At 35.1% G+C, this 70942-nt stretch overlaps 1 protein-coding gene across 1 annotated transcript; it reads left to right on the top strand.

Moving 5' to 3' along the window:
* Window positions 1–26072: 26072 nt before the first annotated feature.
* On the top strand, window positions 26073–61981 carry Fie (Fire exit). The gene is made up of 6 exons (XM_069835246.1): window positions 26073–26127; window positions 39198–39302; window positions 49010–49217; window positions 51620–51705; window positions 56975–57116; window positions 59277–61981. The coding sequence occupies exons 2-6, from the start codon at window positions 39225–39227 to the stop codon at window positions 59426–59428; spliced, it is 666 nt and encodes a 221-aa protein (XP_069691347.1). The 5' UTR covers window positions 26073–26127; window positions 39198–39224; the 3' UTR covers window positions 59429–61981.
* Window positions 61982–70942: the final 8961 nt, after the last annotated feature.

Below are 70942 nucleotides of genomic sequence, written 5' to 3'. Positions count from 1 at the left end.
ACAGAATTGTCAGTTCTCAGTTCACAGCTCGTTTGTCTTGGCTAGTTCTTCTACCTCAGTCACTCGCGTTCACAGAATCTCGAACCCCAGACCTTCAGAGACGATCCGCTGAACTTCGAACTCAGGTCCCCCAACTGCGGTCCACTGCACTCGAACTCCGGGCTTCACGACTCACAGTTACGGACACAACTCAAGTCGCGCTCTGGTCTCGAAGCTGGCTTCACTGCTACACAAGACTAACTCGCTTACTGTCCAAATCTGCCTGTAACAACACTGGCTTACTTACTGACTGACTGAATGAATGTCTCAAGTTCACTCGCGTCTTGTATTTATAACTAAACCATATTTGCGAGAAAGTTCGCGATCTAAGAGATTTCCACTTCGACGGACTTCTGGACGATTCGGGAGTGTCCGTCCCCCCCTTCACTCCGCACGTAGCGTTTTGCTTCCTTCCACTCTCGGAAAGCACCAGATGCGCGCGCAACCTCCCCTCGCCGCGTCGCCGTAGAACACCGCCCCTCTACCCTCTCAGTATCCAGACGCTCTCCTCTCCGCCACACCTAAGCGACCAACGGACAAGCGTTCGAATCCCGGTGTAGCTGTCACAATATTAATATTCTGTTTCATATTGTTGTTCTAATGCAATTTGGATCCAAACAAATTTAAATAGATTTAAATAGAGTTCTTTATCTTTTACGCCTACATGTACATTGTTGTTCTAAATATAGATTGCTATCAAATTGTGGTCTGTTGCATAAAATAAAACTTTTTTTTTGAACCCAAGTATGAATTTTACAAAAGCATTCTGTCCTTTTTAATGTGGTTGCGTTTATCGAGTTCTGGTTTAACTAATGAGGAGGCGAATATCGAGTTTTGCAAAAGATCGCAGTTTTCAATCCTTATAACAACAGCGTTTGTCGACTTTTGGTAAAAACTGATTTTACAGGAATACGCGTAACATAAATGTTGACATAAAACCACCAAAAACTCAATTTTGAAAATTTTGGCGTTTAGCGACTTTTGAAAAAACGCTCCTCAATTGCCTCATACAAGGTTGACTCTAGTAGTAACTCATACAATACCATAATTATAACCAAAGACGTTATATAGTGTCATATGCGGAGACAAAGAGGAAGGCAGAAAATAGGAAAGACTGGAGAATGCTGGGTTTGCAGTGAAAGATCTGCCCATGGGCAGAACACTATGAATGAATGAATTAATTAACGAATTAATTAATGTGCATTGAAATAATATAGACAGCTAATGGTTTGGGGTTTCGCAAATAATTTCAAAGATTACGACGAGCTGATATTGTGTACGATAGCATTTATTGCAAGAGAGTCAAGGACAACACTGTGTAAGAAAGAGATAGCAATACGCCAAGCACTGGCGTCACGCCTTTCAACCACTGAGTAGTGTCTCCAGTTTAGTATAGAGCTCACTGGACTAGCTGCTCTGGTTCAAAGGCCAGCGGCTCCACACGTTTGCCTTACAACAAATACCGTTGCGTCTCGCCCCGTACGCAAGTCAGGAAGCTGACTCGGCGAGGTTCAGAGGAAAAATTGAACCTCGGAAGCTTACAAGCATGTAGGTATTCGATCTGTGCGGTTCATAGGTTTTCATACGACAAAAATACATCAAGCCGCAGGTAAACTTATTAAAGATGATCAAGAAACAAAGAATGATAGTGTAAATTATAAATAAACTTATTTAAAGAATTAAATTGTTCTTTCCTTCTTTTTCCTGAACCATTGAACGCATAGGACGCATCCCCACTGTCATTAACCTAATAGTTCGTAGGTAGATAGTGAAGGGATCCTCCCACTCCAAATAACATACCTCTGACGACCCATTGATTAAGAGGTAGGCCCTAGTTTATAAAAAAAAAATAGGAAAGGTAGGCGGCAAGGTTCATATACTTCGTTTCACCTCTGATTTAGGTTCTGGCTGACATGTATATACATATCTATACATCTATTATACCAGTACTACATCTCACTTGGCGATATGTGTCAGAGGAAGAACAATAATTGTTTGTATGCCTCTGAAGTCTGACTAGTGATATGTAGCTAATCGGCGATGTATGCAATGGAGGGGGAAAGGAACTGGCCACCCTACTTCATTATCTCCTGGCCTAGTTGCCTCATAAGTGATGCCTTGTTAATATCACTTCTGAGGTTCAGACCTGTCTTCGGACAGTCGACTTAAGCCTTGGTTTTTCTGAACCGAAGCATGCGAGATCAGGAGATAGCGAGTGGTTTCTATAGCTGTGAACTGTGCAGACCTCGTACCTCGCAACTATAGAAACTACTCGCTATCTCTCGTGTAGTCCGGATTTGTGCCTCTCGCATCTCGCATGCGTCGGTCTAGAAAAACCAAGGCTTAAACAACAACAAACAAGGTTCGTTTCTGCAGCGAGTTTCTGATGGTTTTGAAACTATTTTAAAGTAGAAAACTGTTCCAATCTCAACTATTGTGCATACTCAGCGATGATCGGTTTGAAACTAATTTCAAGCCATCCCTGCAACCCTGCAAGAACACTCGTTACGTACTGTAATAGTTATTTACGCAACTCCTTAAGAAAGCGAGTCTTTATACGGTAGAGTAAGATGTTTACGGACGATTCGTCAGGCGAGTCCGGAATATCGTGACGAGTACCGTTAAAAGGCTTTCTTAAAGAGTTACGTACAATATTTTGTTTCATATTACATAAAAATATTTAATATTTGTTAATTATTGTATGTTGGAGATGTACCAAATGTAGGCAGATATCACCTCGCTATCACCAGTTCACCGACGCCTACATTTTTATGATACGCATATTACGAAGAAATTGCATAAAAATGTCCTGTTACTGTATATTTCTGCGGAAATATCTTGGCGTTCAACAAATATTTGATTCAACAACCCGGAATTTAGTGAAAAGATTGAGAGAAACCGGCTTATTTTTAAATAAAAATAAGATGCATAAATCGCGTTCTAATTGAAGAAAAACTCGATGATATAGGCTAAAGATAGACTAGACGGCAGTTCGGAAGGCGGTCGGCTGCTATATGCGCCGTAGCATTTCTGGCATGTGACGTCACAAACTTGTACAGCAGAACCAATCGGAATCAGTCTGTAACAAGTACTTCCCAAGTTCGTTTGTTCACGTGTGAGTGTTTCAATACATTGAATAAGTAAAACTAATATTTACTGTGTGTGTGTAAGATAAATAAATGGAAGAAGAGACTGTAAAAAAAGTATTGCACAGGCAGGTGCGGAAAATATTATTTAAGGTGTATGATTATTTTAAAAACGTTGACGAGCACAACGCTGTCGGCCATCTTGATGCTGGCTGCAACGTTGCCAAAGAGCAAGAAACGACTGCAGAGGCATGTGTTGTGGGATTGAGAGCCCAAAGAATATTGTTAGTGAAGGAAAGAGGGTTTGTTTGGTGTCATGCTTACGGCTAAGGCTATGGTCATTATTGTCTTTTGATAATTTAAATTCTCTCCTGCGCTATTTGCTTCGCACGTGCGCGTGAAGTACCAGGGCACCCGCCCTGGAAGTACGATGTGGCAATGTTGTACGCTGCCTTGCTCTCCCTATCTGTCTCTCTCGACGCAAACGCTAGCAGACTACCGCCTTCCGAATTGCCGTCGACTCTAGAACAATCTCCCACGAAAGTTAACTCAACAGGCAAATGTATGCAAAACAATAGCTTATTAATGAGACGAAATTGTTAAAATTAGGGCTTATAAGACAACAGTCGTTCATAAATTGAATTAAACGGGTCATGTGCCTAGGGTTCAATTCTATTAATAGAGATCGAAATCCAGCGTATTCTAGAAATATATTCAAAAGATCTGAAGTGTGTATTAGAAAGGATGTTCGATAGTTCCAATACGTATTACAAGAAAAGCCAATAAATTACATTTTGTACAATGTAGGCCTAATGTAAAAGTCGGGAGATTTTCTTGCCGAAAGCTGACGCGCTGATCACTGCTAATACTGGGACTGTTACAGTATGTGCCAGGGTGCGAATTAATTGGGGGATGTGGGTGATTTCCCCTCCTGTTGGAAAATTATCCCCCTCTCGTAAATTCATATTAATATTCCAGCCAGGGATAACTTCTATCCCCCCTCACAAAATATAATTGTTTTAATACATTGTAGTTTATAAAGTATAAAGTAAGCAAAGAAAATAATATTGATGTATTATCATCACCGGCAAGCTGACAACAATCAATAATTTAGGAGTTACACATCTTATCTTCTCATGGATATAATTATTATTATGGTCAAGATGCAAGACAAGCAACTCAGTGCGACCACGCGTTGAGCCGTATCAAATGAGAATAATAATAATAATAATAATAATAATAATAATAATAATAATAATAATAATAATACTAATAATAATAATAATTTTATGTATGGTATCTAGGATTCTATCCCCCCTCATCAGAAAACTTAACTCGCACCCTGGTATGTGCCCACGTCATTTTTTGAATGACACTACTTATAGGCCTACTAAGCGAAATGTGTTTTCAGGCGTACACTCTTTAGTATGCTTAACATATCGCTATTGAATAAGTAAAGAGGCTCTTGCGGAAAATACGTTTGTATATAGCCTACTTCAACAATCGTGAATTTTGCTGCACTCAACATTACAATGGATGGATGCATCGTTGAATAAATGACGCTAGCAATGCGTTTAGTTTCATTCCCTTTAGGTGCAGGTCGCTTGCAGAGGATCGATGTTCATACCTGCGCAGTGCATGCTGGGAAGCAAAAAGAATAACGCCAACCGAAGTTGGGATTTCATGGAATGCCGCACCCATATAACCATTTACAGATCTGTGGGGGCGAGAGTTGATGAATATTTCAAAGTAGCATAAAAGTAAGATTATTTACGTCATATAAATGAAAATAAATTAAATCTGAAGACAGTCTTCTGAGCAATACTCTCAAAACGTTATAATTTATGTTTTAGATACTGTACCGGTATTTAGCCCAACTGTTATAAATAAAGATCTAATATATACGCATCCAAAGCAAGTTACGGAAGTTTTTACAAAAATTTACCAAAATATGCAATTAGAAATAAACAATATAACATATATGGGGGAAAGGAACTGTCCGCCCTACCCCATTATCTCCTGGCCTAGTTGCCTCATAAGTGGTACCATGTTGGTATCACTTACAAGGTTCAAACTTGTCTTCGGAAAGTTGGCACAAAAAAAAAAATAACAGACATCATGTCAATTAATTTATCTGATTATTTTCCTTTGCAATATGTAAATAAAGTTAGCTTGAGTCTTTCCTCCGTAAAATTGCTTCATCTGTCGCTTAAAATAATTTTTTTCCTCCATGTCACACTACCTTAACTATATTCACATATTACAGAAGCGGAAGAGAGTAAGGTTGCTAAATTGATTCAAGTATTAAACAACTACCCTGCATTCTCGCACTCCTTCCAGTCTACTTTTTTTTTTTTTTTCTTTTTCGGCTCATTTTCGGTGGATCATTTGTACGCTTTCTTTCACGTCACGCTCTCGTTCGTTTAGTCCCTAATTTCGATGTAGGCCTATTTTCTAGCAAAAAGTTTATCATCAGTAATTTTACGGACTAATTTCGACTATAGACTAATGGCACCGTTACGCAGAAAATACACTATCCGCCAGCAGCCTCACTGCAACTGATTTATGCTTTAATTTGTGTAAATTGTTGTAAAACTACAAACTTTGCCGGTATATACGCGATAACATAATAATGTCCACAATCTCATAGTAACAACACACACAAAAAAAACTCTTAAAACATTTCCCATGCTCCATTTCAAATGCTTCTAGTCGTTTCTCTTCATTTCGTCTAGGTAATGTCCATGTTTCTGCACTATACAATTCCGCACTCCACACAAAGCACTCGATTAGTATTCCCTAGTTCTTTTTTCCAGAGGTCCGCAGAAGATGTTCTTTTTTATGTCTTACATTTATTACTGAAATTTTCAAGCTCTGCAAAAACTCTCTTAATTGATTTATGTTGTTAATGCTGAGTCCTTGGCAATAAAGTCATTAACTCTTTTGGCCTTCAATGTTTGTCACATCTTTTGAGGAAATAGCTGGACACAGTGAAGCTCAAAAATATATCGGCCAATTAATTCAATAATGCAGTACTAGTAATTTAAATGCTGTAAGAGAACTCTTTCAATTTGATAATATATATGGAAAACAGGGTGCTTAAATCAAAGATGTAATACATATTAAAGACAGATTTAAGCACTATACTGTAATTTCACAAATATTGTAATGCAAATTTTGAATATTCACGTTGGGACATTTCATTTGCAATATAATAAGTTATTATTGTTGCAGAGTATTTATTTAAAATAAAAATGTGTATTTATTACTATTTCATGTTCTTCTAAGCTCTATCCATTAGGTAGACTTGCATAATTAATATTCACAGGTCACTAGAAAAACTCTGTAACATGATCATCTCTATATTAAGTTGACTAGGTTTAACCGGAATGAAAGGTAGTTAACTTACACAGTTCAACTGTATCTACTTAAGCCATATAACTTATAAATGGATTCAAATGTCTTAATTTTGGGATTATACAGAGTGTAAGGGGTATAAGTGCCGTCCTTTTCACAGTCGTCGGGAACGGTCTACACGATAAAAAAAAATGTCGATACAACATAGGGTCAAAACTTGATAGTTTTCCCCGAAAAAAAATTTTCTTCTTTTATTTTATTCGCATTATACTGCTTATATCGTAGTAAAATTACGAAAACAATTACTGTACATCTGCAGGTATATCTAGCAAAGAGTTAACATTAGTTAAAATACATGCTGTATTTGTGTGTTCTATTACGTTTTCGTGAAATTAAATAAAATTGCATGCTTAAATTTGTTAATATTCTGGCGTTAGAGACGTGGCAACGTGTTCAGCAGGCAGTACTCTGCACAGACGTACGTACATGTCAGCTGAGTTCAAACTTCCTGTCCATAGCTCTACTGCCGAGCGTATGACAGTTCGGTACCAGGTATTCGATAAACAACTTACAATGCTATTCACAGTTTAGGAACATCATATGTTATTAATTTATTGAGAAAGTCGTCAGGCAAGAAGAAGTACCATCACTGTTTTCTGCAATGAAGGTTACCTAATCGGCGAACTTTTGTAGCGGTTTCTCAACGATTATTAGAAACTAAGAGTCTCTTACCTCGTTTCGAAAATCACACAAACAGAAATTTCTTTAAAAATGGTACTGCTTTATGGAAGCGGGAAAGATTAATGTTGCATTTAAAAAAAAAGTTTGTGTGATTTTGTGCAGTATTCCATTATTATTTATTTTTTAGATGTATAATAAAAATGGACCAATATTGTTAAATGAAATGGAAATTTACATAAAGTTCTATTAATGAGATTGAAAGTTTGTATTTGCTGCTCGTTTTATGTAAACAACGGTCCGCCCCTGCATTAGAACAGAGCATCTGTTTTATATCGGTATATCTGTATCTGCTTGAGCTGTACTGTGTACCTGTAAACTCCCTCCTCCCCATCCAGCAACGTTGTCAAACGCCTAATATTGTAAACTTTAATAATCAGTTAAATATTGCAATTAGAAAAAAATTGCGAGGACTTTTTTTCTTCCTTATGACATGAAGAATCATCAGTTAAAATAATGGCACTTATATCCCTTACACCCTGTATAGAATACCTTTTGTATGCAGTGCCGGATTTAGATCTAGGCAACTTAGTCAGTTGCCTAGGGCGGCAATTTCCAGGGGAGCGGCATTTTTTCTCTTTCTCTGTCTTCTTTTCTTATTTCTTATTTTTTTTTTTCCCTTTTTCATTTTAGAGTGAAATTTGTTTTTAAAATACTTGTTGGTACATCTTTTCTGAAGTTTCTTCTTGAACACTTCATGGAAGTCGCGATCGCTGCGAGAGTAAAAGAAAAGTTTGCAACTGCATAATTATATTGTAATACTGGTATCACATTATTGCACCACAGTCTAGTATACAGTCTCGAAGCTCAATACATAGTAAATATGCATCCATAGATAGTTTCTAACCACTACGATCGCTACTATCGCCTCATTACAGACAATGCGAAATAGTACCTGCACAGTCTATTGTTTCTAGCACTCTCACAATTCAAGCTTCGTGACTGTATATATTAGACTGTGATTATACTATGAAACTGCTTATATAAACAACTAGCTGAAAGCACCCAGCGTTGCCCAGGTTTTCCTTTCTGCTTCTATTTTTAATTAAACTGGTTATTAAATTTTCGGAAATCTCGGAAATCTAACTATACAACAACCAAAACAAATTGTCTTTACTAAGCTTTCCTCGCCCATAAAGATGATTCTTTACTTAATGTCACTTACATGAATTAATGAAGTCCTTAGCCAAATGCCTGCCAGGGGTAACTCAATTTAAAACAGTTGTAAATCAGGCACCGAAAAGAAAACATTTCATCATGTGTCTGATGTTAAACTGCTGTTTGAAATTTATATATTTATTTGTTTTTATTTATTTATTTATTCTGGTGTAGTTAAGGCCATTAGGCCTTCTCTTCCACATCTCCAGAAATACAAATAAAGTAATAGAAAAATCAAACTATAAACAAAGTAATACCCAACGAAAATATAATTCCTTCTCCTCTTTCTGATCAGTTTCAGCATCGAATCAATATATACATATATAATTTAATTTATATTGGAAGATTGTTTACCTCTTGACCGCTGTACACCCACTTATATCATACCCAGTTTTTTTAATATAACTCGAAATTATATCTCATAAATTCAGAACATATTATATTAATTCTAATTTTATACACAGAATACATATACAATATAAACTCGCAATAAGTCGTTTTTAACATAAAGACTAATATTCTGAGAAACGTATAGGCCTACCGGTATTTTAGAAATTAAGAGATTTTTATTTCCACAATGCATAACATACTAAATTTTCAACGTGATTATACAGATATAATTTCGCAGCAACACATTTTCGGACGTGAACAACAATATTTTGAGAATTAATACAATGTTATTTTCAGTGGGCTTATGTACATTCACATACTACATTAACAACATGACAAAAATATCATTGAATTGCTTATTGATATGTGTAATTTTTTTTTTTTTTTTTTTTTTTTTTAAGATATAGTTGAGGATGTGAAAAACACGCAGTTTTTAAGTTAATGTCTGCAACTTTGAGCGACTGTCCTTGAGCTTCATTTTAATATGGCCATTACAAATGCTAGTGGCATTGAAATTGCAGTTGCTTAAAACTGAATGAGTATCCTAGCAATACGTGGAATAAAAACATCTCCTTTTCTTTTTGCAATTAATATTGCCAATTCTTTTACGTTTCATATGAGTTTTTCACACCAATTCTTATTCGTGCATAATTTTGGTGGGTTAATATTTCGCAATAGTACTATTGGTTATTCAATATTAAGTAAAGTATGTGGTAGCAATCCTTGTAGTTTCAAAGAATTCTATAATTCAGTTGTATAAAACAGTCTGCTCACTATCTACAAAACTGCATCGAGGAATTCATAATACGGTCCTGGACTGCGTAAAGATACTTATTGCATGAATTATCTAGTTTTAGCCTTCATGATGTGTAACAACAATGTAATTTAATTTAGTGTTAAAATTCCCAAGGCCTCGTAAAAGTCGATGTTGAATACAACATACAATAATAAAAAACAATTGACTGTAGAAGATTTTGCATTTTAATATTATACATGAATATTTGATCTATTTATTTTTATTTTTTATATTTTAAATTAGTTTAACTTCCATTTGCACATTTTAATGTAGCCTCTGTTCTTCTCCTGGTTATGAAGGTTAAATGTGCAAACTTTGGCACATATCTGTCAAAGCGTGTAGATTTGTATAGAGAACATACACACATACATGCATACTGTACATACATACATACATACATACATACATACATACATACATACATACATACATACATACATACATACATACATACCCACATTCAATTTTATATATTAAGATAATGCATTGTTGAAAAACAAATTGGATATGTGTTTCTTATTTATCGCTATGAATAGTAACCACAACTCTCAGTTACATTTCCAGTATACTGAGTGACGCAGATAAAAGTCCTCCCCCCCCCCCCCCGTTTGAATGAGAATGCGATATTTTGATTGCTTGAAATTCCATTATCATATTCTATCGTATCATATCATAACGAAATTAGTGAACAGCTACAACAATGGACAATTTTATGCAATAATCGATTGTTGGCATTCTTCCTGTAAGTCATCAACCGAATTACAGTGTCTGTTCGCATTTTGAACTCGATACAAGAAAGAGTGGACATTGTGGAAGTGTGTGTGAGAATAGGTTCAATTAAGGAAACCCGTGAAATTTTCAGGACAAGTTCCCGGGTAGAGGACAACCGGCAAAGAGAGCAATACAGAGTTTGGTTAAAAAGTGGCGCGCTACGGGATCTGTGCAAAATGTATCTGTGCAAGTGTATCTAAACATGAATAGACGTGCACAGCTGTGTATTGATGCTGCAGGGAGTCACTTTCAACATCGTCTATAAAAGGTGAGTCCTTTTCAGCACCTGGCGTCTGTATTTACTCTATAGCCTATTTACACAGCTACTTTTATTTGCGCCATTTTGTATATCGTCAACAATACCATTTAATCACTTTCCAGCATGTACACTATAATTCGATATGAAAGATTTATTCCGCAAAGAGTAGGAGATTATTTTTCAGTGTACTTTATACTTCCTATCGAAGTAAGAAATACTAGTAATAATTATACCACAAACAAAACCAACGCTTAAAAATAAACCACAGCCTGCCTTTCACAAATCAATTTTGTTTCAACAATGAATAAGTTTGAATAATGTTTCTGTGCATCGAGTCTGATTTTCTTCGTTAGATCGACTTTGATGACATCAACAACGTTTTCTCTGTGAAGTAAATGCGAAGGAAATCTTTATAATTTACAACTAAGATGTAGCCCTATGTATTTTGATTCCAGTAATTTGTTGTTTTCTGAATTGTAAAATTTCATTTAAAACTAATTTAAACTAAACATAACCTGTATGTTGTTGTTTAGTCAACTGTCCGGTGACAGGTCTGAACCTCACAAGTGATCCCAAGAAGGCACTACTTATGAGGCAACTAAACCAGGAGGTAATGGGGCAGAGTGGCCCGTTCCTTTCCCCGTTCTTTGCATACATCGCCGACTAGATTTAGATTTCAGATACCACGAAGCAGAAGAAAATAATAATCTTTACGTAGACACGAGACAAGAAGTTTATCTTACATTTCTGGTTTCATGATACCAAGTATTGCGTCAGGATATAACTTTTATGTTAAAATGTTACAATTCTTCACCTGTGTAAGTCGAAAATAGAAGTTCCTCAGTCTTATGTAAATCCTACAGCAAATATGAAGGTACGAACGTTGGAGAAATTAAATTTTAATACTGGATATGCGAAATCTCAAATATCTGTCACAATTTAGTCTGCGTAGAAGTCTAAATTCTCGTCATATTTATGTAATTGTAGAGACGCAAATGTTTGTAAGGTCACGGCATGTAACCTTTTACATGTCGTAATGTTTCCGACATGCCCTTGATTTCTCCGTGACATTTCGTGCAGAAATTCCACATGTGGGGGGATGAGAGAGGCTGATTTACCCCACAAAAATGCAGCATCCCTTACAATTATTTTGAAGTTCAACACAGGGTACAGCAGACTTCTATATCTCAAGTAAGTACAATACTTTCAGTCAAGAAGTTAATTGTGTTTACCAGTATCATATCACTTGTCGATAATCGGTTTATCTATAAGAAAATAAGAATAATATCTCCAAAGATCAACTATGTCACCATCACCGCCACTACTGTCACAGGTGTGAAGAAACTAAGTAATATAATTTTATAATGTTATTAACAAAATGATATTCCTATTTTAACAAAAGTAATCATATCAGAAGTGATACTGTAGCAAAACACATAGTTCACGAAAACACATGTATAAAGTTGGGTACAAAATACATAGTGGAAGTGAAATAACTCTGCAGATTCAAAGGGACGATAGGCTATATTTAAATTAATAGAAAAACTATATTACATTTTGTGATTAAGTGCACGGTTAATTAGAAAATTGATTTGGAAGTTTCAGGAGTCCGGCAACATTGCCGCTGATGTAAGAGGTCAACGAACTCAGGACTGTCTGCCTAGGTGAACTATCTCCACCTGCCTCTCTGACTACAACGTTGTAATCTTGTCGCGTTGTTCAGTAGCTTCAAATTAAGTGGTTTATAAATTAAAAAAATTAGTCAAGGAAGACCTAGGAAAAGATTTTTGGACAGTGAGACCGGAACAGGTCAACGAATGGCATTATTTCTCTTCCCATTTCCACTTCTTTCATTGCGATCATGCCTCACGGTTATGTCACAGCTCAAGCCATTGCCTAAACCAGGAAAACCCAATCCTTCCTCCCACTTGGTTAGAATACCCACCCTTAGAGTCACCTTATAGCCAATTGTCTAGTCTCCTAAACTGAGACAACTCATCCTATCTGTGATTTTCCTAAGGCGCTAAGACAAATCTCGGAAAAGCCCTAAAAGATAGGGCATGGGCTTACATACTCTCCGTCATAAATTTCGGAAATTTTCCAAATTAAGGTCTTCACAAATCGGGGCTTTGGTTATCGCGTGTCGCCTTGAGTACTTACAGGGTCGTCAGTGCAAGGGCTCGGATCCCTTGTCTATCAAGGATAGCGAGTCCCCTCTCACCACTCATTCTGCCCAAGCTTTTAGCATCGTCAACGACCTCTCTGCTATCATGTGGTAGCTATTAGGTTGCGTCCATTTTCGGCTTTTTTCCTTCAAAATTCTAAGACGCTTCAATGGAACTGTGAAAATCAAAGTGAGATAAGTGGCCAAAAGGCTTGGAGCTTACATAAATTCATCTGCAAAACTCTCAGTTCCCTTGCAAAGACGCGCGATCGCGTACCTTTTAATTATTTCTCCTCACATTTTTCCTCTTTTCAGTGAATAATTTCACATGGTCAAATTATTGGACAGGTTGTACTCATCTTGTCTGTGGCAGTTAGACTATTTATTTATTCCTTAAATCTATCCTGACCTAACCTAAATATCGTCCACCGCTGTGGAGTAACGGTTAGCATGCCTGACCGTGAAACAAGTGGGTCCGGGTTCAAACTCTGGTTGGAAAAAGTTACCTGGTTGCGGGTTTTTCTGGGATTTTCCCTCAACTCGTTAAAAGCAAATGTTGGATAACTTTCGGCGCTGGACCCTGGACTCATTTCGCCGGCATTATCACCTTCACCTTACTCAGACGATATCTAACCATAGAAGTTAATAAAGCGTCGTAAATAACTAAGAAAAAAAACTAAATATTACATATCAAGAATATAAAAGTTTCATACCCAATGCAAGAGATTTCGTAAATCCCCTGCCAGTTTTTTTTACAAAGAATATAGAATAGAATAGAATAGAATAGAATAGAATAGAATAGAATAGAATAGAATAGAATAGAATAGAATAGAATTAGAATAGAATAGAATGTTTTATTTTCGCTGGCAGAGTTATGGCCACGAGTTTTCTCTAGCTAGGTTATGTGTTTCATGAAAAACTTTTGCAACCGTAATGTCGCTAAATTTTGGCAGTCTATATTTCATTTTATCTTAAACTCAACCAGTTTCCTCAAACTTTTCAGTTAATGCGCGACAAGAAAATATGGTAAAAGGATGCATTTTTGTCCGAAATCTTAATCCGACAGTAAAATTTCTACCACATTAATAATAATACTGCGCCAGCCAAACCAACTGAAAAATGTGATCCCAAAATGCGTTCTGTCCATTTTTATGAAAGGATTGGGCTAATTTTTTTATCCAGCGAGTTTTCAAGTGACACAAACTTTTAGAACAAGGATTGGCGTTGGTTTGGAAGAAAACAAGCTTAAAATATTATATATATATATATATATATATATATATATATTTGAAGAGTCCACTGCAAGAATGATTGATGTCATTTGGAATACATTTTGCAGGAGAAGCAATTGAAAGTTTGAACTGCTTAGCGCTCAAAGCTTAACTGTGATTTTCCGATCATTACTGGACAATGACTATCAGTGTTAATGCCATATAACTCTGTATGTACATTCTATATGTCTTAAGCTATGCACTGACAGTCTTGGTTCATTTTCGACAAGAAAGTGACATCCATCATTCTTGCAGTGGACTCTTCATATATATCATACAAATGGCCAACTGGACTGAGAGAGTTTTGGGATCACAATTTTCAATTTTTGTTTGAAGATTTTCGTAGGTTTTTTCACTTTTTGAGACTGTTACTCACTTAACGAATGTGTATTGCATATTATTTTTTGGACGATTGTCATTTAAGGTATGCATTAACGTTTGAAATGGCGTTTTTATGACTAAAATTTTCTTTGTTATAATGTTAGCTGCAAAATCCTAGTGCAGAGCATTGTACGCATAAGCAGCAATAACTCAGTGAAAGAAATTTCAAAATTGAGTAATTTTTAGAAAATATATGGCATTTTGAAAAAATGGAATAATTTTTAATTAATTATTTTTTTAAGGAATCAAAAAGTGAAATTTAAGTTTCTGATATATGGTTATGTTAGTCTACTTTCATATGTTGTCTGATAAATATCTTAAAAAGGTTGGTTAAAAAATGTAGATTTTCCTCCAAAACGTTAATACATACCTTAAATAAATTTGTTCTTAATTTTTATTATTGCATAAATTTTTTTCATAAGTAAATATTTATCCTGTAAGGAAGTTTTGAACGTCGTATGAAGGTGTGGATTTTTATGTCAACGTTCATACAGAAAAAAAAAAGTTGAAGATAATCACAAATCAAGCCAATTCCGGACGCCACGTACACATTATATACAATCCATATTTTCAGTTTATAAATCCGTTAAATTAAAATCATTAAATATAATATACATCGAGGATGTAACAGTATCATTAACATCTCGAGAAATAAATAAAACCCTCACCTTAAAAACTATCGATTAAACTGTTCTGGTAACATTTTCATAATGTAATATCACACTTAATTTTTCTAAATAAGGGCCCCATGTGCTTCTATTTACCGCACTAGTGTGGTAAGTAATTATAACAGCACTGTGATTTCTTTTGTTTGTATAGCAACTAGAAAAAGTGCGGTATTTTTAACTTATGAAGCATGTAAACAGCAATGGTAAGTAGGGAAAAAAGGCAGAAAGTATCTAACAAACGCCTGTTTATTTTTCAAAGCTTAACTTTCACATCATAATTCATAACAATGGAAGCATTTGTTTTAGGACGGAATAACTAAATCTCGTTCTTCACACATTACATAGCAGCTTAGTTCATCTTGATTGCTCAATTTTCTTAGAAATAATATTAATTTCAACTATGTCAGTTACTTTATAATAACCCTTTGTCTAGCACTGAGGATATGAGAAATAATTTGTCCGTTAGTCTTAAAATCGATCTTTCAGATATCTACTTCATGCAACACAATTTGCAGCTAGATGGCGCCCTGACAAACTTTAAGCATTGTTTGGGCATCGAGCACACGATACTCTGTATGCGAATTATTCCGTATTTTGAGGTCCCTGATTCGACTCCCGGTCCCTCTACCCGGGTTGTCGGTTCCGCTCTAACGATCGGACTGCGGTTGCTATGCGACCTCGGGGGGACGAGTCCGTTACTATGGCAACTGCAGGAAGCTTCACTCTTCCAAATCACATCTAGTCGATAAGTCTAAAGACGCAGATATTACAGGAGCCAATACAGAACAGTCAGTCACGCCAACTTACAGCGATGTCGTAATTTCAACATCGATTTAATGTTTGCAGTTCTTATTTCTCTTCGTCTTTCTCATTCCTATATCTAACACAAATTTTGTCTTATTCTTTCGTTTTCCTCTGAATTCTCTTTTATTATCTTCTCACTCTTAATCAATCTCATTTCATCTTTCTTATTTTCGTTTTTGCTTCCTTTTCCTCTTTTCTTTTTCTACTTTTTAAATTTTTTACTTATTTTTTCTCAATTGTATCTTCTTATTGTTTTGATCTCTCTTTTATGTTTCCCTCTTTTCTTTCTATTACATTCATCCCTCTTTTTCTTTTTACCCTTACCTTTCTATTATTTTCAACTCTATTTTCCCCTCTTTTCTTCCTATTACATTCATCCCTCTTTTCTTCTTCCCTTTCCTTTATGTTATTTTCAACTCTATTTTCCCCTCTTTTCTATTATATTCATCCCTCTTTTTCTACTTTCCTTTCCTTTATGTTATTTTAAACTCTATTTTCCCTCTTTTTTCCTATTATTTACATTCTTCTTTTTCTTTTTCCCTTTCCTTTCTATTATTTTAAACTCTATTTTCCCCTCTTTTCTTTCTGTTATATGCATCCTTCTTTTTCTTTTCCTTTCTATTATTTTCCCCACTTTTCGTCATATTACATTCATCCCTCTTTTTATTTTTCCATTTCCTTTCTATTATTTTCAATCTTCCTTTGCTTTTTCCAGTTTTGTTCGCATTAGTCTCATTCTTGTATTTTTTTAAGATTTATTTTAGGTCGCATAACTGCTGGGTATTTTTTCGACCACAATATTCATATACAGAACAATACAAGACAAGCAATGAAGATTACAAACAAAGTATTATGTTAATTCTTCTTTTTTTGTTTTCGATATTTTCTTCTTATGACTTTCATTCTTCTTTTTCTATTCCTTTCTTTCTATTTGTTTTTCTTTCCCTTCTTCCTCTCATTTCTTCCCTTTTCCAACGTATTTTTCTCTTACTCTATCATATTATCTTTTTCTCCATTCTCACAGTTTCTTGTCGTATTGTTTTTCTAAATTTGTCAGTTTAACGTGTATTGAGAAACGTGGTTAGAATTGTGCTAAGATATAACTCTTCATTCGATGATGATACGAATCCTCTGAAGTTACGTGGCACGAATTACCTCCCACATCTTTTATTTAATGTTACACTATAACAGTGCCACAGAAACTAATGAAATCAGTCCCATTCTCCTGCTTCCTATCTTATTTTTATCCTTAACCCCTTTCTTTTCTTTATTCTTCATGTTACTTTTCCTCCGTTTAATGAATTTTCGTTTTTCCTTTATCTCTTCTTTCTTTTCCTATACTTTTTTATTCCTTCCTCTCATCCTTTCCCTTCTTTACTTAATTTTTTCACTGCCTTTGCTCTTTCTCGGCCAACCCGTGCTCCAAAATTAGCCATTGATGTCTCACTATAGCCCGACCACTGACATTAAAACTTGCGCCACAAACCAGTGTTCGTTCGTCCGCAGGTTGTCATAGTAGGGGATCTGTTATGTTGTAGATGCGCTCCCTGATCGACGTCACGCAGCGAGTACGTTCTAAATTATTCGAAACCACTCATGTCCGCGTCCAATCTTTCACTTTTCTTATTATTAATATTCCATTTCGACGTATTGTGTATAGTTAAAACAGATTGTAATTTATAATAATGGAAGGGAAGCCAAATGTGACGCGCGTAGAATTATTTATAAAGTTGCAAAGTATTTAAGGGGTTAAGAACAGCTTACAGCAGTAAAATTTTTGGAAATATTCAACATTTTTTCCCTCCATTACTGTATCTTGTACAATCATGAAATTTGGTATGTATAAAACACTGTCCTTGTGCTATATTAAAATAATATTTTTATGATTTAAAAATAATTATTTATATTTTTTTTACAAAATTAAAAATGGTGGCAGTTCACTGTGCAATGATGAAGTGTTTCCCGCATAATTCATGAAGTGTTAACTTCTTCATGTTCTCTCTCTTTTATTTTATTGCTGAAACTCATGTTTACAATACCATGCTCTTTCAACTACATTCCTTAATAAATACTATTATTTTTATTTTGTTTTAGAAGAAAGTGCTGATACCTGACCATTTTTTTTAAATGAATTTATTTTTTATCAGACAATCTATCAAATGTAGAGAAGTGATCTTGCATCATATTGTAGATATAACATACATAAATACACAAAAAATTTCATCACAGAATGTTGGATAGTTTTTGAGTTATGTGGAAAATGCTTCATCACTGCACAGTGAAATGAATTTTGAAAAAAAAAAATGTAAATAATTTTTTTAAATCGTAAAAATATATATATATATATATATATATATATATATATATTTTTTTTTCATATAGCAGAAGGGCAGTGTTTTACACATACCAATTTTCATTATTGTACAAGATACAGTAATGGAGGAAAAAACGCTGAATATTTCCAAAATTTTACTGCTGTAAGATGTACCTAACCCCTTGAAAGAGAGAAAAAAAAGAATTTAAGTTAAAATATAATGTTGTCACATCAACAAGGAAGCTGCGGGAGTTTCGGCCAACTTGATAAAAAACGTTTTGAAGGAAGGAGCAGTGTTATAGTCTACCACAGTTGGAATCCGACTAGTGTAACCAGGCCTAGCGAGCTGCTCGTATAATGATGACGTCACCCCCTCCATGGCCACGTGAGTATTGGAAAAGTCGAAGGTCTTTTTGTAGTTGGTCGAGCTATAAACAAGAAGGTATTCCACACCGCAGAAAATGCACTAAGCGACTGTCGTCACGTTGTATTGCAATATCCGGTCTCACCTGCCATTCTAATTTCATTATTACTTCATTATCGCTATAACATCTCACTCACATCACGTATCGTGTCTGTTTTTTTCAACGGTCTTGGCTATGGACACGCACCTTTATCCATTTGTCTAATAAACCGTGCTATAATCGCGACAGTGTGACAAGGCGTGCTAGTAGATGACAGGCACATTAGGGAACAAAGATGTTAGATAACAGCCATTCTGATATTTCAATTGTCCCAACAAATGAATAGTGAAAGAATAAGACTACTTGAGACAAAGAGAACGTGGAAGATAAACAGAAGAAAGGGAAAAAAGTCAAAATAAGAGAGGGATATGTACAGTAGTGGCAAAAAAAAAAAACCGGACCGACCCATGTAGCTGATTTCAGAGACTTGTTCACTCCAGAGCACGATAGACTGGTAACTAAGACTTTCGTGGTTCGAATCCTGCCTGGGAAGGAAACTTTTTTTTGTTCCTTATTCAAATTTATTCCCAATACTTTTCTGTAATTCGAACTATCAAAACGTTTATCTTGTCTTAAAAGAAATGCGTCGTGGTGTAGTCCAAGGAAAATAGAATTCTATTCTATTTTCCTTGGTGTAGTCTACGTAAAGAACAGTAACACAAACAGATGCAGACAACATTTTTATCTCTTTCTTCAAATCGCAGTCTAAAAATTGCAAAGCTAGTGCGTATGTACTTCTTTTACAGTATTTGACATGGACTAAATAACCTCAAACTTTGGAATTAGACTTTTGTGTAATACACAATGTACTGGAACTTCCAACGTTTCTGAACCACATGCAGGTTCCATCATCAGGGTAAGATCAGGGAGGTCGCGTTCTCGTTGGGCTCGTTATACCAGGTTAATTCGAACGACTGTAATCTTAGTCACAGTCATCTTGAAAGCCTAAAAACTCATATAACCTCAAACATATACATTTTGTTTAATTAATGTTCCCTGCTCCATATGTATGTAAAATAGAATGATTAAACACTAAGTTAGCAATTAAACAGTTATACAATATCATTTTTTTTAATTGTCGAAATAATCATATTCCAGCAAATTCTCTATAATTAGAACAATAATCCAATGTAGTAATGTCGGATAACCTCGATGGCCAAGAAATGACTCCACAGCGACCGATCCAACGCCCAGGATACGTTTCATTGATCTTACTACAATCTAATGTCGTTTTGGTCTTGTTCACATATGAGTGCTGATGAAGGACATGAGCATGGGTGGGCAACTCGTGCTCTCAAAGTGTCAACACAATCTCAGTGCAGGTAGAACGGACTCTCTACTAGCTGTACTGTCTGTGTGCGGTTCTTTCAAGACACAAGTTCGATCGCGTCTGCCGTAAGTGGCGGCTCGTTTTAAGCGAAAAACAATATACTTCCCAGATCATTTCCCTTTAGTTACGAGTAAAAACATATTTTTTTATTAAGAAGAGAGGTAAAGCTTGTATTCTATTACACTTTCTTACGCATGACATTTTATGTTACAAATAAACAGTGAAGGTTTTAGTAAAGAAATACTGTCTGCATCTGCCTTAGAACAGCTAAAGGTAAAAATGAGATATCAACAAGGTGAAACTGATATCAAATATCATTAGCACGTTGTGCGTGCGAGTTACAGAATTGCAAGACTTATAATCTACTAGCTAAGAACATTTATAGATAAATTTGAAATGTGGTAGTATCATGTAGAACATAGATAACTTCACTTTCTTTGACTATAAACTATCTTGAAGAGTGATAAGAAAATCTTCTTATCAAATATAAGACCCTACTTCAAGGCCTACAGCAGAATTGGAGAAACAGTGACAATTGACAAGGAATCGAAATTTTTCTGAAATCTTTTTAGCTTACGTCGATAGAAAATCCTGAAAATTTATAGTTTGAATTAATAAATCTACAGAACAGCACGCCACTCAGATTCCAGCAAAATCAGGAATCGAACTGTTCGTAATGTTGCCTAAGTCAGAATTTCCAAATATACTCTTTGCTTCCATATATACTATATGTGCTTGAGACAGAGTTTAATACAAGAAAGAAGTGTAAAAGCTCTCAAAGTAAAGAAAGAGCTCAGAAATAAGCTTATTTCATCTGCCGTGACATGTAAAAAATACTTCCTTGAATTTGTTATTGTTTACGAATACAGACTATTACCTTTCTGAGAACAGAGGAATACTCTTTAATGTATAAAGACTTGTAAATTCTCGGGTTCTATGTTTCAAATGAGACATATAATAAGAAATATTAACAAATAGTGTAATAATAAATAAGTGTTGCAGCTATATTTGTTGTATCTTGAAAAGGTTGTATTCAGTTTGTGTTTCCAGTACTAAACTAATTTACAAAGCTAGGAAATAATATAATTTTGTTATGTGTTTAGGTACAGTCTGTCTAAAATTACTATAATTATTGTACCATGCGTCATTCTGAAATTCAAATCATGGAATAGATATTACGATCACCTGCATGAGCCGCCAGAGCGCACCTTGGCTTTCGCAGCGAAACTACAAACAACTTGTAAATGCTGCGGCTGGTTCCGTCTGCCTTTCTCTCTTTCAAGTTTTTTAGCACTTTGGGAGTTGCCCATCCCTGGACATGAGACTGACGCCCGTGATTTTCAAACAGCTGTATGTCAGATTCTGTTAAGAACAGGGCATATGTTTATAGAAACTGTTTTGTTAAGAATCACCAATATTATCACCCCTCACACCATGTACCTTGCCTCCTGACTCACCCTGTATGTATAGATGTAAATCGTGGGTAGCTAAATTTGAATCTATATCTATACCAATAATAAATCTGTAGCCGAAATTTTTCTGGTAATTTTCGATTTTCCAAAAATAATTGGTCCTAATATATATAATTAACCGTCCTGAAACCGAAAATCGCTTTTTTGAAATTTTTTTTTGTATGTCTGTCTGTCTGTCTGGATGTTTGTTACCTTTTCACGCGATAATGGCTGAACCGATTTATATGAAAATTGGAATATAAATTAAGTTCGTTGTAACTTAGAATTTAGGCTATATGGCATTCAAAATATTTTATTTAAAAGGGAGGTTATAAGGGGGCTTGAATTAAATAAATCGAAATATCTCTCTTATTATTAATTCTCATGAAAAATATTACACAACAAAAGTTTCTTTAAAAGTAATTTCCGATAAGTTTTATTCTATGCAAAATTTTGATAGGACCGATATTTAATGAGATAAATGAATTTCAAAATGACAATAACAACGCCATCTAAGGCGGTGTAATGAAATAAAAAACGAATGACTTCGTCTATAAAGGGCCTTGGACAACAACAATCGAAAGCTATGAAACATAGCCTACAGAGAATGTTTCTGTGTTTGTATGATGTAATCGGAAGCTAAATTAACCGATTTGTATAATTAATATTATTAATTCACCATTGGAAAGTGTAGTTTCTCTAGATGGACATAATGCTATAATGTTATTACAGTAACTTGTGAGTGAATCGAGGACAGGTAAGATTAAAATAGCTTCTTATGCACAGAAAAGTTGATAGGCTATTCCGTACATTCGTTTCCTGTATTTCCTAAAATAATTTTTATGACCGAATGAGTGGTCTCTGGATCAAAATGATCGAATTTTAATTTTTTAATACAATTTAAATTAAGTAACATAATAAACGATATATCCTTCTATCAAACACGAATGTTCCCTGGATCAAATGTCCTATTTTAATTATGTAATTACTTTATACTTATTTCTAACAGATGCAGCGGAGCGCACGGGTACGGCTAGTATAATAATGTATTCATTTCAGTGAAATTAAACTTTCAAAGACGTATATACGGGTTTAAGCTAATAGATGAGAAACGAAATGAAGATATAAGAAGCGAACTAGATGTATTTAATCTCCATGATAAAATAAATTAAAGACTAGAAGGGAAAAATGAATTACTCATTCAGAAAGAATAGAACAAGAAAGATTACCTAAGGAGATGTTTCATTATAGACGAGAGACCTAAAGGATTTGGAAAGACCTAAGAGAAGATGAAGAGAACAATAGTGATTGCTACAGACCTGAAGGGAGAAGGAAATAAAGTGACGAAGAATACAGTGAAGACGCTAAAGAAAAAGAAAATGACGTAATGAATTAATTGCAATTAAATGCCTGGAGTGAGATGTTTTCGCTTCATGGATTGAATTCATTCCTGAAGACACTGATCCTGAGCTTTATCGGTACTGTTCTATAGTTAATACTGTTAAATTTCAGGCTAAATGTGAAGTAGTTCTACAACCTTCATATTCGACTGTATATCTAATCATTTCAGCACTGAAGGAATTCTGTACTTGAAATCATATAACTAATGCTACTAATAAAATACGTTTACCTTGTGTAGTAGTGTAATATATGTATAACAAATCAAAATACAGTAGTTCTTGTAAAGAGTAATCTGTAGAGAACGTTAACTAAGGGTAGTGAACATATCCACTGAAAGTAGTCGAACTCTTATAAATAGCCTGCGGATTAGATAACATGCACAACACAGGCGTATGAGTAGTTGTCTTACAATCACGGGGCTCTGTTACACTAGAACTAAAGGACACAAGACTTGACTAAAATGTTGCAACAGTACGAGTATATAGAACGAATACCGTCCGCCCGAGTGGTTACGTCACATTCCGGTTTCCCCCACCCGTTTCTGCTGGTCCTTCTGTAGAGGCTAGTGGCTGGACTATTGGGCTCTTTTCTGAAAATATTTGCTGTACCGAATTAGAAGTACTGTATATGTATTATTATGCAACTGTTCAAATTAATATAAAGAAATTGACCCCTTTAAGTAACTGTCACGTGATTTCCCCCATTTCGACAACCCTGCGACATAACCACTTCGACGGACAGACATCTTGATATCCATGTAGTGTTCCTACTGGATGTCTTCTATCACAGTGAAATTACTTTTGCTTGAAACAATCGATGCATAAATATTTTGCAAGAATCTATCATCATCACCATCATCATCATCATCATCATCATCATCATCTTCTTCTTCTTCTTCTTCTTCTTCTTATCAATACTACTGTATCAACAGTCCGAAGACTGGTTGGAACCTCACAAGTGACACCAATTAAGGCATCACTCATGAGGTCATGAGCCAACTAAACCAGAAGATAATGAGGTATTGTACTTAATTCTCGTGGGCCACCGGGGTAGCTAAGACGATAGATAGTTTGTCTACCCAAAAATATGTTCGGATGCTGTTCAGATTGGAAAAAAATTGGGGTAGGCCTCGAAACTCTTGAATACAGAAGGTCAGAATAGGGGCGAGAGAAAGAGAACTGGAAGAATTGAACTGGATGGATGGGATGAGTGGACAAAAAAGATAAAACTTCAGTATATAAATAAAAATAATGATAATAATTATAATAATCACTATCGTATGATGATATTATTACTATCACAAGTATCACTATTACAGTTAGTATTAGCGTGCGTAATCAATATTCGATATTACTACCGACGACAACTTGTTTCGAATAACTAAAGGCATATTGCTGTCCTCTTAAAATTTCCATTATGGATCCAAGTCTCCATTTTTTACGGGCTCTCCCGTATTTTAACCATATATTCTCCAGTGTCCCGTCTCACGTATTTGATAATATTTTCTTCTGCATTATTTCATAAATTTTATTTATTTAGTTATTTATTTATCTATTTATTTGGTTTATGTATTTGTTTACTTTTTTACTTACTCATATCTCGCAAGATATTAATTTTAGGACACATGTTTATTAGACTTTTTTTCTTGTTTTCATGAATAATGCCACCTCTCATAATATTGAATCCTCTTGTTTTAATGGAAAACATACTGAGCATCTCCCATGATGTTGAGGAGCAAGTATTCATATCTCGGAAGATATTAATTTTAGGACACGTGTTTATAGACTTTTTTTCTTGTTTTCATTAATACTGCCACCTCTCAGAATATTGAATGCTCTTGTCTTAATGGAAAACATACTGAGCATCTTCCATGATGTTGAGGAGCAAGTACTCATATCTCAGAAGATATTAATTTTAGGACACGTGTTTATAGACTTTTTTTCTTGTTTTCATTAATACTGCCACCTCTCAGAATATTGAATGCTCTTGTTTTAATGGAAAACATACTGAGCATCTTCCATGATGTTGAGGAGCAAGTACTCATATCTCAGAAGATATTAATTTTAGGACACGTGTTTATAGACTTTTTTTTCCTTCTTTTTCATTAATACTGCCACCTCTCAGAATATTGAATGCTCTTGTCTTAATGGAAAACATAATGAGCATCTCCCATGATGTTAGGAACAAGTACTCATATCTCGGAAGATATTAATTTTAGGACACGTGTTTATAGACTTTTTTTCCTTCTTTTTCATTAATACTGCCACCTCTCAGAATATTGAATGCTCTTGTTTTAGTGGAAATCACACTGAGCATCTCCTATGATGTTGAGGAACAAGTACTCATATCTCAGAAGATATTAATTTTAGGACACATGTTGATTAGACTTTTCTTTTTTTGGTTAATACTACCACCTCTCAGAATATTTAATACCTTTTTTAATGTTACGCGCACTATCTCCTATGATGTTCATGAACAAGTACTCATATCTTGAAACATTAATTTTTAGGACGCAGACTTATTAGATTTTTTTTTACCATGATTTGATTAATACTACATACAATCTCTCAAAATATTGAACGATTTATTTTTTAACATCCTGTGCAACATCCTCCTAAAGGTAAAATATTTCGATCATGCCGTGATGGAACGGTTTGGGCAATCATTTTCAAAATCCTCCTTATTTTGAGTTTTAAAACCTGGCAACACTAATTTCCATGTACTTTAGAGTCGAGAAAATGTAAAATAAAAATAATATTTCTGCAGTGCTTGGGAAAAGTGACATAAGTCAGTTTCCACAAACCTTTTTTGATAATTTATTGACAACTTACAGTGGTTTATGTCGATTTGATTTTTTTTCTGTATGAATTATTGTAATGGGAGGAATACCTATGTATTTTTTTCCAAGCGAACAGATGTTCCGTAAGTTGTCAATAAATTATCAAAAAAGGTTTGTGGAAACTGACGTGTCACTTTTCCCGAGCACTACAGATTTAATGCAATATAAAATTGAATCTATGCCACTATTAATGAAATTAATTAGAATGACGATTGTGTGCACGCAAGTCAACGGAAAGAAGTGTAACTGCTGAGGTCAAGACGGGCATAGCGTGGAACTCGCGCCTGCAGGCACCCCCGTCCCGTCCCGCGCTCTGGACGCTACCGCCTGGCTGGTATTGATTATGCGCTGCCAGGAATGACGCAGTGGGCCGGGCAGCGCCAGGGTCTCTGTGACAAGCAAGACGGGCCCAGGGACGGACGCTCTATCACAGCACTCCCCTCAAGGTATGAAATAAACCTATTTACCATCACCATTATCATCAATCGTCGCCAACATTATATAAATAAGGTTAAGGCGTACTTTGACACTGGGTTCCAATTCTGCATAGGATACGAGTATTATTCTATTGACAATACGAGTACGATGCGTCGTGAAAACGTCACTACCGGGAGTACTAAAGCATGATTGTCAAGTATAAGCTCGACTTGTATAGGGGAACCCTTCACTACATCCGATTAATCACATTTCGAAAGTTTGTACAAGGGGTAAATATTGTAAAGAATAAGTGACCTACAAACTGCGCGACAAAAAAAAAACAGATTTTAAATTACAGTGTAAAATATTCCAGTTCACTAACATTCGACTGAATTTCCACTTGTCGTTAATGAAGATAACATACAGTACAAGATATATAGATTAGTGTAATTGACACGTTACAATAATGTAACTCGAGCTGTGCCTCCTCTTGAATGTGTTGAATTACAGTTTGAATGAGAAATTCCCACCTTCTCTGCCAGTAGTAACCCAGTATAACAAAACCAGAGACGGAATATTCATATTTGGTTTCAAGGCCGAGCTGATGAGAATGAAGGTCAAGGACAGCCATGTTTCAGCAGCCTAGCAAAATGGCTGGTGAAATACTGACATCATGCTATTATATTTTGTGGGATGTGTTATTTATACATTTGAGCTCATATTGGCAGCTATTCTTTGTGTTAAACCTTTCATTTGCAGCAAGTACCCGTGTGAGACTTGTGGAAGAGGATATGGAATGAAAGTTTTGAGAGGTTCCATTGTAACAGTAAGACCCCTATATAACTGGTTCGGCTGAATTAGAATACAACCAACACAAATTCATATCGTTATGTTCGTACAGATCTCTGTCCAAGGACTTCAGCAGTTATTAGAAAAATTGTGACTTTTTTCAAATGTCACAGTTTATGTTTCAGACTCCAAGATCTTCACCATCTATTTTTACCCAAGATCTTTAAAGATAATTTAACCCATCAATCATTCATAACGTTATATTTATGCTCCTACGAAAGGCATGAAAACTCACCACCTTTTCTATAACAGTAAAATATCTAAATCTCTTCCCTCTGTCTCTAGATGCGTAAAACTGTCAACTTACACAGCAATGTATCTCATCCATTTATTTTATAAACTTAGAATTTGTCATGTGTCAATAGGGAAATGGAAGGAAAAACATCTATAAGGTACGCGAAAACGCTTCCTTAGTAAGGGAAATTGGGGCTGAATGATCAAATATTTACTATATATTCTTCTTCTTCTTCTTCTTATTATTATTATTATTATTATTATTATTATTATTATTATTATTATTATTATTATTATTATTGTTATTATTATTATTGTCATTATAACTATTATTATTGTATTCTTATTGTGATCTTTGTGCTAACTTGCTGTATTCATGTGATTATTATTACTACTATTATTATTATTATTATTATTATTATTATTATTATTATTATTATTATTTACATTGGTGCGAATATGAATCTGTAGTCTTTTACGACTGATTCGGCTAAATTACAAAGTTTAGGCCTACAACTTAAATTCATATATTGTTTAGTCTACTTCTCCCCCAGGTGACTCCGCGAATAGTCATAAAAAACCTGTGATTATATCACATTTTATATTTTAGACTCCGAGATATTGATGCACTACTTTTACCAAGGTCTTTAAACATAATATAACCTGTGAATCTTTCATAAACAACGTAGCCTTCGTGTTCCTACGGAAAGTATAATTCACAATCTTTTCTACAACAGTAAAACCAAATGCGTAGTTTTTCCTTGTCTTTAGACGCATTTAAACTGGCAAATTGTATAGCAATAAATTTGATACATTTACTTAATAAACTTATAATTTACATAATGGTAAACTATTTACCATAGATATTATTAGTTATTATTATTATTTTAGGCGGCAATGAACCTCCAGGTTCCTTAAAAGCCAGTAAGTAAGTAAGTAAGTATTATAAATAAATAAATAAATAAATAAATAAATAAATAAAATCATGTCACACCATTTCTCTGGTTGTGACGTAGGTCTCTACGCAGCAGTTAGGGCGTTGAATTCGGATTTCTTTCAGAGAATGAGTAGTAATCCATTGCCAATACCATTTCCTGTGTTGGAGCTCTAGTATTATAGGCCTAATGTAAGTTTGGCTATTGACAAAATCTAACTAGAATTTTGGATAAACTCTGGTGACAGTATGGACATCCTTACCATTAAGACTAATGTTTATTATTATTATTATTATTATTATTATTATTATTATTATTATTATTATCAGTACTACTATGCACTGTCACCTTTACTTTTTAACTTCGCTCTAGAATATGCCATTAGGAAAATTCAGGATAATACAGAAGGTTTGGAATTTAACGGGTTACATCAGCTTCTTGTCTATGCGGATGACGTGAATATGTTAGGAGAAAATCCACAAACGATTAGGGAAAACGCGGAAATTCTGCTTGAAGCAAGTAAAGCGATAGGGTTAGAAGTAAATCCTGAAAAGACTAAGTATATGATTATGTCTCGTGACCAGAATATTGTACGAAATGGAACTATAAAAATTGGAGATTTATCCTTCGAAGAGGTGGAAAAATTCAAATATCTTGCAGCAACAGTAACAAATATAAATGACACTCGGGAGGAAATTAAACGCAGAATAAATATGGGAAATGCGTGTTATTATGGGGTTGAGAAGCTTTTGTCATATAGTCTGCTGTCAAAAAATCTGAAAGAATTTATAAAACAGTTATATTATCGGTTGTTCTCTCTTTGGACTCTCACTTTGAGAAGGAACAGAGATTAAGGGTGTTTGAGAATAAGGTTCTTAGGTGCTAAGAGGGATGAAGTTACAGGAGAATGGAGAAAGTTATACAACGCAGAGCTGCACGCATTGTATACTTCACCTGACATAATTAGGAACATAAAATCCAGACGTTTGAGATGAGCAGGACATGTAGCATGTATGGGCGAATCCAGAAATGCATATAGAGTGTTAGTTGGGAGGCCGGAGGGAAAAAGACCTTTGGGGAGGCCGAGACGTAGATGTGAAGATAATATAAAAATGGATTTGAAGGAGGCGTGATATGATGGTAGAGACTAGATTAATCATGCTCAAGATAGGGACGAATGGCGGGCTTATGTGAGGGCGGCAATGAACCTCCGGGTTCCTTAAAAACCAGTATCATTACTACTACTACTACTACTACTACTACTACTACTACTACTACTACTACTACTACTACTATCACTATAATCTTTATCATACTAATCTTTGCGTACGCAATGTTTAAGTTTCACGCAAATTTTACACTGTGTAAAAGCCAAAATGCTGGGTTGGAATCTCTCCTGGTCTACTGACAGTGTTGTCTCTATCTTAATCATAATATTCGTGTCTGAACAAAGGAAATCCAACGACGTACTTATAGGAAAACAATAAAACAAAAAAGGGTACAAAATAAAAACCAAATATGAAAAAAAATAAATAAATAAAATGCTTAGCCACTGTAAATTATTGGCTTAAAATTTACATTGCCTTTTAGTAAGATGTTTATTATTTGGTTGAATAATAATTAATAATACATTGCCTTTTAGTAAGATGTTTATTATTTGGTTGAATAATAATTAATAATACTCAATACATATTTGTTCGGCTTGAAGAAAACTAATAACATAGTTCTATTAAGACTGTGAAAATTCTAATATAAAAACCTTATTAGGCCTACTGCTGATTTTTTCTAAAAAATATCTCAAAACAAACTAAATACAATAAGCTTTATAAAGTGAATATCACACACTCAAATTTAATGATCTGAGACAAAAACTTCATACAACGCGGTACCTATCCAAAATAATTACAGCTTTCTTTTAACATGGGAGTATGCGGGATACTTCAGTCTAGCGGAGTTGCTCAGTGCGGATATGCGGGATTGTTTCTGCTGTACAGATTACATCTGGATGAGTAGATGTTTCCAGTTGTATGCGTCTATTAAGTCCGTTTTATACGTGCGTTTGAGTTAGAGTCGTTAGTGACGTTCGGGGCCGTCAGAGCCGGATCCTTACTGAGAGAGTTCAGGTGCAATCGCGGAGTGAAAAAGACACCGAGAGGCACTCAGTCATGCTAGTCAGTTTGGTTGAAAATTTGTGAGTTAACGTGTTACTTTGTTCTGTCTTAAAATTGTTATCACTGTGAGTAAGTTAGACTGCTCATTGCTAGATACGCCACGATATAAGTACAGTTTAGAACATAGAGTTTTATATACGATACATAAGTAAAAAAGAACTCTTGCACAACAGTGGCTAAGACGATTTGCAATAACATAATACTGGTAATCCTGTTCCAGGGAAACAGTACGTCAACTTGTTAAAAATCTACGACAAACAGGATCTCTTAACGACAAAGAGAAAGCTCTGTTACCAGACACAGAGCTCTTATGGCTGAAAAATGTGGTGAAATACAGTGAAATCTCACTAATTTGGACTTCACTAATTCGCAATTCGAAAAGTATTGGGAATAAATTTGAATAAGGAACAAAAAAGTTTCCTTCCCAGGCAGGATTGGAACCACGAAAGTCTTAGTTACCAGTCTATCGTGCTCTGGAGTGGACAAAGCTATTAAATCAGCAACAAGGGTCGATCTGGTTTTTTTGCCACTACTGTACAATGTACTCGTATGTATAATTTTTGGAACATTAATTTTTATATCAATTTTTATGTCTCAATGTACTTCTAATAGAAAAGATTGAAGAAAGGTGGGTTTGCAGTTTGGGCAAAGCACTATGAATGAATGAATTTACTCCTTATCAATGGATATTATCAGCATTATATTATATCTTAAATAACACTTTTATTATTATTATTATTATTATTATTATTATTATTATTATTATTATTATTATTATTATTATTATTATTATGACCGGCTAGCGGCGTGGTAGAGGGCTGTCCTCGCATTCGGGAGGTCCGGGGTTCGATCCCAGGGGTCGGCAATCCTCACTGATGTTTTCCATGGTTTCCTCAGTTATTTCCAGGCAAATGCCGGGATTGTACGTACCTCTTGAAAGTCCGGCCATGGACGGCGATCCTTCCCTTAATCCTTCCATATGTGTGAGTGAATAATGTGTAATGTCTTAAATGTTTGTGTTGTATCGGAGGTGGCCCTGGCATTGAGCTGATCCCTCATCCGGGGAGGCCCTCCATGTCCTTGTGTGGTCAAAAAAGTATGAATGTGATCCATAGATTAATTCCTCTCCCGACAGGTCGCGGCCCTGTAAGGCCCGGTTGGCGTGGGTCGTGTTAATGCACCTAAAAGGGGGAGGCTAAACTAAGAGAAAGAAGAAGATTATTATTATTATTATTATTATTATTATATTATTATTATTACCATGACGAATTATTTGTTTATTTTAGCAACTGGAAATAGTAAGATTCTGCAATACTGATTTAATTGCTCATTTCTATAGCCGAAGAGAAATATTCATTACAATCAATAGCGGCAAAAAATTTCCACAAAATGTAGCATATCAGGGAATTGTAATTCTTTGTATAATTTTTATTAGCTCCTCCGAAGATATTGCTACTTTATAACAGTGAATAAAAATTTATTGCTACGACTGTAACGATAGACAGTTTCACAGAATTAGCTCATAAACTTGAGATAATGGAAATTGCTGCTCTAAAAAAGTGGTATTTCAAGGAAAGAACCACGTAACATGTGAAATACATATATGAAAAAATAATTATTATTGTAGAGGATTATGGAGAAAGAGAAGAATATGATCAAAGAAATAAAGAATACATAACTGTAGATCAGGAAGTTGAACCACCAGATGAAGTTGATGTCCAGATAGCAATCGAGAAAAAAAAAAACAGAGCACCAGAAGAAGATTCACTAACTGCAGAACTTTTCAAGCATGGAGGAAGATGTCTCATGATAGAAATTCATGCGTTAATTACATCTATTTGGGAAAATGAAAGAATGCCTGAAGATTGGAATTCTAGTATCATATGCCCAATATTTAAAAAGGGCGATATAACCGAATGTAAAAATTATAGAGGTATTATGTTACTTGATGTAATATCTAAAGTTCTCTCCAGTATTATTTTAAATAAAGTAAACAGATTTGCAGAGAATACAGTATATTGGAAGATTCTCAATGCGGATTTAGACAGGAAAGAAGTAAAACAGAGCAAATATTTGTAATGCGTCAAATAATGGAAAAGTGCCAGGAATTTAACACCCCTCTTCATATACTATTTATTGATTTCAAACAAGCTTTCGATAGTGTAGAGTATACCTACTGAATGTGTTGAAGGAATATAATATACCAACAAAACTCATATGACATGTAAACATGACCTTTGAGAACAGTAAAGCAAGAGTAATGATAGGAAGGTCAATGAGTAAAACCTTTAATATTACCTCAGGTGTAAGACAGGGAGATGGATTATCTGCAATTTTGTTCAATTTGGCCTTGGATAGAGTATTAAAACAATTAAATATCACTGGCAGTATTTTATATAAATCTAAACAAATATGCGTATATGCAGACGATTTTTTTTATTTTAGTAGGTTATTTTACGGCGCTTTATCAACATCTTAGGTTATTTAGCGTCTGAATGAGATTAAGGTGATAATGCCGGTGAAATGAGTCCGGGGTCCAGCACCGAAAGTTACCCAGCATTTGCTCATATTGGGTTGAGGGAAAACCCCAGAAAAAACCTCAACCTTGTCCCGACCGGGAATCGAACCCAGGCCACCTGGTTTCGCGGCCAGATGCGCTAACCGTTACTCCACAGGTGTGGACTATGCAGACGATATTACCCTGATTGCTAGATATATGAATGATTTACAAGAAATGTTTACAACAACTGAATCAGTGGAAATGGCAGCAGGTTTAAAAATCAATGTAGATAAAACAAAATATATGAAGATAGAAGAGGATCAGACAGATTACATAAGACCAACAACAACAATAAAAATAGGAAACTATAATTTTGAAAATGTTACTACCTTCACGTATCTGGGAGTTAAAGTAAATAACAAAGGAACAATAATAAACAATAGAATATTAATAGGAAATAAAGCCTATTTCGCAAACATTAAACTAATAAAATCAAGACTTTTAACCAGAACTACCAAGTTAAAATTATATAATACTTTAATAAAGCCAGTAGTGACATATTCTGGTGGATCATGGGTGTTGAGAAAAGATGACGAAAATGCATTAAGAATATTCGAAAGAAATTAGACGTATATATGGACCGATGAAGCTGGAGAATGGAGAATTAGATCAAACACGAAAATTGACCAAATACTGAAAAGAGAAGATTTAGTAAGACATATCATATCCATGAGGTTGAGGTGGCTGAGTCATATGGAGAGAATGCAAGAAGAAAGAATGCCAAAACTCATGCTTCATGGACAAATTATAGGAGTAAGAATGAAAGGAAGACCTAGGAAGAGGTGGTTACAGGACGTTGAGATGGATATGGGAAGAATGGGTATAAGAGGATGGAAAAGGAAGATACAAGACAGAGACGAGTGGAGGAAAATTGTGAAGGATGGCAAAGCTCACAAAGGGCTGTAGAGCCAGAAAAGAAGAGCAAGTATTAAAATTTTACAAGGCAATGGCGGTGCCTATTATGACTTACATCCGTGAAAATTACACATTTAATTAAAAAGATAAAGGAAAAATCGAATAGCTCTGATGACACCTTAGTCCAGTGGTTCCCAAACTTATTAGCACTGCGGACCCCCTTTCCATAGATCAGTGCTTTCGCGGACCGCTTCAAAGTCGTAAATGGAATGATGGGTAGATTAAATTTTGGGGTTAATATTATATAATATGAGTAGTGATATTTCTGTATATACACTATCTACCAAAAAGTAATTGGGCACTGTTTTCACCCCTTTAGAACCCCGTGGTACCACCTCTTGTTGCTATAACAGCAGCCACCCTGTCAGGCATGTTCTCCACTAGTTTGTGTAGGATATCCAATGAAATGCGTCGCCATTTCTCCTGCAATATGGCTCTCAGTTGGACAATAGAAGTTGGCCGCATTTCCCGAAACCTCAATCGCCGGTCCAATTCGTCTCAAAGGTGCTCAATGTGATTGAGATCAGGACTCTGTGCAGGCCAGTCCAACCGGTGAACATTATTGTCTGCATACCACTGCAGAATAGCCGCCGAAACATGGCATCTAGCACGTAAAATCCTGGGTACCCAATTACTTTTTGGTAGATAGTGTATTTTCCAAAAATGAATCTCAAGTCTGCCGCCACATTTACTTTGTTTCCTTTAACAATTGTGGATCAGGAAAGAGCAGAAAATGCCTGCTCAATTTGTGAGTCGCGGGAAACAGCATTTTCAATGCTCTTTCTGAGAGTTCTGGATGTTCCATATGATTCAGCCAAAAATCAAACAGCTGACATTGACTTCAATGTTTTCTTCCTAGTAGTGTCACATGATAACTGAACATACTGATCTTCCTCCTTTACGGGAGATTAAATTTATATAGACCTATCGTTAGAATTAGAAACCGGAAAATAATCGAATTCATCTTCATCCGTATTATGACGACGGACGTTTAAAACCAATGATCAATTATAGACAAAACTTATAAAATGTTTGTGGTTATTGTGTTCAGTCTTCAAGGAAATCGCTAGACTTAGACAAATTTGCAACGAAAAGTAGAAGTAATTGTCACTTTTCCTCCAACGAGTATGTTATTTTGCAAAATTCGGATAGAAAAATTTGACTCGACAGATGCAAATAAAAATGCAGACAGTTGGCTGTCGATCACTGTAGTTTTTCACTCACTCAATACGATACTAGAGCCACTGTTACCAGAGATTGTAGATTATATTGTAGCTGTTCACCCACTTTAAATGAAACTAGCGACAGTCGAATGGCATTTCAACCGATCAAAATAATATATAAAAATTTCACAGTCAAACTGGAGGTTGGCTACTTTTCGTGCGTCAATATTGCATCTATAAAATTGTTTAGTTAGTAACCTATCGTTTTTCTCTATTATTTATTTATTTACTGTAAATAGTAAACTGTTTTCTTAATACATCGAGCTGTTGTGTCTTCACCTACAGGTTAAATTTTATTTTAGGCCTACTACTATTTACTATCTACTATCTACCACTACCCACTACCACTACTATCACTATTTACGTATAAGTATATTTATAACCAGTGCTTTTCTTCTGGAGAGAAAGGTTGTGAAACTCTGAATAGAATGTTTTTACTTGGCTATTTAATGACGCTGTATCAACTACTAAGTTATTTAGCTTCGATGGGATTGGAGATAGCGAGATGAAGCCGAGGTTTCGCCATAGATTTTCTGACATTCGCCTTACGGTTGGGGAAAACCTCGGAGAAACCCAACCAACCAGATAATCAGCTCAAGTGGGATCGAACCCGCGCCCGAGCGGAACTCCGGATCGGCAGGAAAGCTCCTTAGCTGACTGAGCTACGTTGGTGGCTTATATATAATATAATTAATATAATATAATATAATATAATATAATATAATATAATATAATATAATATAATATAATATAATATAATATAATATAATATAATATAATGTAATATAATTAATATATTATATTATATTATATTATATTATATTATATTATATTATATTATATTATATTATATTATATTATATTATATTATATTATATTATATTATATTATAGCAGACGGGGAGATGATTGGTGTCCAGTGCTCGGAAATTTTGTCGTTTTAACTTCTTTTTCGTCCAACTTTAAGACTTTAAAGGGCTAAGTAAAATTCATACTAAAACATAATTATTAGCATAGCCTATATCTTGGTTCCATGATGAAAAATACTAAAACACCGTTCCGGCGCATTCTGCCAGAAAAAGCGTTGTTTATAACAACCCAATAAACCTCCTAACTTTCACTTCTGCTTGTCAAAACTGGAAGTCAAAGACCTGAATATTAAATGCATACTTTCCTGTTCACAACCGTGTATAAGGATCATTTCCTATGATCATACAAATTGGAGCTATTTTAGATTAAGTTCAATTGATACATTACCTACATAACCAAGAAGCAATAATTCTTTCTCGCAGCCGTCTTTTGTTTCCCCAGCATGCAACATTGGGCAATGCACTCCAAAACTGAGTTGTGTGTCAATGCCGAATAACTGTGTCATAATCTGCAATACTACACATGCAAAGTTCACTTATTCTACTAACTCAGTGGTCCACAAAATGGAGACTTACACGGAGAGAAATCACAAAATGATAGTCTTCACGAAAAGATTCCACGTAGAACGGAAATTTTGTATATACAAAATCAAGATACCTTGGTGTTCACCTGGATAAACGACTGAATTTTAGACAACATATTACCACTACTAGAGATAAAGCATTCCAATGACACATACCACTTTATCCTGTACTCAAGAGCCACATCCCAATGAAGACGAAACTATAGCTGTATACATTCCTAATTCGATCCTTCATGATCTATGCATGTGAAATTTGGGCAACAGCTCATATACGTCACCTGAAACGCCTAGATGGGCTGCAACGTCCTGTGTTTCGAACAATAACAGGTGCAGACTATCATATTCGAAACGTCCAGCTTTATGGTAACTTCGGTATCATTCAATTCAGTGATTATGTCCATATATTTAGACAAAAGTTCATCAATTCTCTGAGAACTCATCCTTATCCACTATTAAGAGAACTCTATGAAGAATGTTAGAAATCACCAAGTAACATAGTAGAAACAATATGGCAAACAGTAACATATCATCCTTCACTTATGGTAAAGAAGTTGGTTAAAACTTTGTTTGAAAAAATAAAAATTATTGTAATCTGTTATAAACTTGTGAAAAAAGCAAATGCCCAACAGTGGCCTGGTACTAGTAGAATTAAATTTCTGGAAAAAAAAAAAAACTGTGTCATAGTTAATAATAATTGTCATTCAATCTCGCTTTGCCCGAGTCCTGCGTGTTTATATATATTAGAAACAACTGACTCTCGTGCAGCTTGTTGAGCCAGTCATATTGATCCCATATCGAGACCGTGGATCGCTCAGCTTACAATTGTACAACGCTGTGACAAAATATTTCACGGCGAATATAATCAGCGAACATAGAACTCATATTTTTTCAAAATAAATTCTCCCCCCCCCCCCGTATTGAGCCGATCTCTAGTTATGACTGTCATGAGAACACTTTCATCGAAAGTGACTGACGTGGATTTGGATGAAGGGCGGTAAATATTTACATCTGTGGCACATACCCTAATTTTAGGTGAACGGCTAGCTTCATATTTATTATAGGCCCTATGTCTCTTCGTCCTCGAGCCTATTTCTTAAATAACTCCTAATAATTGTCACAACTAATTAATGTGGATATTGAAGCCTCAAAACGTTTGCCTAAAAGATTTTTTTATCCCAGATGTAACTCTACATAACAATTAACAGTAATTATTGCTGCGAACTAAATATTTGCGCGGCCATAAGATCTATGCTGTTTCAGTTAACACCATTTACCTATTATGGAAGACAACGATTAAAGAAATGAATTTTAATTGAATTTATTATTGAGAACTGTGACCTTAGAAGATCTATTGCGCTAACCCTCAAGCTAGGCGCATTCCCAAACCCACACCGACTGACTACACTAAGGTTCGCTGCGTGCCCAGGTTTCGAACAGTCAACCTTACTCATCCCGTGCATCGCCAGCCGCCGTTCGGGGAATGCTATGGAATGATGACGGAGTGCATAAATGTTGACGGAATGATGTAGATACTTAATATGAGGAAATGGGAGAACCTCCAGAGCAACTGCGGCCTTCTCCGCTACAAGAATCTCAGGCTTGATCGGGACTCGAACCCGGCCCTCCTGCATGTCAGGCTGAACGTCTGACCACTCATCCGCCGCGGGGATTATTGTCAGCGCATTTCGAACTGCCGAATCAAAGTCAAGCAACGGACTGCATTTGCCACGCGTGTTTACCCCATTTCTGGATCATTCTCCTCAACTAAAGTCAGCTGGGACAGCCGGGATTACCAGTGGTTCAGTTCAGTTTTTAGTTCAGTGACTCGTACATGGCTTGTACGTTTGTACATGACCTTGATCCGCCAGTTCCAAATGCGCTGAGTACAGATTAAAAAAATATATATATTGCCATTCCATTGCCTTTGTACAGAGTAGGCTAATTGTTATGGAACTGAACCCGATAAATTAGTTACAAAATGGAAACTGTAACACGAATTCGTTTCAAATTACTGATGTAATGTGCATGTGTTTCACATGAACAAAGACTGTGAATTTGACCATTTTACCTTTTTGCCTTCATTTATTTGTGAATTATTATAGGCAAGACATTGCGTTCGTTTCTATAAGAATCGCTCTGTAGATTTAAAGCAAACGGCTATATTGTGCAAGGTGACATAAAGGTAGCCAATTATAGGCTATTTATAGTTTCTTTATTTGTGGATGGGGAAGTAAAACGTATATTCTTAGGATCAATATAGATATAGAGCAGTGGTTGTCAGCACTCCCTGAAACGGGTAAAGAGTAAGCGGAGCCGTCCCGTGTGCCCCGTCGTGCAGCAGGAGGAGGTAGAGAGCATACCCGCTAGCAGCTACGATTGCAGTGTGTTCTCCGCGGGTAAGAGACGCTAGCCTCAGAGTGTTCTGTGCTGATGACTGCTGATATAGAGAGTACAACAAAAAATATCTATTGGTTTGGGAGGAAATGTATACAAACGAACAGGCGGCTGCCTGAACTTTTTTTATTCGAAGAAGTTATGGAAACCGAAAACTTGAATTTCCGTAAAAGTTTTGAATTGATTTCTTTGCAAGAATATAATATTTTCTCTACATCTCGTATAATTAGAAAGTCAAAATTAAAACCGCAACAAAATATTCTATTTACACAAGTCAGTTTATCTTTCTATGCTACTCTTCAATAGAACCTACGATTTTGTCAAAAACAAACGGTAATTTTTACAACCTGAATCTCTTTATTGCAGGCTGGCTGGCGCTGGTGAAAATACAAAATGGCCGTACCTCTTCGAAGTTGCTGTTACGTTTTCACGTTACGGCAAGGAACTATGCTCATTGCTGTCATAGAGCTGGTGAGTGCATCAATTGATTTACTTACATATGCCAATTCATGTTGTATGTAATACTGTACTCTGTAATCCAATGATTGTGCATATTCTCTTCTTAAATTATTCCAAATCACAGTGTAGGCAACAGAAATTGTGATCACTTCAATCGTTTCCCTACTCCTTAATACTGTACTGCGTTGGCAGTGGAAAAGTTTGGCTCTTCGATCGTTAGAGTTGTTAGCCTTGCCGAAACCGGCGAATTCGTAATTCCCTTCACATTTACAGTAGCGCTCAAAAGTATTTTGTAATAGAATTTATCCATTGGCAGGACTGGATACCTGCAAAAGTAAACGTAAGAAGGCGGACTGCTGATTCAGACGACAGACCGCTGCACACTGATCTGTGTATTTGTGCTTTGAGCTGGAAAGTATTTCTGTTGTGAATAAACTTTCATTTTGTGTTAGCTCAAAAGTATTTTGTAGTGTTGTAAATATAACATAAATTCTTGTTATTGACTTGTAATTAAGTTTGGTTTCTGTATTCTTCTGCAGAAATGCCGAAAACTAAAAAATATTCTGTTGAGTTCAGAAAGCTTGTATTAAATATCCTTAATAAAGGCCGGACACATTTTTACGTTTCGAAAGGATTCGTAATATCTCAACAGCTTGTATGAGTGTGGTACCGCCTTCAGAAGAAACGAGGGAATGTAGAAAATAATACCCTATGTAGTCGGCCTCAGAAAACTACAGAGAAAGGAGACAGAATTATCCATAAGCAATCAGTAGCTGATCCTAGAAAACGAGCTCGGGCAATACGGGATGATCTAGAAGAAAATCATGGGTTAAACATTTTTGTATCTGCTAAGAAACATCATTTAGCAGCTGCAGATCTGCATGACAGACGACATCTCGAAAACTACTGGTCAGTCAGAAGAATATGGACAGACTTGAATTTGCAAAGAAGTATGCAACATGGGACCTAATAATTGGTCCAAAGTCCTGTGGAGTGATGAGAGCAGTTCAATATGTTCTCATCAGATGGAATCCAGTATGTTCGACGACCAACCAACAAGAGGAACGACAAAAGGTACTAAGTAGTCACATTGAAACATGATGGAGAGAGCATCATAGTTTGGGGTTGTTTCTCTCGAACTGATGTTGGTCCTCTGGTTGAGATTGATGGGACAGTGGATCAATTCAAGTACGGTAGTATTCTGGAAGACCGATTGATACCTTATGCAAGACGGAATATGCCAAGTAAATGGACATTTCAGCATGATATTGATTCAAAGGACACCTTTGGGCATGTCCAGAGTATACTGAAGAAAAAGAAGGTGGCTCTATTGGATTGACCTAGCCAAATTCCGGAACTTAATCCCATAGAGCATCTTTGGGAAGTGTTGGATGAACATGTTCGTAAACGAACTTACACCAATAAAAATGAGTTCTTCAAAGTATTAGACGAAGAATGGAGGAAAATTCCACAGGTAACCCTGGCCATTCTTGTTGACTCCGTGCCATCGAGATGTGCCGCAGTAGTAAAATCAGAAGGCTATGCTACAAAATATTAAGGTCTGAAGCTCATTCGCAATAATGTTTTCTTTACTTTTATTTTTTTTCCTACCTACAAAATACTTTTGAGCCTTTACAAAAGTTAAATTATATTTCATTTCTGATAAAGCATTAAGATTTGTATGAAATATGGGCTTAAATAATTTAGAATAAATAACAACACTTAGTTATATGATTTATCACATCTGTCAGGAAAGCCAAGTCTACAAGCCAAGAAGGGTCGATCAGCTGGTGAAAAGCTCGAGCTAGCACGCTGTTACGTCATCTTAGCGTAATGTCCTAGCTCCACGTATATGCTCTGAGTGGAGATTGCCCTCTGTGAGCACAACTGGCATAGAGAACGGCAAGGATAGTGACATGTACCCATTGCATTCACGAGGCTTCCAACTCTGACCCACCTCTAATTCACTGTAGCTAAACCGGACAACCTATCCTTAAACCTTTCCAATTTGGGCTCACGGAGCTGAATTCGCCTAGAATAAGCATCGGCAATAAATTTCTAATAGCCGTAACAGACGCTGTTCCATACATGACCCCAAACTACCTCCCCAAACTTTGTAGAACTGTAAAGAACTTCAAACTAAACAAGTTTGTAAATATTGTATACGTCGGAAGTGTATTTCTATTACAGAATTAAGTTCAAAGTAAATTAAGCAGGGTACTCAACTATTACATGGTTTCTTGTACTGCATTAGAAAACCAGTTACAATCGTTGCTGATACGTCCAGTGTTTAACATAGCATATGAAGCTTTGCGAGTCATTTGTATTCGTACGATACAATGCTACACGTCAGCTGAATACATGGATATTCACTTCGCCTACGAAGCTGCTTGGGGAAACAGTAGGAAAGCTCAAAGGATTTATCGTGAACTTCATCTTGACCGTCCGTATCATAAAGCATGACTCAACGAACAAAAACTCTACCCACTTCTAAGATATGTGTTGCCAGAACTACTGGAAGATGTGCCCTCTGCAGTCAGAAATGATTTGTGGTTTCTTCACGATGGAACTCCTTCCTTAGTCTATTCAACAGGTACGAAATAATCTAGACATCTGCGATTATCATAGGATTGGGCTAAGTAGATCTGTACCACGACCTCCTAAGTCGCCGGATCTCACGCCGGCATGCTTCTCCTTAATGGGGCTACATGAAAATCGTCGTTTATTAAACATCTCTGAGACTGAAAGAAATCTGATCGACAGAATTAGTACAGCAGCCATAGATATTAAGCCAATGTTGGTGTCTTCGACCACACACGACAAAGTCTCTTGCGACACCTTAGTCTTTGCGTCGAGGTTGGTGATCATAATTTTGACCATTTAATATAATTTTATAAAATGACACACAAGTTATAAATATTCTTCCTGACACGTCATTTCTTATTTATTCTGTAACTTCGTAAGAACGCGCTTCCGATTGTACAATACTTGTTTAATTTCAAGTCCTCTACAACTCTACAAAGTCTGGGGAGATAGTTCATAGAGACTCCGTATACTCTATTGTCTTTCCCCATATCTAGACAACGTGACATGCTTGATCTATGACAAATTAAGTAATGGAGGAGTCTAATTTTCGAAGGAAAGCAAACTCAACGGCGTGTCTAGCTTCCAAGTTTTGGGACGAAGTAAAAAAATAGAATAATGAAAAAATGAAAATGTTAAAACTGGTATATCTGAATTATTTTGCAAAATAATTATGACCACGTCACTAAAACGTGTTGTAAATAAAAAAAAAAAACAGTGTGTTGATGAGCCGATAAGTTTGGGGTTTGTAAAAGTACGACCAGCTTGTTTATAAATGTAATTTATTACACTGTAATGCCCAACTACAGTTTGCTATAGTGTAACGTGCCATTATTTATTGTATTTCTAATTTTACTTACTTTATTTTATAGATACCTAAATATATGTTTGTATATACAGGGTGATTCACGAGGAAAGGTCACAAATTTAGGATACGATACCTTAGGCCATTTTGAGTGAAAAAGTTAATATGAACTTATGTCCGTTTTCGAACGATGGCGGAGCTGATGGATTTTTTGGTAAAAGTCTCGCCCCAATGTGAATCAGACGTTACCATATACTGCTGACGTGAGACGTGAGACAAGGTCACCGACCGCAATGAATGACGTAACATTGGAATCTGCATTGTGAGCGATGTAGATAAGAGACGTTCATTCACTTCACAAACCGGGTGATGGGGCATTACAAATGTCCAATCGCCTTCCCTTGTCTGATGTAATGACACAGAACCCACACATAACACAAATTTATCACTTATCGGTTCACAGCAGTTCAGTCAGCTACCTACAGTACAGTAGTTATACAGGTACAGTTATCGGAAGTGTTAAGTTGTGTTTTTTCAAGATGCCTTATAAATTTTCGACTGCAGAATACGTCGATATTGTGTATGATTATGGTTTGTGCGATGGAAGTTCCTTGCGTGCTGTCGCTGAATATGAACGACGCTTTCCGAACAGAAGGGTAGCATATCGAAGAGTATTTACTGTCTATGGGGTTGGATGAAAGACTTGGTGTACCAAAGGAAGGTATAAACGAGAGAGGCGTTAATACACCATATTTTGGATGCTGCAAGCCGCATAAAATACAGCTACGAGCAACTTTCCCGAGCGACAAGCGCGATTCACGCCCGAGCGCAATAGTGCATTGAAGCAGAAGAAGGTACCTTTGAAAATGTGCGAAAACATCGACCCCGACGTCTAGAATATTATATATGTATACATGTATGCATACGTGAATAAATTTGTCCGATATCTGTCTCTAAATGCGAGCTAGTATAATGGAATCTCAGAAGTTTTTGTGAAATCAAAGAGCCATATCTCCGTAACCGTTCGAAAACAGACCTATATTCATATGAACTTTTTGACTCAGCATGACTTCAGAATTCACATCCTAAATTTTTTACCCTTCCTCGTGAATCACCCTGTATAGTACATTAATTTATTTTTTTTTATTTTGAATTTCGTTTATTTGGCCAACACGATAAATTTCTTAGATGCACGTAGCTTTTAAATAAGAAATAAGGACTTTCAAAGCTTCCCTCCAACCGACAAAGAGTTTTTATTCACACATTTTATTAAATCGTCTTTCTCGCTTAGTAGAGCTTCCTCGCCTGACACATTTTGTTTTGATAATTAAATTTATTATTATTTCTCCTAACGACCGACGTACTAACAAACCACTTTAAACTGCACTGCGTCACGAAAGCAACTACGATATCAGTTACGATCACAGACAAGAACAATATTGCAGACTAAATTGTAAATATAGGACAAGCATTTTATATGATAGTGCCCACATCCATAGTACATAAAGACAATGTGATTTTATATAAAAAATGTCATTTCAGTACCAACTTCCATTGTTGTGACGTAATGCTTACGTCGTGCGAACGAAAACAGAGAAGGAAAGATGAGGATGGATTGTATCGCAGGCGGTCCAGGTTCGAGTCATGTTCAAGCCTGGTAATTTTCATTGAAAAATTTAGAGTGACACAGTAATGCTCCAGTGAAGCGGTTTTCCATCTTGTTGGAAGGTCATGTTGCAGTCTGTGAAATTACGTATTCTTCTAGCATGTCTAGGGTCGGAGGTGTTGTGACTGTAGGTTCAATGAAAAAGAAAAGGCCAATTCTGTATGTTGGAAGTAATGGACGCTATGTCACAAATACTAAATTTTACAGGAGAGCTAAATGACAGTACTCTTTAACACGATGCCTTATGGTACATAGTAAGTACCCTTTCCAACAGGCTAACTCGCTTATTATTATGCGTAGAAGTTAGTATTTTGCACCACAAAAAGAATGAGACAAATTAAATGGAAAATGCAAAAAACGTGAATTTCGTAAAAAAAAAAATGGACATAATGCCCTTTATCTGCAGTCTGACTAGTGTAATATGTAGCTAGTGGGCGATGTATGCAATGGAGGGGGAAAGGAACTGGCCACACTATCCCATTATCTCCTGGCCTAGTTGCCTCATAAGTGTGCCTTCTTGGTGTCATTTGTGGGGTTCAGACCTGTCTTCGGACAGTTGACTAAACAACAACAGTGCCCTTTACTCCGATATACAGAATTATATCCACCATAAGCTGCATTTAGTTTAGAGCTGTCTCGAATATGCTTCATGATTATATGGGGGTTTTGAGAGCCTCATATTCAGTCATTGTGCCAGTTAACTTTGCCAGACAATTGGAAATTTACCTCCTTAGAAAACATACCACGACTAAAAAGCTTAGTATGATGATGATCAATAGCAGGCCGAAACATGTTAACAAGGTAACATAAAATTTAACACTTGAAAGGCACATAATAAGTTTTCCAAAGTGATATAGTGTTAAAAGTTGTATAATCAAGATGTGTAAAAAGCTTTTGGTAATGCGCTCTAGGATCTAAATTGCAAACTGTTGTCGCCGAGTTTTGTCGGTTGGCTTGATTTCTTAAACAATTTGTACCTTATAAAAAGTAATTCTTGTGTTCCGTAATTTTCGCCATCCATATTATTGACGAAAATAGTTGAGTTCAACTTCCCAATAAACGAGGTAAAAACCTCCCTTAGCCTTTGCTTTTCCTTACAATCAAAATCAGGAAAGTTCGGGAGGGTCACTCTGTATTACGCGAATGCCAAAATAGAAAAAAGTTACTGTATAACAAAAAATCAACAAATGCATAACTTTACTATGCTGCATAGCTTTACGTAGAACTACGTGTTACTGTCGAGAGAAAGACAAAGAGAAAAAGGTTAAACAACGGGAATGCAAAGAGAACAAGCGCAATACAAGGAGAACAAGGGAACATAAGGGCAAGTGAAATACAAGGAGTATAAGAGGAAGTAGAGGCATTTTTATGTGAAGGTCAGTTTCGAAGTTACTCGAACCCTACAGTACCTAGTAAGGAGAAAGAGGCATTTCTACTTAAAAATACCCTGACAAGTGTTCCAATTTCAGAGGAGGACCTGAAGTTATACTATGAGCATTACTGAAGGCAACAACAAAAAAAATAACGGAATTTAAGTACATTTACAGATGGTGTGATTTAATAAAACATCTAACACAATATCAAGACCTAAATGTATATTGAAAGGCTGGGAAAAAATAGTGAAGTTGATGCAAATGGATCCCCTCCCATGTTATGCTCAGGATGGTTGTGTCAAGAATCTCCATAAATACCAATTTTTAACATATGAGGAAATCTATTCTTCAGCAAAATTAAAACAAAAAGCTTACAGACGAAACCAGCATGGACAAAACAACTATAATGAACCTGGAAAATCATTCACACATAGGTCTATATCAGTGAGAGGACAAATTACCTTATCGATGCAGAAATCAGATATGTTAATAGAGCAAAGGTGTTTTTCCGTTTTTTAGTTTGTTATTTTACGACTTTTGGTAAATAGCTTTACCAACAGCTATGTTTATCTAGCATCTGAGTGAGATGAAGACGATACTGCCAGAGAAATAAGTTAAGGGTCCAGCGCTGGAAGTTACCAGCATTTGCTCTTAATGCGTTGTGGGAAAACCCCAAAAAAAACCTCGACCAGGTAACTTGTTCAAATCAGGATTTCAACTAGGGCCCGCTAATGTTTTACTGTTGCATAAATTGTTAAAGAATACAAGCTAACCTAAGGACATACCGATACTACACTGTCTACATCTGAAATATCTTCTGAAGAACCCCTGAAAATAATTAAAACACTAAAACTTTCAACACTCATGGAACTAGTATGATAAATAGATCGAGAGATAAAAACAACACAGCAACAATAATATCATACGAGCACATTAGGAGGAATCGCCATTAATTTAACCATTTTCTACACACAATACTGGTAAATCATTAAATGAAATAGATTAACCATGTGCCACATCACTGCGATATGTCCATGCGCTGATTAACGAGAGACAACCACTATGGATTTGGATTTGGATTTGGTCCGGCTGACTTAGAAATAACGCACACATAGTACATAAAAACACTTAATGTATACTTTTCGCAATTGCATGCTCACTACTGTTAATGAATCACGCTCACAAGGGAACCGACTCAGGCCGTGTAGCTTGAATTTAATGAAAATGCATATTTAAGCTAATTTTCGTTCCTTAAGAAATGTGGTGATAGTAGTTAAGTTTCGCCTTTTCCTCGTTTACGAAATATACTAACTTTAAAAATCGTTGTTACTTATACCGCTCTTGCGCGCACTCGGATCGTGATAGCTTCGCGACACCGTATCTCAGCTCTCGCATTACTGTTCTAGTCATTTGTTTTCTCGTAACTCACATTAATAAAGTAGCAGTTCAATCTTTGGCATCTTTCACTCACTCGTACACCGTCAAAATCCATAGGTATGCAGCTGGAAGTCTAGGAAATTTGGACCTAAAGTAAAACAACGTGTAGACAATTATAAGCCATTTAATGCGATGGTCGCTGCAAGTAGTTCCGATAAACTGACAAAAATCACGTTGAGAAGATGGTTAAGAGATGTATTTCTCACGGATATTAAGAAAGACACACTGTCACTTCTGGATTCCTGGAGCGGTCAGATAGATGACACTATAATTACTTTTGAAGGAGTAAACAATACTTTACATGGTAAGACAATTAAAACACAAATTATCCTTCCAAATACTACAAGATTTTTGCAACCCTTGAATGTGTATTTTTTAGGCAATATAAAATTGTAATTCGAAGGCTAGAAGAGTATTTCAAACATAAAATTATTTGTGAAAACATTCCAGACACATTGTGCGATACGGACTTCATAATGACATTCCATTCTGTTGTGTATCAACAGTTTCATTCACCTGTTCTTAAAGATAGGATAATATACACACGTGGCAGAGATGTGGATATGTGACGGAGAAACATATGAGAAAGTTTGATAGCGTTCTTGCAACAATGTTACATGTTAGAAGCAGTGTGTGTGTTACAGAAGAGTGTGAAAAATCAGCCTATATAAAATGTTTGTACTGTTCAATGGCTCTTTGTTCCGACCACTCCATTTCGAATCCCACTATCATATTTAAGGTCAAAAAGTTAATACGTAGGCCTATTTTAAATTCAAATTGAATTTGTATTTCAGCAAGAGTACTCTAGTAATATAAGTTAAGAGAAAAAGAATATAGGCTATAGCAGTGGTCATCAGCACTCGCTGAAATGGGTAGAGGCAGTGCTGTCGTGGAGGCCATATGGGGTCATACATCGTATGGAAACCTACAATTTTTTTTAAATTAATCGTATGGGGAAAAGAAAATTTTGTCTGTATGAAGCCATACGGCATATGGTTGCCTAGGTTTTGTACAGATCTTAGATCATCTCACGCTGTTCCTAATGTATTTTGTTTGATGTTCATAAACAAAAATTGTCCACCTCTGCAGCACTGGAATCCAGAATTATATAAAATAATGGTAGAAAAACAATAAGTGCTCCAAATACGCACTCCAAGATTCATCGAGACAAGTGTGAATATACGGTGGGGCTATATGCTGTACTCTTTAAATCAAGCTTGTTGTACAATAAAATGTAAAGCAAAAAAATTTCTTTATTTCTTCTTTAATATTAAAAACAAACATTAAATGACAGTCGGAGAGATAGAGAGAGAGAGCAGAATAAAATATATTTCAGGAGAAAACAAGGGTTGGGGCGTATGGCCAAGAGAAAAATTACCATACTGGGTAGAGGGTAAGCGGTGCAACAAAATATGCTCCGTAGTGCAGAAGGGATAGGGAGACAGCATACCCGCCAGCAGCCACGAATGCACTCTAGTGCTGTAAGAGACCTTCGGGTGAGAGACGCTAGCCCGAGAGTGCACTGTGCTGATGACCACTGGGCTAGATCATTAATGCGGGAGCTTGATACGGTGTCGCGGAACTATGAGGATCCGAGTGCGCGCAAGAAGCGGCATAAGTAGCAACGATTTTCAAGTCAATATATTTCGTAAACTATGAAGCGAAACGAACGACTATCACCACGTTTCTTAACGAACGAAAATTAGCTTAAATATGCATTTTCATTAAATTCAAGCTACACGGCCTGTGACGCTTCCCTTGTCAGGAAAATTATTTACTGAGGCAGATGTAGCCTAATTTAATTACATATTATTTGTCTTACGAATAAAGTAAGTATATTTACTATGTGCACCAGCTCGTATCAGCTATCATCCTGTTCCTGCTGCTCCTGGGATCAGCGCATGCGCAGGAGATAGCGGCCATGTTGGAAGCAGACATTGAGGAGAACGGGGGCGGAAATTCTGGCTACCAGGACACGGAGGACGCGTCTGTGTACGCGGTGCCCCCGCACCACGCCAACAACAACGAGATGCGTCTGCACAAGGGACAACATGTGGCACTAGGTAACTATCTCCCAACGACATAATCAGAAGATATATGAAGACCGCGATAATCACGAAATGTGTTATATACAAATGATTTGTATTAATATTCAGGATTAAGACGCTATTCATTAATTTTCTGTAGGTAAAACAATCAAGATAAATTGTGAAATGAGGTCCTAATAGCGAAATATGAACATAATCGCGAATTATCACTATTGTGTCATTTTAATATGAATTTCAACTTCTGTTTTTTTTTTTTTTTTTTTTTTTTTTTGAAATTCCATTTTTCAGTGGTTGTGAAAGTATGTAGGCTATGGTACTCTGTTATGCTAAATTTATAGATATTTTAAAAAGTGAATTGAAATCTGGACATGTAGATACTGTAGAAGCTTTCATGCTTCTAAAAAAAAATCCTTGCTAAATTTTCTATCTCTTGTATGCAAAGACTATGGTTGCCACTTGCCATGTCTAATGCAGAATCTGAAAGATTTTTTTCAAGGTAACGGACATTTGGAATATTTGTAAAGAATATTGAAAATTTTGCTATGCTGTAATTTGGGGATGCTCTGAGTGGTAATTAAGAATAAAAGGGGCTTCATAATTATTGAAGACCTGAATTGACAAATCTTCCAAGTCCATTGAAGTAAATTGTTCAGGAGAGCAAGAAAACTGCTTAGGCTTGCCAAGTAAGAGCACTTAAATAAGAATTTGTACGATTAAAAACCGCAGGCTTAGAATTGGACTTGGATATTCTTTTTTACAGGATGGTAGCCTATACAGTATAAAACACAATATATGTCAGGTTAAAAATCAAATTCGGTAAATTTTGAACTTGCGATGCTTGTCAATTCAGGGCTTCAATTCTAGCTGTAAGTAAAATGTTTACAATTTGAAGAATTTTCCTCAAACCTGGCAAGAACCCTAACAAGCTACTATCAGTCGGAGCCAGCTGAACCAAGGTTTTTACAATGAGATATTACCACAGTCTAGTAGGCCTATATCAGCTACGAAGCTCAATGCGCAGGGAATATGCATCCATAGATAGTCGCTAATCACTAGGATCGCTACTATCGTCTCATTACAGACAGTGCGAAATAGTACCGGCATAGTTTATTGTTCCTAATACTCTCAACAACTCAAGCTTCGTGGCTGTATATACTGGACTGTGCTATTATTTCTCCCCCTCCTTTTCCTACCTCCAGGCTTGGCACCGGTATCGGCGGAGTTACATATTTTTAAAGTGTTTTTATACGACTATTCAACTTATAGGATGAATTTGCTATATTGGCCAATAACGTTTCAGAACCGCCTTAAAATCAACCAATCACAGTTGTGTTTCTTGATAAGACGCTTTGTAAGGAAGAGTCTTATCTGATACAATACTTCAAGTAATAAATAAATGTCTGTAAAAACCTTTCGTGTTTTTATTCTGTTAATGTAACATTTCAGCTTATCTTACTTTTGAGGTTAAGTATTGTTGTTTCGTATTTCCGCTCTGAGCAGTTGTCAATAGTATTTATGCCATGATAGATAGTAGTTTGTTTTTGAACTTCATTACAAGGAAACCTAATAATGGCTTATTGCTATGTTTTATAATAACTATTATAATACGTAAGTAATTCGGTTTTGCAAGTTATATAATTTTATTCGTTGGATAATCTTATTAAATTGCACCCGTTGGTTTCAACTAATAAGATGAATTATCATAATTTCACGAGCCCAAGATGACACAGCACTCGTACAATTACTACAGATAATTAGTCAATGAAATAGAAAGATGTGAAATCTGACACTTCTCTAAAATTTCGTTTGCACATGAGAACCTGGTTTGTATAAACATGCGTTTTCGAAAATTAATTTAAGGAACATTTAACCACGAGTCAAGATATCTTGTTGTAGAGATAGATTTCATCCTACTCCCGGGAATTCACTCTCCCGTCTAGCGGAAGAAAATGGTGTGATTCCCGCCACACGGAAGTATTAATAGTAGGGCAGGTGAACGCACAGCACGTGTTTTTTTACTTGGTTATTTAACGACACCGTATCAACTACTGGGTTATTTAGCGTCGATGGGATTGGTGATAGCGAGATGAGACCGAGGATACGCCATAAATTACCTGACATTCGCCTTACGGTAGGGGAAAACCTCGGAGAAAACCCAACCAAGCAATCAGTGCAAGCGGGGATCGGAGAGCAACACCGGATCGATCGGCAGGCAAGCGCCTTAGCCGACTGAGCCACGCCGGTGGCACGTGTTATTCATAGAGTAATTCTCATCACCGTGATTCAGATCCAAGTTACGCTATGTTATGCATGCGTAGTATAACAGAGCAATCTGGTTGCGGTTATCATCTGCGCTTCAATCCAACGGTAGGCCTAACTGTTCGAAATGTCCAGACTTTGTTGTTCTTGTGTTGCAGTCATGATCATCGCACTGTACACAGCCATCGCCATGGTGACAATCCATCTCGTCAGCTGCACACTGCTTCTATATGGCTCAATAATGGTGAGTATACAGCTTCTCTTTGACTAAGTTTTTTAAAAAGCCACCAATTTAAACGTAGCAGAAAACTTCATTATAATTAAAAATAAAAGTTAAATGTATTTTAAAATGTATGAGTTATAAGAAAATAGAACAAATATAATTGTCATAAAAATAAATCAAATATGAAACTGTCAAACTGCATGCCTGCATTAAAAAACAAAGTCAACTTCAATTATTATCTAACAAAAGGTTCTTTAAAATGTTATTTCTTCTGCTTCTTTATCTGGGACTAAGAATGAAATGTACTCCTTAAAACAAGGCCAAGAGGAGTAGTATCTACCGTGATAACAGAGCTACAGTACACGTATGACAGTAAAGCCTTGGTTTTTCTGAACCGACGCATGTGACGTGCACAAATCTGGACTGCACGAGAGATAGTGAGTGGTTTCTATGGCTGCGAGGTGCGCAGACCTCGCATCTCGCAGTTAAAGAAACCACTCACTATCTCTCGAGGCGGGCCTCGCACGTCGCATGCGTCGGTTCAGAAAAACCAAGGCTTTAGACGACTGTTTCGTCGTACGCACAAGGCCCATTAGAACATAATAAGATTATAGAGATGCATACACTGTTACGACACAACAACACGACAGTTAGCTCTCAGCCCCGGATTATTTTGTCGACAAACTGTCGTTGGCCCTTCGAAATAATGAAAGAACGCACATGAAGACGTTTCAGTCGTTCTAGCTTTCACTTCGTGAAAGGAGGAAAAGAAATTACTGGTTGCATCCGTTAGGCCTATACAGTGAGAGGTTGTTGAAAGGAAAATTCCTTACTTTGTACGGAACACTACGGTTTTAACCTCCAAAATCCTTTTCATATTTTCGCATGAGTGCACAAAACTGTTATGAACTTGGAGTAAAACAGGATTTGACGACCTCAACTGTTTTATGAGTTGCTGAAAAAATGTCGTGTGTATACTTCTGACTTAGATTTGTGGACTGTTGTTAAGTGTGGCAGTTTGGGATATGGTTTACCATTTTAAATAATTTTTCGACAAATTTCAAGGTGAAAAATCGTTCTATTACCAACAAGGGAAGTCAGTAGGCCTACTCGAGTTGTCAGAAAGAAATACTGGATATTTCTACATCATTAGCAAGAGCTAATGACGTAGTTATTGAATCTAAAAAGAAACATCTGATTTTTTACTGTCTTTATGCTGAAATCATACTTACATTCCGGCACATTTTGTATACAGTATTATCCTATGTAATTGTTGCAATAGTAAGAAGTTATGCCAATCCAAGTATACTGTATACTGTATGTGTATATCCAATGCCTACCCACTTCACTTTACGTGATTCGGGTTCCGCTTATAGCGGATAGATGGCAGGACTGTGACCCATTTTATAGTTGCACACCACTTCGGCGGGCCATGCTGTACATGATGTGTATCTGTTGAGAGTTATGTCGTGTACTAGGCAGTGGCGTATACTGGTTAAAGGGTTTGGGCTACCGCTGACCCTATTATTACACAAAATATATCTAACAATTACTTTAATTTTAATTACTATAGTAAAACTAATAATACAAAATTATTACATTATGTTATATTATAAACTTTTTCTTTTGTAATTTCCTTGGGCTACCCCCGGTAGCCCGCAAAATACGCCCCTGGTACTAGGGTGAGTGTATGTGTAAGTGTTCGTGTAAGTGTAGTGTAGGGAATGGGTGAGGATGTGATGAAGGTAAGCATGGGAGAAGGGGAAACCCGGTGCCGGCACGTAGCCTATTCCTGTCTAATAACACCAAGGGGGCCGCCAGGCTTAACTTCCCCATCCGACGGACGAATCACTATCAACAGTGACATATGCACTACGGAGAGATTTCGGCATATTGGTGCACAATCTAGTAATTAGAAGTTATGCACCGCCATCTCTTGTAGTCCCGAGGTAGACATTTTACATGAAAATTTCTGACCCGCTGAAGATCAAACCCGGGACGGCGAGTCTGGAAGTAGACGCTCTGTCACAGAGCTAACTCGGCGGACCCAATCCAAATATCATCGTCCAGAAAATGCTCCAAACATCCAGGAACATCCAATTTGTGTCGGTGACTCGCAATGAACACATTCTCGCAAACTGAATCGAAAGCCGAACTCGTTTAACGATTCGAACGCAATATAGTCCTCTGATCTCATGCCTGGTTTAAAGAACGAATATTGCCGATTGGAAAGCAATTCCACGAAGACAACGAGAAAGCAACAGATACAAGAACGTCTTCACAATTAGCCAAGTCTCTTGCAGAAAGGCGGATCTTCATAATCAGCCAAGTCTGTTGAAGACGAAGGCGAATCGTCCCAATCAGAATATGTGCCCTCACTGGAAAATAAAGCTCGATCAACTGTCGCCATTACTGATGAGATGAAAGGAAAAGTTGTTACTTTTTTCAGGAAGAAAAGATGGAAGGCCTAAAAAGGTGACAATTGACAATTCAAGCTCGATTCAAATACGTAAGTATAGCTTGCGACAAATCCATCTCTGAGAAACATTTCTCGTTCGAAGTGCCAATAAAGGAGATTTGTTGAACAGGTTGTGATATTTGATACTCTCGGACTTCGAAAATGCAGTAAACCTGGGTCATCCGATTCACGAGTCCGAAATTCAAATCTGGGCCAGAGAGAGAGTGTAGCGTAGACCAATCTCCTATAACACACCCTTGACAACGATTCTGTCGGTAAATCGGAGTATTCAACTGGCTTCATATTGGTGAATGAAGATCAGTTAAGTACAGCCATTGGTAAAAAAAAAAGTGTTTTATGTAAGTGTACTTTATGACAATTGTTACCAGATTGGCTTCTTATTGATCAAGAAGCCAAGAAGCCTCAGCTGCACACATAATTCTCATTCAAGAAAGTTTAGATGACATCGGTGCTAAGCTCGAAAATATTCCACGAAAATCTCTCAGACGTTTAGGGCAAGAATTTGGTGTATCTAAATTCTAAATCATCAGCAAGAGTCGCAACAAAGTCACTTAAACTCTAGTCATATACAACAACGCAAGAGTATGAAATGCAATCGGGCAATCCCGACAGCAGGATAAGTTAAACATTTATATTAAATAGGTGTTACAGTGTGTTCTTATCAAGATGAATAACACGTGGAAAACAGCTGTTTGCCCTGCTGTTGCTCCTATGTTGTGAGAATCTCTGAATAAAAGGTGCAAAACAGCTGTTCTCCCGCCCGCTCACATTCCCTTCTGTTACAACTGTATTTCCGTGTAGCGGGAATCAAAGCGTTCTCGTTGGAGAGACGAGAGAGTGAATTCCCCGCGGGTAGGAAAAAAACCTCTCTGTATGTTGCATGGTTTGAAGGGCGTTTTCAGAAAGTGAAGCCTTGTTCCCACGGCGCGCCGCGGCGTGTGGCTTGGCAAACCTCGAGCCACTCGAGGTCGCTTGTGGTCTGTCGAATTCCGACCAAGCACCGTTCCCACAGTGCGTCAAGGCGCGTGGCTTGGCAAATCTCGAGTGGACCACTTCATTGCCAGACGTTCTTCATTTCCATTTGTTTCGTTGTTCTTTAATTTTAATTTTTTTTTGTTAATGGAAATGATTTTCAATAAAAATGAATAAAGTTTATGAATCGGACAATGACGAGGAACTACAGTAGACATTAATTTATGCAAATGTTGTTACAGTATCTACGAATAACTACTTCAAAGATAAAAATATAAATAAATGAAAAGTGAAGTAATATATCGATGAGTGATCGGCAGAACATCTTAAGCGCCACTTTTCAAAAATGCGTTTTTTTACGTAATGTAGGGGGAAAACCATGATGTACAGCCTAACAAAACGGCGTAAGCGAGTCTTTAATTCCGGAATGAGAAAACAAGAAGTACATTTTATCTTAACTGTTTAAGAATTATTTTAGTGACCACGAAATCGTCTTAAGACATGCCTAGTTCCCAAATAATCATCGTATCTTTTGTTAACGAGTGACTCATAAGATAACATAAAATTAATTAAATTAAGATAAAATTTATTGTTGTTAAGATATTTATTTCGGGTCCTATTCCTAGCAATAGACGATAAGATAATCAAATTTTTTTTCTGTTTACAGTTCACAGTAATTCATTACAGAAATTAGCAATCATTGTAAATTTAGTTTAATTTTAACGTACAAGCATAATGGTATTAAAACAGCAACAGAAACTATACAATAATGAGTATTGAAACTCTTTCGCGCTTTTTCTCTTAACTAATTCAGTGCAGGGGTTCTTGTCGTAATCACTGAACGTCTATTGTTGTAACATACAGCGCACGAATAAAATCAGCACAGCAATTTGCTTATTGGAATCAGTGCAGTTTGTGACTACAATGAGTAAAGAATTAACTTTCCTAAGTAGAGGAAAATTCCTCGTCACTTTGTCTTGACAGAACAGGAAAACAAAACAGCAGACGATCAAAGACATTTGAATATGTGATGATAACCTTCAAAGATGTGCAAATTAAAGTTTGTCAGACATTTTTGCTGACCACACTAAACATTTCCCGATGACCCTTCGCTACACCAGAGATCAGTCAAATGATTCGAATTTGGCGGATAAGATGTTTTAACAAATAGCCATCGATATATAAAAACCTATGTTTCGTCTTTCCACATCATTAATAAGAACTATTACGAGTATTTAATAAGAAATGATCATAAGCGCTTCTTACCCCTTGGTGTGTAAACAGTGTGCAAAAATAACGCCATTTTGTCGTACGCGAAACATTCTGGCTTGTATAATTCGATAGTTCCAGCCCCACTTCTTGTACTGTTTTTGACTTTCATTGCAAACTTCCTGTAAGTAGCTATAAGATGTTCCTTCTTCTTTTTTAGCTCTTTCAAAGAACACTCAATGTTTGCTTAAATTAATTTGAATTCGTTTCCAAGCATCATAAACCTGGTTCCTATCTTTATGATGTTGATTTTGTGGATTCCATATTCGCTACACAATCTACAACAGGCCGTCGGAACGGGTGCACGAGCCGCACTCAGGCTTGTCGTCCGTCGATCCACAAGCCTTTGATGTCCGAGCATTTACCGACATTTCACGGGAAAGGTCTAGCCACCCTGCGCAATAACGCGTCTTTACGTTCCCACGGCGCGAGGATTGACAAACTTCTGACCAGGTTCGACAAGCCACGCGCCGTGGGAACAGGGCTTGAAACACATGGATATAAGAACTGTAACCACCTAATTATATCACGAATCGCAACCAGTTTAAAGTACTTTACCTTGTATTGCAGCACGTGCGGCAGTGTCTGTTGCCATGGCTGAGCGTAGTGGTGATCGGGCTGGTGTTCTCGCTCGCCTCGCTACTCGTGTGCATCGTATTGGGTCACGGGACAGCCACCATCTTACTTGTCACCGGGCTCTTCATCCACTTGCGTAAGTTATTCTGGCAAGCAAAATAAAGTGTTATTAAACTGAACATACTTTTCACAGTATACACAAGGCGGCGCAAAAGTCACTAAGTATTTAAAAATCAGAGCAAGGTGCACTAATAGATCTTTCAATATCGTCGGCCTGGGTAGCGTAGTCGGTAAAGCGCTGGCTTTCTGTGCACGAGGTTGCGGGTTTGATCCCGGCCCAGGTCCGTGGCAATTAAGTGTGCTTAAATCATGTCAGTAGATTTACTGGCATGTAAAAGAACTCCTGCGGGACAAAATTCCGGCACACTGGCGACGCTGATATAACCTCGGCAGTTGCGAGCGTCGTTAAATAAACCATAATTTTTTTTTTCTTTCAATATCGAAAAAGCATGTTCTGCCGTGATAATCCAGAGATGTGGTTCCAAAGGGTTGGTGCTACTGCACACACTGCCCGAGCCACCATGGAGGTTTTAAAGGGAGATTTCGTCGAACGTCTAATTTAATTTAATTATTTTGAAATAAATTATGTTTTATTTGTCTTCAAAATAATTAATATATATACCATGGAGATTTTCCACTCTGGAAGACTAATTCACGTCAGTGACCGTCATTTTCAGCCTAACAACGTTGGTCTCTTTCTAGAGCCTTTTCCATGACTGGCGTTAAGTTAAACCATGAGTGAAATTTGAACCAAATTTGATCGAAAATTCAATTTTTTATTTAAGTCTTAAAAAATACTACATATTCCAGAAAGTGCCTAAAGAACAAAAGAAGAAGAAATCTGAGGTGCCAACATATGGAGCAGGGCAATTTGAACAAGTACTGTAGGCCTAAGACACTTGAATTTTTTTTATTTAAAAAAATCTCCGACTTGTATCGTGTAAAAAGTTCCAGATGTTGTACTTTTAGTCCTGTTAAGGCTAAATTTTGCAAGTAAGTTAAGAAAAGTATGACAGACAAGAATAAGTAAGCTTATAGTGTTTTAATGTAAAGTTTAATGAAGTGTACATTTCAGATGTTTAGTTAAGTATTATGATTATTTTTATTCAATTATGGAAAATCAGACAAGAAAAAATTCTACATGCTAAACTAATCAATATGCATTAAAAATGATTACCAAATTTGAAAACTGTTTCCATGGGGAATGTCTTCATAAAAAATCAACATATTAAAAATTATAACATGGGGGATATTTTTATGACGTAATGAAAAAAAAATAAATTATTTTATAACTCAGAACCTAATACACTTATAAACTATAAGCTACGAAAAACGAATAGAGGCTGACTGACTGTACGATGCAAGCAGATACGTCCCATGACACGGCCGTGTGAGTCAGACATCCGGTTATTTTACAACGCTTTATCAACTGTTGTGGTTATCTAGCATCTGAATGAGATGGTGATAATGTCAGCGAAATGAGTCTGGGGTCCAGCACCAAAAGTTACCCAACATTTCCCCCTAATTGGGTTGACGGGAAACCACGAAAAAACGTCAACCAGGTAACTTGTCTCAACCAGGATTTGAACCTGGGCTCGCTTGCTTCACGGAGATGCCATGTTTAACACTAAATTAGGCCTACTGTAAACTTCGTTCAATTTCTAATCCTATTCATGCCCCTAATCATGAATTAGATGAAACTGAAATGAATATACTGTCCACGTTATCCGTCTAGACAATAGTCCGTTATTGAAATAACATGAGGTGAGGGGCTCTGATTGGCTCTTTCATCAATGACGTCAACATAGCGTTAATCGTTAGCGGGCCAGAAGGGTGCGAAAACTCTATTGAGTTCACTATGTAAATACCTACTTACACGTCAATCTAAATCTACTATAAATTTAATATTCACAAAAAAAAATGTTGGAAAGCTTCATCCATTCATACGGTTCTGCCCAAGGACAGGTCTTTCACTGCAAACCCAGCATTTTCTAGTCTTTCCTATTTTTTGCCTTCCTTTTAGTCTCTGCATATGATCCATTTATCTTAATGTCGTCTATCATCTGATACCTTCTTCTGTCCCGAACTTTTCTCCCATTCATTATTCCTCCCAGTGATCCTGAAGCCTATATATCTCAAATTCTCATGCTTATACCAGCAACTAAAACTGTACGAATCAGAGCCACTTGTCACATACATGCAATTAATAAATACATTGTATGGTATCCTTGCACAGGGCTATGTTTGCTGCTTGTGGTGTTCAGCCACTACCGTCAACTGTACGAAGACCAAGTCTCCAGCTGCGCGTCATTGGTACAACGAGATGCCACCAGCATCAAGACTGGATACCTTCACTTCCCACCTCCAGGTAAACCATCCGACGTCTAGTCCTCTACCAAAAGCAACCACAACCATTGTTAATCATCGTCACAGCACCCGTCCAGAGAGGGGTTAGCACCCTGCTTCAGCGCCCCATAAGGGGCAAAATGGAATATCAAAGATCAGGGGAGGTTGAAGGTAATGATTGCGCAAGTGTTCTACCCACTGTCACTACAGGAAATTGTTGAGATGCAATTGTTTGAAATCGGATCCACTATGTGGAAAGAAATGATTTTCATCCATGTCACCTAGACGCTAATGCGACTGGTACTTGTAACTCAAGCTTTTATAGAGTCCAAGCAATAATAATTTATTATATTATGTTTATTTTGAAATAAGAGAGACGATGATGCTAGAAAGATCACAAGCTTAGTTATGCACACTGAAGTCAGCTGTAATGCTGGCTGTTTAAATACTCACTAAATTTAGCTCTGACGGTTAAGAAAATGTTGCAGAGTTTCGAATATCTAGTGATTAATCCTATGGTGAAAGTTTAGTATTTGTGTTTCGCTGTGTACCTCATTCATAAACGTTAACTTTGGTTTCCTACAAACACAATAAATTTTAAGAGGTCATTAAATAATAAAAATAAGACAACATTTCTTATATTATATCTAATATTGATCAATATGTGTTCTGGTTATATTATGCATATTACTGTATGTATTTTAAGGACTCAAAAACGTGTTTGTAGTGGCAATAACATGGTGAGACACAAATACTATTATTCTGTATGCAGTTCTCATATTACAATATCATTCTATATACGTACATATGTATATATTTCTGCAGCATATTTATGTACATATACATATGTATATCTATATGAACGTCAAAATATACAAATCCCGGTAACACATATTAAAGTAATAGGCTACGTAATAATAAAGGTATAATAAAATTAAATATTAGGTTGAAACTAGCAACAATAATTGTTTACAAGCAAAAAACAAATTTAAAACAGATATGATATGGATATTATCACATTATGTTTGTAATATGTAAAAATGTAACATTACTGAATTAACTATCAGTAATTTGGAACCATTATTAATTTGAAAATTTGGTACTGTATATCAAAGATGATAGCATTTAACTGCATACTGTTGAGGTAATTCAATCTCTATCTATAAGTAAAGTATGCTTTTCAAACCGAACAATTCAATTATAATTGATTTAAAAACCAAATTCTTATATACCGGTACTATAAAGACAATGTTTTATAAAAAGGTACTGGATACATTACTTCAAAATCAAGCTTCTTTATGAAGATCGAACCAGAATGAAACAATATCATGTACTATGACTTTCTTTCTACAGTGTATGATATTTTCGGAGTACGTAATTTTTATAACAGATGACAATATTAAATAAAATAACAGTACATTACTATAAAATTTTCTAAGAAAATTAATTTCTTGGAATTATTCATTATTTTCATGCTAAAAAATGTAAGCATAAGCATGGCTATAAATAATACATTTTCAAGAAGTAGATAAGATAATTATTTACAAAGAATTGGAATGCAGATGTTCAGTTTGGTTTTTTATTACCTTATTATCTTAAACAGTGGAAACTAAGATTGAAAGCATTTTCAATATCGTACTAAATGAACTGCATACCGTACAACATTTCACCATGGCCCTTAAAAATTCTTGTCCAGTCTTCAAACATCAAAAGAGTACAAAGACTGTCAAAGAAATGTATTTCAAACATCAAGAGCAACAATGATTGAGTATATTTAAGTTTGAGATAAGATCACACCAATGAATCACATATCAGCCAATTGCCTTAGTAACATAAAAACATAAAATATTAAAAGATTTGTGCAAAATGTTGAGCCTTCTTTCTAGCTAAAAAATTAACAGTCTCAAAAAGGATTCAATTAATTACAGATCATTTATGTTGTTTGAAAATTAACTCTTCAGGAGAGATTTTACAAAAGTATGTGATTTATTGGTGTAATAGTAAAAAATTCGTAATTTATTTTAGCAAGTGTGAAATCTTTTGTTTAATTATGCAATGCGTGTGGTTTTCAAATCAAAGAGATATATAGGTTGTAATTTTATACGAGTTGTTGCAACAGAACATAAAGAACTACTCACAATGTTATAAATTGAAAAGTTTCTTAACCTCAATTCAGAGAAAAGTGAGAAATATTCACAGTACCAACTTCGTTCTATCCAAATAATAAGATACTTATGAAAATGACTAGAAAATATGTAACTTACAATGTTCATCAAGTAGTGCAGACACTAAACTTATTACAATAGGCGTTGTGGTTTAGTGTGAAAATGATTGACCACATACATATTAAGACAAAACCCTCGGTTAAAGACAGCTCTGACAAATGTGAAATGAATATCATGCAGATAACCACCGATGAACATATGTCTGCATTTGCTTACAAATGAAACAACTGTAAACATACTGTATTCCTTTGCATATACTGTACTATAAATACGAGAATTATTGCATTAATAAAAAGTATCAACAAATTAAAGTTTGCAAACATATGAATCGTGAACTGCAGAAATCCCACAAATCACAATTTTTCTCAAATTCAGTTTTCCATATGGTTGTAATATTCTAGTGGTGCAGAAATCCCACATATCCAGTGTTCAGTGTATGTTTCACAGTGGCAATAAGTTACAGTGAATTGCAGGAAGTTTCAGGAACAACACAAATCCAGGACATGTGGAATTTTTTAGAAACTAAAATAAAAATTTAAAAATTCAGTTTGCTTTTCTTTTCTTTTTTTTTTATGGGTTTAAAGGCATTTTAAGAATTAAATATGCTATTCACACAATTTTGCATTGTTGTATGTTTGTGTAGTATTTCTTCCAATTTCTTGGATTAAATAATATGCATTTAAACTTGTTTATAAGATCACAAATTGTCATTCTCTGTCTTCTTTACCTAAAAAATTATTTAAAAAAAATTGAATAATTGTTACTAGCCCTGAATTGCAGAAACATCACATGCCCAGACAATTCAGATATTTTTTCTAGAAAATAATAAAGAAAACAATTAAAGTTCATGTATGATAAACACTAGAACTTATTATTATACTTCAATAAAGAAACAGTCACTTCAAAATATCAAACCCACTTTTGAAGATAATCAGTTTTTTGTTTCTCCTGAAAAATTTACTTAAATGGACATGTGAGGTTTCTGCAATTCACAATTCATATATCGTCGCTATACCTCCAAAATCCACTATGTGTTTTCAAAAAGATTTTGCAGGAGAAAGAAGAAAGCATTGTCACTTTCACTTCCCTTGATTTTCAAAGCTGCTTTCGATATAATTTCATCATTTTTCTTGTAATGATTGAAATTATACCGAAAGTGGCTTTGAAAATCAAGGGAATTTAAAGTGACAATGTTTTTTTCTTTCTTCTACAAAATTTTTTTAAAAGCACACAGTGGATTTTAGAGGTGCAATGACGATATTCAAAACACAGTGGCAGTAGGTTTAAGGTATTTAGTTTAATTTCAAAGCTTAAAAGAGAACAGGATGCTAAAATACTAGAAATATATATCAAGGGAAAATATGTTAAAGTGATCAAAATTAAGATTTAATTTGTTTCAGGTGTGCATAGGAATACAGTATACCAATGAAAGAATTGTTGATTCTTGTCAGAATATATAGAGAATATTTTGGTTAATATATTCAGTATTTACCAAAAGGAGACTGTGTCTATGTACACTACGATTAATGGCCATGAATTACGGATTCATTTCTATAAATAAGACAAATTAAAGTGACGCAGAAGAAAATGAAACTACCTCTACTTTACATAGAAATGGACTTCGGGAAACATTAACAATTCATAATACTCTTTTATGTTCATTGTTGGCATTTAATACGAAAAATTCTTTAATTATAATTTTTAAACGCATTTCAAACATCTATACGACAATGAAACAAATATAATCTTAAATTTTACAATTATAGATCATTAATGATGTTTATCGGGTGGAAGGAGCTGCTTCATGAACATTGTGTAATGATTGAATGTGAATGTTGTTATTATAATATTGTTATTTATATTAATACAAATCTTGACAGTACATTTTCACATGATCTTGGATGTTTTATTTACTGGCCTATATAAAGCAATAACTTCTGATGGAAGGAGTTCATGAAATTCTTTAAGGGAAGACCATTGTACCTTAGAACACTTTTTCAAATACTATTTAACTCTCATTTTCACAAATTGCATTATGCCAGATTAAATCAGAGATATATAGAAAAGCAAGATTTCAAAAAAGGAAAAATATTCCAATATACTAGTGTACCTTAGAATAACATATTCCTGAATAAATAAAAATATAGCTCTACTATGAGGAAATCATACATTCATTTAACACTTCTATATTGAAATATATAAACCTATAAAAAGACGTACTGTATACAAATATCAATCTTATGTGTAAATTAATGTGATAACTTACTCTTTGTGCATTAATAATCTGGTACATAAATAACTAAAATGAATTTTAAGAGTAAAAAGCTAACAACTTACAGGTTTACATTAATTTTTACTCAAACTACGTATAAAATTACGAAACATTTTTCATAACAAAACATCTATTTATCTTTCACTGTACCGTACATGATGATGCACTTATAGAAAAACGTATCTTCTATTTATACATTAAATTTAATACTTGCAGAAAATAATATAGTGTATTACTAATTTAAAAAAAAAACTGAGTTTTTTACCATATGTATAATTACTGGTTACTCGTTAAATTTAAAGAAACAATAGTTCAGAATGTAAAAAAAAAATATTTTTTCAGGTTCCACTTGGCCAACAACACCAGACATAAAAAAGAGATGCAAATAGTCTACTGTGCTCTCTGGCAAGTATATGACATATGAGCAATTTGCAAACGGACTAAAAAGAATAAAATTGAACAGGAGGCATAGTGTTGTCTAAGGTACACTATCCTCAAGGTATAATAGTCTTTCCTATTAAAAATTACAAACCTCGGGTTTAGATTTAATTTAATTATTTTTAAATTTCTAAGTAATTTAGTTGTGAACATTTATGTACGAGATCAAAGTCTTTCCATTTTTAACATGTTATTTAAACAGGCCTACATGAAGAAACGAAAATCAAAATGAAAGTATTTTTATTATATCACATTAAAACGTAAACAGAACTATAAACAATATGAAAACAGATGAGGGTGACATTAGTCAGAATGTGAGAATATTCAACAAATGGCATTTCAGTTTCTAGACAAGGTTCCACTTCAATAACTAAATGGATAGTTCCTCAATATCTGAGAATAACACGTAATAAAGCATGAAATAAAATCTTCACCTCTTGTGTACAGCTGTGTCAACACAACAGTGAATATTGGTAAAATACACCAATATATTAAAATGAATATTTTACATACCTAAAAAGGATTGATTACACGCTGATGATAATGTTACACTCTATAATGTAAATGTTATGCTGTACAATTAATCTAATGTTAAAGAAATATTTATTGTTGAGAAATGCAAATTATTCATACTTTTTTCTAGAGAAACATTGGACTACACAGCTGTCTGGCACAGAATAATATGGATGGAAAATTTCGTACTTAAACATAATCGTATGTAAAAATAAATACATTCTGCACCATTTGTGTTCATATCCTAGCCATCAGATGAAATAAATTTATTTTTTATACTTTCCAAAAATAAATGTATAATTATTATTTTCTGTGAAAGCGAGTAATTGCAATCACTAATAGAAGAAAGATAAACGTATTTGAGAAAATTCAAACAGTACTGTCTCTTACATACTATTATCTTGAAAATGGTGAACAATAAATAGTAAGCAGTACACTTATATATACATCTACAAAAACTTACACACAAAACATAATACATTAGCAAAGCACTGGGAGAAAATAATAAAAGAAGATAAATCAGCACACTAATATTTTCTTTGTATTTAATTTCGTAAATGCAGTTGCTGAAAGGAGCCCATATAAAAATGGCATCTTTATATATTAAGATATTTAATATTAATAATCCTACTATTAAAATATGCAGTATTTAGTTTAATAAATTATAGTTGCACTGCAGGCCTACAATGGCCTCAGAAGTGAAATCGCAATTTTTCCTATTAAAATTAAGAAAAAAGATGCTCTATTGATTACAGTAATACCGTATGTTACGTGACTTACAAAAATATGTATAGACGTCAAGTATCTTCATAGAAAATAATATTTAACATTGAAACAGTTATGTATATGATTAAAATATTCTAAACACTTTAATATCAATTACAATTTTTAATCAGATTTGTACAGAGCCAGAAACAAAATTTGGGCCACCTGAATTTTTCCAAGTTCCATGCTCTGTGCTTACTGAGCGTGGGTAGTATGTTATAACTGGAAGTTGGAAAATTCAGGTGGCCCAAATTTTTGGGTCTCTACAAATGAACTTTAGTGTATAAATGAACTTTAGTATAAAAGTGACGAATATACTTCAAACTATTCGTTATATAGACTATATAAATTAATCATTATCAAACTTCAATTTCAATTAGTCTTGTATAAAGTTTGACGAGGCATTACTTAAAATGAAGACACATAGATTCCAATAAGATGTGTACAAGTTTTCCATGCTACATGTAACTTCTGAAGAGATAAGTGAATGAAAGGCTGTGAACACAATGATAAAGCATACTGATTGATTGGATATGAACACACGATTTCACAAATAAAAGCATGCATTCACACACGAATACACAATAAATGTAACTTGTGTTTGTATTCTAGTTTGAACATTCATAAACTAAATCAGAAATGATGTTGTAAGTTAAACGATTGTCCTTTCTGAAAAAGATGACTGCAGTAGCTGATGGAACATTGTTACTTAAATACAGAACATTTATCATATTGTACTTTCTGTTATATTACAATAAAATAATTCAACTTAATACAAAATTCAACATAAAATAATGTTTATGGTATAAAAGGAATTATTTAAAAAATCAGAAAAGCACTAAGAAAAAATATTTTAATCCATTTTTTAAATATTAGTGGACTGTGCAGTTTAATGTTAAATTGACATAATAACGTTTAAATCTCAATTCGAAGCAATCTCATATTTGAGAAGAATATTTTGACAAATTAAAAGGTGCTTTTCACATGTTAAGACCTACCAGCACTGAAAATGTCTGAATTTCTAGTTAAGATTTTGAGGGATTAATGTTTTATGTATGAAAATCCAGGAGCACAATGTAAAAGAATGATTCATCAACATAAAGGACTACTATTTAGGTACGATTTATTACATAAAATTTCATCACAATCAGTAGTTTAGAATTGAAGAATAAAATTAATCACATAAACACACACAGATATGCGCTATTCGTAAAAATAGCTACAGCAGATGAAAGATTAGAATATCCATTACAGTAAATCATCAATGAACTTATTTTCAAGTTTTCTATACATACATAAATTGCTCAATAGATTTAAATAATTTACATCTCCTTAATGTGGGATGAATATTAGAATATTAATGTAATTCACAGAAATTTTAATATAAATTACTTAACAAATCTGCCGATGACGAAATTAATTCGTATTAATTTAAATTCAGTTTTGTGTAATAATAGAAGGATACATAATAAATTGGCAAGGCAAAACAAACATTTTGTTTTACTGCATATTGTATTACTGGCGTATTTCTTAAAATCAAATTCCACTATATTTCATATACTTCAAAAGTGCAGTGAAATAATATTTTCTTCTTTTAGAGCTGCCAGAAGCAGATTAATTCCAAGTATTTACTTTATCCAATAAGTTTTTAATTTTTCAGAGCTACTTGTGGAATTACCTATCTGTGCGTAAAATGTGTACAACATATGTAGAGAAAAAATTAAGATCAAAGAATTATGTTAATAGAAATCAACTCAACATTCACAAAGTCGTAAATTTCTTGCAACAAAGCATTTTATATTTTACAATATATAATTCTAACTGAAAGAACCAACTTTGTTTTAGAGATGAGATACTTAAAAGTAACTACAAACTACTATTACATGCTTTGTAACATGAAATTACGACTATCCTGAATAAAGAAATCTTTCTCAACTCACTGTGAACTAGATACTGGTAATTACTTTAGTACCGGTATAAGACATATACGTATTCATCTTACATACAATTATAAGACACTAAATTTGTTACTTTTAGATTGAAATGATGAAACTTAGGCTAAGATATAAGTTCAGTGAACGTCTTTTTGATTTTGAATCAAGTGATTGTATAATGGTATGCTATACCAATGAAGTTCCTATTAACTTGACTAATACTGTTTAAGAACTTAGTAACACGCAATATACGATGCACTAATTCTTAATGAAACTCTCCTTAAATATTAAAAAAAAAAAAAAAACATTTTCATTATAGATGCAATAACGTCATCTATAAAATGCATTAATTCTTAAAAGGTTATGAAATAAAGATTAAATTGAATACTCAGTATTAAAGGTCATAAATTCTTTTTTTCCTTAACACAAAATTACAGAAATGAATACTATTAAAACAAATTGTCCTTTGCAGTAATATGTTTCATAGACTGTACTCAGAGAAGCATAATTCATTATCTTAAAGAAACCATATAATGGAAACAGGTAATTTAAATACGATAATTCAATACTGAATTTTAGAGACTTAAATTCGAAGTCCCAGACCTGGTAGTTTGAACTTAATTTTAAAAAATAATATCTTAATTCTAGGAAATTGTAGTAAGTTAAAAGACAATTCTAATGTGTGTTGGATTGGATTGCATAGAGAGTACAGCAGAATAAGCTGAGGTCACGTGCCATTACATCACCTATATGGGCCTATTCTGTCACCCTCTTTGCAGTTCTTTGATTACTTATTCTTAACATCACTGAAGCCATTCAAAACGCGAAGGATGCTCGAGATCAGTGTGGTGATGATGATGATGATGATGATGATGATGATGATGATGATGATGATGATGATGATGATGATGGCAATATTAGGCCAGAAGATGTCCAGTATACATCTATCGTTTGCCAGTACAAGGCAATACGGTAACTTGGTATGTGTTCTAGTATGTATGTTACAGTAACAACAAGATTTAGTAATATGGGTACATGCCAATTCGAGGGTTCCAAAAAGAAAAATGGCAAAGAAGACACTTTTGCAGAAATACTTTGTGATGATTCTTAAAAAATAAATAAATTTAATTTTGCCATTTGAAAAAAGTGAGACTAAAATAACATGACTAGTTTGATACAAAGAATTAGTGAAGCTTCACTGAAAAATAATGCAAGATTATCATTAAATTACGATCGTATCTATTGCATTAAAGGGCTGGCATACCATAACAAAAACGTGAGACTGAATTAATATGACTCATTTAATACAAATAATTCATGAAATTTCACCGCAAAATAATCCAATATTATCATTAAATTTACTACGACTCTGTCCAAGTGTTATATTAGAGGAGTGACAGAATCTATTACTGGATCCTTTCCAAAAATGTTAACATTACCAATTAAATCGAAAGAAAAATCTAACGAACAATATTTGGCCCAGTTAAAGATGGAAAATACTGCAGAAAGAAAGGAACAAACAAACTAAAACAATTTTATATACTGTAGAACCACAATTCTCATGTATATATTGTTAGATTCAAAACGACTACTGAAGTGACTTTATAGGGACAAGGATATAAAAAATGAATAAAAGAGTTATCTTTTGAAAGAAGAACTGAAGGTAGGGCAACATGAACATGTACATGGGATGATGCAGTGGAAAGTGGAAATAATGAAATAAAGAAAATAAAGAATTGGAAATTGGTACAGTAGCAAGAACCAGAGAAGAATAGAGAAGCAAGATTAGTGAAGTCTGTATCGGACTTGACATGTGGAACCATAATATGTTGAAGGCGGTGGTGGTGGTGATTGTGGATATAGATGTGATGGTGATGATGATGATGATGATGATGATGATGATGATGATGATGATGATGATGATGATGATGATGATGATGATATGATGAAAACTATAGAGATACAAGAAATCAGTATTAATGAAGAAAAATAAAAACGTAGTATTTGCATTTGTAAATTAGAAAAGCTATTAAAAAAACTCAATATCAATGCAATAACTAACATTATCAATGCTTATTACCTTAGCTATGACACATCATTCTCAATATATGAATTGAAGTAAAACATTAAAGACAAAAGACAAAGATAAATTAACTGTCACAGAATACATAAATTTACCCGAGATGAATGTAATAGATAATAAAATTTACGATCCTATACGTTAATAAAGAAACAAACATTTCATCTCTCAGAGAATGGCAACATACACCCATTTTTATTTTTAAATTGAAAACTTACAATTTGTGAATAATGAAAGGATATGAAACTGTTGTTTCGTAACTCGCATGATAATAAATGTGAAGTATTTGATAATTTACTTTGCAATGCCAAGAAATCACTAAGAAATTATCATCTTTGGCAGAAGAGTTTTTCACCACAAACAAGCTTTAATATCTTATGTAGCATACCGTGTATTATGCGTTTAATGTCGTAAATTCATTTTCCAAAAATAAATGTTAGGTACTTTATTTGTGAAAAGCAAATACTAATCAAAAGAATTTCGAAGACAAATTCCGCATCATTTTTAAGCTAAAACAATTTACAAAAGAAATCAACATCTTCAGAATTATAGAATTATAAAATAGTGACAATAAAACAAATGTTGCATTTTCACTCACTCAGACACACAAATGTCGATTTAATAATTTTTTTAATGTTATATAAAATATTATTTCTTTCTTTAATTTATATGATAAATTCTTAATCTTTAGATATATATTACATAAATTTACTCACACACTTGGAATATAAAATTAATAAATACAGACAATTATTGTTTTGCACACTCAAACACATCATACTAAAAATTATAGACAAAGATACACTAATATATTTATATAACGTATTCGCCATTCTGGTGCTGATCTATGACTAAGAAGTTTAATTCTTATCGAAAAATAAATATTCACAACAAATGGATGGAGCATAAATGAAATTATTCTGACCAATGGCTAGTTGGGTTTACCAGCCCATGAAAGAAAATGATAGCCTAAATACGAAATAAGTAAACAATTACAAACATTATAAATACAAAAACAGACACAGATAGAAATGGTGTAAGCATTTACTTAGAATGCAGCAACATTAGGGCCATTTCAAATTTACGAATATAAGAGAAAACGAAAACACAAAGTTACATTATCGATCAAATGCTAAAGAGAGTTGTTAAAAATTAGTCTACATTATATGAAACCAGAACAAGTTAATGAACCTAAGCCATGTGATTTATTATAAATTACATATTATTTAAAATAATATAAGGTATAATACTTTTCTAATATAAGAAACAAAACATTATTAACTTATTACTAAAAATAAAAGGACAATAGTATCACATTTGTTACCGGTA

Source organism: Periplaneta americana, chromosome 9 (genome assembly GCF_040183065.1).
Source record: "Periplaneta americana isolate PAMFEO1 chromosome 9, P.americana_PAMFEO1_priV1, whole genome shotgun sequence".
NCBI classification, from domain to species: Eukaryota; Metazoa; Arthropoda; class Insecta; order Blattodea; family Blattidae; genus Periplaneta; species Periplaneta americana.
Note: the sequence above shows the minus strand (reverse complement) of the source record. Positions and strands in the feature narration are given on the sequence as shown.

Bases quoted from the DNA above. Each gene is read 5' to 3' on its own strand.
- Fie (XM_069835246.1), top strand. From the start codon at position 39,225: ATGGCCGTACCTCTTCGAAGTTGCTGTTACGTTTTCACGTTACGGCAA. The intron at 49,218-51,619 runs GTAACTATCTCC...CTTGTGTTGCAG, and splicing joins GGGACAACATGTGGCACTAG to TCATGATCATCGCACTGTAC. The intron at 51,706-56,974 runs GTGAGTATACAG...CTTGTATTGCAG, and splicing joins TTCTATATGGCTCAATAATG to CACGTGCGGCAGTGTCTGTT.